The sequence below is a fragment of the Lepisosteus platostomus genome, chromosome 17 (assembly GCF_059453375.1).
Source record: "Lepisosteus platostomus isolate fLepPlt1 chromosome 17, fLepPlt1.hap1, whole genome shotgun sequence".
Taxonomy (NCBI): Eukaryota; Metazoa; Chordata; class Actinopteri; order Semionotiformes; family Lepisosteidae; genus Lepisosteus; species Lepisosteus platostomus.
Genome location: NC_142627.1, coordinates 11,420,331 through 11,490,136, shown reverse-complemented (window position 1 = coordinate 11,490,136; position 69,806 = coordinate 11,420,331). Strand labels below are relative to the sequence as shown.

At 36.8% G+C, this 69,806-nt stretch overlaps 1 protein-coding gene across 4 annotated transcripts; it reads right to left on the bottom strand.

Moving 5' to 3' along the window:
* Positions 1–14,302: 14,302 nt before the first annotated feature.
* On the bottom strand, positions 14,303–61,701 carry LOC148646140 (uncharacterized). Of its 4 annotated transcripts, XR_015927881.1 has the most exons (21): positions 57,942–61,701; positions 57,673–57,723; positions 48,706–48,806; positions 48,156–48,285; positions 46,539–46,588; positions 45,707–45,815; positions 44,174–44,332; positions 43,586–43,703; positions 43,015–43,085; positions 42,504–42,644; positions 41,776–41,864; positions 38,385–38,567; positions 37,826–38,022; positions 36,000–36,129; positions 32,856–33,037; positions 31,761–32,039; positions 28,303–28,348; positions 21,231–21,295; positions 20,629–20,752; positions 18,841–18,972; positions 14,303–16,215 (listed from the first exon to the last, which is right to left on the bottom strand). XR_015927881.1 is itself a non-coding variant. In XM_088609675.1 (16 exons), exons 1-16 carry the CDS (start codon positions 58,804–58,806, stop codon positions 31,919–31,921), a joined length of 2,697 nt encoding a protein of 898 aa, XP_088465801.1. In that variant the 5' UTR covers positions 58,807–61,701; the 3' UTR covers positions 30,170–31,918. The 4 variants fall into 4 exon arrangements, 1 of the variants encoding a protein (XP_088465801.1); XR_015927883.1 differs by lacking the exon at positions 57,942–61,701 and having other exon boundaries at positions 57,673–57,916; XM_088609675.1 differs by lacking the exons at positions 14,303–16,215; positions 18,841–18,972; positions 20,629–20,752; positions 21,231–21,295; positions 28,303–28,348 and having other exon boundaries at positions 30,170–32,039.
* Between the last annotated feature and the right edge of the window lie 8,105 nt (positions 61,702–69,806).

Genomic DNA, 69,806 nt, shown 5'->3' with positions numbered 1-69,806 from the left:
TAGTTTATAGCTTTTGTGTTTTTTCTTAATTGACTGATATTACTTTGACATCTACATCGCTGTATCTAGACCGGTCCACTTTGCATCATTTGAAAAACTTGTGATAGGTAAAGTGGTATAATGAATATGGGAAAACATGTTTCCCATGTGGAATTCATGCAGGTTTTCACCGTCTGTTCCATTTTCTTCCTCACATCCAGAGATATGATGACAAGATCGATTAGTGTCTCTGAATTGTCCCTATGTGCTTCTGGCTGAGTAAGAAAAATAACAATTTGAGGTTTTTAATTATTAATTTGGGTGGCAGAATATCACCAGTTTCACATACTGTGTATAAGGTAAGCAATTACTTGGGTTTAAAAGATTCTGTTTTAATCAATATTTGCTGTAATTAAGCCTACAGTAGATGTACATGTACAGTGCCTTCGACAAAAAACAACAAACTAACTTTTCAGTTTTGTATGAAATTGTGCTAGAAAAACAAATCTTTCCAGTACAGCTTACTATCAGCCAAAGAAAGAAAATTCTGACAGCATACAATTATAAAAGAAGACCTAGTTAATAAAACACTATTCATTAATTAAGATTACTTTTCAAGAGGATTTTAAACTTATGGTGTTAATGTTTTAGAGTTAAGAAAAATTATTTTGGCATGCATTACATGTGCAGTCTTTAAAAAAACAAGTTAGTTAATGAGTTTTAACACATTCTGCACTTCTCTTCCTTGAACCCCTAGTAACAACAGCAAGAGACAACATGTTTTTCTACTGCAGCCTCCTCACTGTGCCCATAACACTTGAGTGAATCAGGACATAACAAATCTGTAAGCAGACAGACATTTTAATTAGCACAGCAGCTTGGATCTTCCTTGTCACAGCTGTTCGTCCTGATCAAGACACTCCAAAGAAGACAATTGTGTAACCAATGTAGGTGTTGCAAATGCTAGATAACCTAATGAAGAAAGGAAGGAATAGTAGCACGTCTCAGTTAAGAGAGAATCTTTTATGTCTTTCATGCATATTAGGAATATGCCTCTGGCATTGCATCTGTGTGCAGTCAATAAGATTTTCCTCAGGCTGAGGCATAGCTAGGCATCACAGTGACGCATGTATAAAGAGGGAATTTACAAGGTAGCGTGTGCAGGAAGACCTGTTTAGAGGGCATTGCTGCCTGGTTGCTGATTCCACAGGGACGGTAACAGGCAAGGTCAACTTCCAAAGACATGTCCTCTGTTCCGGGTCCTGTCATGACTATGAATTAGTTAAGTATTTTTCTTAGGCAGGTCAGAGAAAGGAACTGAGCTCACAGTAGCGATCCTGTGAAGGTAATCCAATTAAAAAACATTGTGCTATTCTTAATATTTGGGTAATTCTTATTACTTGTATTATTCTTGGCACAAAGATCAATAATAGTAATGCACACATGACTTACCACAGCGTTAATTTTGGTGAGAATCAATACTTCAGGTTGACATCAGGGAATCACGCATCTACCATCCCTAGATTTCATCAGCAAGAAAAAATGCAGGCTTTTGGGAATAAATAACTCCTCTGTGAAATGCAAAAAACAACAACATAGCAATAACAGCAACAAAAAATGCACAAGACTGTACTGCAGTGGTTCCCTGTTTAATCGTTGGAGCAGACCTTGCAAAAGATACAATAGACTTCAGGGACTGCACAATCACAAAGCCACTTAATGGCCCAGTTTTATGAGCTTCACGGCTGTGAACATCTTTTTACACAAAATGTTATTTTCACACCTGAAGATTTAGCTTCGATTATAATTGAACACACCTGCTAACCCCTCTAAAATGTTCATCCACAGTACCACAAAAGCTAAATTAGACCTAGCAATAATGCTGAAAATGATTCTGTTCAGATACTGTAATAAGTAACTCCAAAAATAAATGTATCAAGAAGAATGCTCTATGTGGTGCCGCCATGACCTCAAGATATATCATGTAAATGAATCACTAAATGTTTGTTTCTGTGTTGGCATAGGAATATGTAGACAGAAAATAGGTAATATTATAAATAGATGATTCACCAGTATCTTTAGAAAACAAAATCTTCCCCTTTTGTTTTTCAGATCCTTTTCTAGCACATAAGATTTATTTGCTTAGAAAATAAACTTTCAAACATACACAAGTTTAAACAGATGCAATTACAAACTAACATTCAAATCTGTTTTTAATATCTTCACATATTTTCTATGGGAACAGAGAAGCATTTGTTGACAATATCCTTACATTATAACATAATAGTCCTGTTTGAGTAACATTTATGCAAAGCTTCCCCCTCTGAAGACCAGATTTATGTACAAAAGCCCTGCTGCATGCAGCCTTCTTACATCAAGGTCTTATGGATCTGACAACACCCGACTGATCTCTCTACTGCACAGCAAAGTGGCAAAGCTGCTCTCTGTCTGAATTTATAGCTCTATCGACTCAGCAAACATTGCCTGCCTTCCTGGCTTTTTATTTACCCTTTATAGTAGTGCATTACTCTGTTTTCTATATTGTCCTTTAAATGGACTCTCACTACTCCATTCTAATGCTTTTCTTGTTAATTGTTACCTTCTCACTAGTCTTGTTTTGTATGATGAGCATGATGCAGGGCAACACAGGTTTAAACCATGGAGGACAATGACTGCACGCCCTGAGGCCAGCCAAAAGGGGTTTTACAGGGAATGGGAATGTGTCTTATGCCTTCACAGGTTAAAGAGCAATTAATACAAATCATTTCTGTAATTCTATTTTATACACATGCCTATTTTTGTAATGAAAAGCAGCCATTTAACTGGTCAACTGTTACAGCTACTCGTACTGTAAAACGGTCAGTTTATAATGGTCTGGAAACAGGTTAGAAGCTCACTCAGATAACATGATGCAGGAGTTATATTCTTTAATTACAACAACAAAAGAAAGGTTACAAATGAGAGGAGACATTTGGCCCAACAAGACCGTTTGGTTAGCAGCTTATTGATCCAGGCATCTCAGCCAAACATTTCTTGAAAGAAACCAGGGCACCAACTTTGACAACTTGACTGTGTATCTTGTTCCAGACTCCCGCAACTGTTTGCACAAAATAGACAAACTCAATACTAAATGTGAGAAATCAATATGAATAAAAATCACCATATTACAGCAACTTTCATTAAAGGGTGACTTGGTATGTGTTTAATTACATGGAGATGTTAGAGCTTTTAGTGAATTTTATTTGTTTGTTCATGTTATTAACTAATTAGTGTCAAATAATAGTCACAAATAATTGCAATATTTGTACATATTTTACAGCATTTCTTAAAAACTGGAATATACAGTAAGTTTAGCGTAGGCAGGCATTGTGCTGAAAAATTATAAACATCAAAGCTTAGCACATCAGGCAGCTATAGTATATTGTGTCTATATCTGTCTCTGAGAAAAAGGAAGAGGGAAAAAGACAACAAAAACAAGCACAGCAAATGAAAAAAGAAAATACTGAACTTCAGGATTGTCTCCATGGAAATGTACCTCTTTACCTACGGCAAGAGAAAGGATTAAAATAGATATAAAGTAAACTGAAAGTCTGAAAGTCACAGCTGGCAGATTTCTTCTGTGATTGCTCCAGGTGAGAATCAAGCCTGATTGTGCATAGCGGGAGGGGGCGTTGTGCATAACAGTTTAATAACAGCTAACAGCGGTTTGTCATTGCAGTGACCCCACACAAAGGCAAAGCTTACACAGGGTTGGGATTAGTGGAAAGCCCTCAACTTTTTTCTCTACCCTGTCTTCTTGTTGTGTTAATATTAATTAACTAAAGAAAAGCAGACTTGGGACAGTCAGATTCCATGCAGAAAACTATATTACTCTGTGTCCATCCTTTTACGTATTTAGATTTTGAATTGTTTTTAGCTATTATGTCGTTTTTCTCCGTACTTTTTTTTCTGTGAATTTTTAGCTTCACAGTCATCTCGCTGCACTCCTGAATTCATCTGAAGAACACTGATGTCCTCTGAGACATCAAGGCAGCTTGCTTCCCTTCTTGTCATCACTTGTCACCCAGAATGGAAACAAAGGAGCAAAACCTTTGGCTAGAGGGCAGACAGAACACCTAATAAATCTCGCACAGTCCCACAGGAGCCCATTAACCCAGAGGATGTGCTTTTTCTCAGTGAGCTAAGCATCCCCTAGTGGGCTTGAATGCAACCAACAGCAGGCCTTATGTAAAACAACAATCAGGGACTGCTGCCCCCTGTTGGGCAGTGAGCTTGCAGTCTCCAAGTTGTTTCCTGCACCCTGAGCAAGGCCCTTTGACAGAGGAGTTCCTCTGGAGCCCAGAGAAGGTCCATTTTATTATTACAATCAGTGAAGGTTTACACTAATCACGACAGCGTGTTGTTTAATAAAACCACCCCACAAATATAATTTTTACTGTAGGTTCAAAGCATTTACTTATAAGGAAATAAAAAAGATATTCCACATTCAGAAAAGACTTCAAATTATTAACCATTTTGTTATTACAACAAAAATAGACTTTGCTAAATGGAAATACATACTTTACATAAGTAGTTCTACAGCACACAGCACAGCACACAGATCGCAAAAGCAAGGTTTCTTTATGATATTTTTGCAGTTGTCTATTTAGTAGATTCCTATAATTACAAGATGGCTGTGCAGCTCATTGACGCAAATTCTGTCAATATTGAATCTGTCTATAAACGTATGTTAACAGTCAAAAACCTAAAAAAACTAGTGGAGCCACATAAGTCCAGGCCATCTGATCAAAGCCAGGCTGGGGCACTCCTGTGTCCCCCAGCTCTCTTCTCCCCCAGGCAACACATTCTGAAATAGAATCAAAAGGGTCTGACAGGCACTGGAGCTTGACTGAAATGACATTTGGAAATGATAGAAAACCTGAAAGCGTGATTCCTCTTCCCCATCCCAGTATCACATTTTGATCTTTCTTTTCAGGTTCAGGCAGTACAAGCATTTTCTTCTTAGTTGAGGGGATTGCTGCTGATATGCTCTGCTGCCATTTACATATTCCTATTTCTAGTGCCCTGGTGCCACCAGAATTGAATTTTGTAGAGTGTAGATACCAAGATTAAAGGCTTCACAGAAGTGCCCTGTCCTAAACACCTCCTGCCTCGCTAGCCTTGCTATCACATCTCTATGGTTACGTTAATGGTCCTGTAAACTGAATGCAAGGAAGTTTCAAGTAGGTCTGCTTGGCCAAAGGAAATTCTTCCCCCCACATTTTCTTTTTTCAGAATGGCGAAAGACATTTATTTTAGCTGATGTCCATAAGAATCAGTTTCTGGAGCCTGATAATCATTATTTAATAAACATACTCAATTGTTACTTTGCATATCTGAGCATTTGGACTGTTATAGGCTTACTAAAAACAAAAGATAAAATAAGGATAATCGATAAAGCAACATACAGTGACACCTTTCTCCATATTAATTATTATTGTAGAGATTTATTTTTCAAGACTATTAACAGTACAAGGATTGTGTTGGTGAAACCACTGATTGAATTATTGAGCACAATTCAAAGTGTTGAGCCTTTGTAGTCAGGTGAAGGCTCACTGATGCTCGAGGAAAGGGAGTTCGGTAAGCCTGCAAAGTTCCATATTTCATCCTCTTGAAAGCTAAACCCTGCAGTTGTTTCTTATTTCTGGAGTGTTCCTTTCAAGCTTTGATGAGACCTCTATTGTCAGATTAAAACACTTAAATAGCCATTTTCTTTCCTCATCATCTTAGAACAGGTATGTACGGTTGAGCTTTGTATTTTTATTTCATATTGAAGATATCGTTCCCTGTTGTGTCAAGTGTGTTTGTTTGCCTTCTGTCTAATTTAAATAGATGGGAACATAATGTTATGGATTAGAGGAGGCTGTTCTAGCCAGTAAGGACTCCTCTTGATTCCTCTCTGTCATTCAATATCCCCAACAAGACCTGACAATCTGCACCATATACTGTATCCATACAACTCTTTATGTAAAAATTGCATCCTTTTCTCATCTTTTTCCCATGCGTCTCAGTTAAGATTGTAGCTCAGTTATGCCCGGCACCTTGAATATCTAATGTTGAAATATTGTTACTGCACATGCCTTTATTTCATCACGATCGGACTGCTGTAACAGCTTGTTCATGGGGTACGAGATGAGCTACTAAATCTGCTTCAGTGTTTCCGGGATTCTGTGGCTTGTTTGCTAAGTAAAACTACTCTGCATGAGAATACCGGCATCTCATATAACTTGCATTAGCCCCTGTGAAACAGTTAGAGTGGACAACAATTAATCAGACATCTGCAGATTCAGGAATTCTCAGTCGGCGGCCGACTAGACTTTATTCATCGTCCAAACCCATTAAACTCTGTGAATGTTGTCTTGCCTTTAAATGTCAGCTTAATATGCTGTTTTTTCTTTCCCTTCTTTTGGTTTCTGTTCTTGTGTACCACATAAGATGTACATTGTACAGCATTTTAAGTGCTTAAAAATAGAAGGTGATTATTATTAGCATTATATTATATTTGTGGGGATCTGAATCTCTGAATCAAATCATAATTAGACACGATCCATCTCTGAAATTAAAAGAAATGCAATGTTTTCACTATTAATGCAAAATCTAACATTAGGAATATAAATCCAGTACTGAATAAATCATTATCTTTGTGTAGTCACATTCTGCTGCAAATACAGCTTTTATTTCCTACCTCTGTGAGTTCATGGTTGTATTTTGTAATGGTGTTGTAATGTAATTTCTATTCAAGGGATGGATGTCCACCTTATTGTGAATCTCTGCACAATCTCATATCTTCTGGCTTGAAATCTGTCCCCCTCATTAGAAATAATGCTCCTACATTGGTACCATAATACACTGCAAATGACACTGACTAGAGGGTGTTTAGGATCTGACTCTTAAGAAAAAAAATCTTTTCCGTTACATTTAGAAACAAAACAACAAGAAATGATTTGCCTGAAGCACCCCTTTTAAGTTAGCTATGTGATTCATGAGAATCTTTGACCTCTTGTCTTAATGCTCAGCCTGTGGAAACAACAGTTCAGTAAAAATGCCTGCAAAAGGAGGTGAAATTGTTATATTTAACACAAGTCTCCCTCTGAGTTGGAGACAAGGCAAAGAAATTAGCCCATGTCTTTCATCTCCTTTTGTTTTTATGTCTATTCACAGGTTTATTTGGCAAAACCACATGCCTTTAATGGAGCATCATGGGTATTGATGAAAGAACCTTTCACGCTTAACTTGGGATAATTCTGTAGTTGCCTCAGTCGTAGAGAACCGTGCAGGAGCTCTTTCTTGATGTTTAATGGAGCTTTCTCATAGGATGTACTAATGGCATGACTGGTATTAAAAACTGCTTTTTTTCTAATCAATCCTTATATTCTAATCCATAGCAGCTTTTGTTATTCTAAAGAGACAAGGAATTAAGATAAGAGCTTAACAAATTTACTTTAGAGGGCATAATCCAACAATTTGAGAGCTCCAAGACTATTAGAAAATACTGCAAATGGTAAAAAAGACAAAATCCCATTAAATGGGTTTTTGAAGATATTTACTCTGTAAGTGGGGATCACTCCTGTCTAGTTTAATGAAGTGGCTGCATATCTGATCTCTCTTTTTTTTTAGATGAAATTGCTTTCTCAGATGAGAAGTTTACTTCAGCTCCCCAAGGAAATGCACGCTGAATGCTTAGTACTGGGAGTAATTCCGACATGGAAATGTGAGTAATAAACTCAGTCAATCAGGCTATAAGGTAATCAAAGCAGCACATTACCCAGAGTTTCGGAAAGGGGAGGACATCGTGGAAGACGTCCATGAAAAGAACAAATTATTCTGGGTGTGCATGCTCAATAAACTGCTGCCCTCCGAGAGAGAAATGAGACTTGGGTTGCATGTTTTTATAGGCGCTGTGCTGCATGATTACTGATTTCAAGGAAAATTAAGGCCATGGTAATTGAACTCAAAACTACATGACTTTACAATTTTCAAGTCCATTGTATGTTTTTTAAGTGATTCATTATGGGGATGCAAAAAACTTGATCAAGTTTTCATCTTCCCTTCAAAGTGGCAATTAGCTCATTTGTGCTGCTGAGATGCAGCAATTAATGACATTTGTAATTCAGTTTTGGTTTTGTATTCAGTTTACAACTTCTATTTTACGCACGTTTATTATCCTGTAGAATTCCACTTTTTTCATTCATTCATTGCAAGAAAAAAATAAAAGAATGATTATAATTTGGTTGCTCCTGTAGTTGTCTTCTATTCCTGTCAATTAGGTAACATCTTGTTGCAAACAAATGCTTAGAAAATTTCACAATATATATGTACAGTATATTGTATATTATATACACTATATATATTAAACTGTTGACTTACATAGAGCAATTTCTCAACTTTGCAATATATTTTCAACATGTAATTATACATATTAGGTTTTCATAAAGAATTCAGAAATCAGTCCAAAATAAGGCTGTAAGCAATAGGAGTGTTTCACTGTCACAGTGTAATCTAAAATCAGGCCATGGCTTTGGAGTACAGCATTTATGTGGAAATGGAAAAGAGAACCGACACCCAGTGTCCATAAAGGCCTTTCTAATAAGGTTTCTGTGTACTGTAGATGTAGGCACTTCATTAATGATATCCCATTGTGGAGTGGGGAGGAAGTGATATATGGCAATCATAAAGTGACATAAATAATATCGTGACTGTTTTTATAATGCCCACTATTTCTGTACTTGCGATCTTTGTGTCTTTTATGTTCTTAGTGTTCCTGGGTTTTTGGCAGTTGCAGTATTAGTAACATGCGGCAGTGTGTTCAACTTATTTATGTTTCCACCGGTTGCCAGGAGAAGGAGTTTGGGAGTAATGGAGTCAGTATAATGTGCTTGTTGTGACACAGCATTTTCTCATTTAATAAACTGTTATTTTTAGATGCCTAGCATCTTTTTCTGTACAGAAGGGGAATATGTACATATGGGAATTAATCTACAACTTAAACCTTCACAGTGAGACATTTTAAATTCAAAATTCCAAGTAAACTTTATTGTGGACAAACTGATCTATAGAAATCTCAAATAAAACAGACATTCAGGTCTTTTCTGTTGATTTACACAAAATGTCTCATTTATTAGGCATCTCATAAATGGGAAAAATTAATAAGGCTCATAAGTGGGAATTAGATTAATTTAAAGATTTAAACAGATACAATATGATAGCTGTACGTGTTTGGTCACATGTACTGTGATTAGAAGAATATAATTCCAGAATTTTATTCAGATATTGAAATGGTCGCATTACATCTTTCACATAATGAAGGCTATGCAAGTCTGTCAGTGAATGGAATTAGAGAAATTAAAATAACTACTGAATTCATCGTAATCTGGATTAAGAATTAGTTCATTTCTATGCAACTAAGTACAGAAGAAAATTTAATGTCACAGTGTGATATGATACTGTACTACAGTACTACATATGATGTAGTTTTTGTGAGTTTGGTCACATTGCTTTAAAGGGGTAATTAAAGTACAACTAGCTATTATTGGAGGTTACTTTGGAACCAAACTGGGTATTATTTAATATTACCAAAAATATTCAAACTCAAATTTGAATAATCTAGACACTGTTAGTAATGAAGGTATTTACTTCATTACATGAATCACAGCAGTGCCAAAAATAAATACATGGGAAGGTATGCAATGAGCAAAGAAATCATTCATTGAGAAACCTTTTGAATATCATTTAAAAAGTGTTAGACTTCATCTGATTTTCAATGGTCAATTGTTTATGAAAATAGTTATATCTTTATCTATCTATAGCGCATCCATAATCTGAATTATTTTCCTCGATTTATAAACATACAGAATACAGACAAAAAAAAATAGATGCATCCTTTTTCAATTTTGGTTAGCTAATCCTATTTTCTCCATATTTGTGGTGGATTTGAGATAATATAGAAGACAGAGATAGGGGTTATCTCTGATTCTGTTCTGCACTTCTTCTGACTGAGTCTGCCATGAATGTAAAATTATCCAGGGATTAGGTCTAAATTTACACTGAAGCGAGTCAGCACTGAAATGAACAAATCCTATCCATTTCATAAGAAGGAGCAAAAAAAAGTCTTTTGACATACTGTACAATACATTTTTATGTGGATGTGGATACCAAAGAATGTGCGAAATGAATATCTATAAAATATCTCATTTTGAAAAAATATTTTTTTGGGGAAGTGTTTGTCTATCACCCATATCTTTCTCATTTATTGTAAGCATACTTATCTCAGCATACCTCCTGTCCAAATCAAGGTTTAGTTTCTTCATGCATTTCCCCCATCTGTAGATTTTAAAATTACTCAGGTGTGATTTTCATTACAGCTGTCACTGTCATTGGACTTTTGTCAGATGAAGGCCATCAAAGTAAAAAGAGGATTTTAACCCCTAAACGAGATGAAGAGAATGGGTGATGTGTTGTATTTGCATTGCATTCTAGATAAGGACATACAATTTTATAACCGTTTTGGCTCAGCTAAGGCCTGGGGTTCAAAGAGGCAGAGAAGCAAAGATAAGGAATATGAGATTATTTCTCCATTACACATCAAACATGGACCAATGAAACTCACATGCATAAAAAATAATGAAGAAATAAAAGACATCATAGCTCCCCAGGTTTGCTATTTGCTCAGAGCTGACTGAACACTTAAATACATTAATTTAAGGTTCCTGAAGCACTCTGGTGTATCAGCAACTAAAACTTTCACTTATCCAATACAAGTCAGTTTAGTCAGTTTGTGAATGAAAGGCCCTATTTTACATTGAAGTATTCGTTTTACTCAATGGTTTTCCTTTTCTATGTAGAAACACAATTCTGTGCAGATCTTGTACTGAAATGTTAGCCACTTTGTGTTAAGATAATGACTAATTCTGACAGGACTGTGTTTTGAGCTTTCACGCATTTCAGGAGAGGAACAGCTAATGTTAATATTAAACACCACCTGACAAAATGACAATTAGATTTGATTGGTAAGTGTAATGGATTGGGTACTTCAAATCTTCACTTTGTATGCTCAGGTATAGTTTAAATTGTTCTGATTAGATTCTGACTTTTTTAATTAAAGATTGCTAAATAACAATTTAAAGAACAATTGCTTGGTGTCTTTCAACTCCTGTATGAGATTAACAGTAAGAGCTGTTATAATTGTACAAAACTCTAATGGATGCCTTGATTAAATTGTTAATGCTTACAACATACAGTACATACTATATGTTGTACAGCAGTATATCTTGTCATTTTGTTTCAGAAACAGAATGTTTGTCAAATTCTTGTAGTTGTTCTGAGAGATACAGCGTGATTATTTAAATGATGTTGAGGCAGGAAGGCCAGAACACAAAACAACAGAACATAAAAGAAAAGAACAGAACATCAAACGATCTTTGTAAAGAAAAGCAAAATCCAAAAATATAATGTATGTGGTTCCCGAGTGGCTTAACCAGTAAGAGTTCAAGTGGGGATCAACTTCAGCGAGCGTTTGTTGCACAGAAACATGTAAAGGTTAATTCCACGCTGGAAAGTGGAAAGAAGAAATACCTTTCAGCTGTTGAGACTTCTGTATGTGTGAGGGGGTGAGGAGAAGGCAGCAGGGATAGAAACACTTTGGAGAACAGAGGTCAGAGAATTTGAGCACAGGCACAGAGGAGGCAAGAGAGTGTACCACATTCTCCGCACCATGCAGCGATGCATAATTGGCTCAATGTTGCTGGTGAGTATGGATTAGGATTAGTTAGACAGTAATCTCCACTGTCTCCCAGAGAAACAGCTAACCTGGCTACTTCGTGGAATTCTGGGTCCATTTGGTACTAAACCTACTGTACATCACTGCAGAGCTTGAGAGGTATTAAAAGATTAATTGTTCATTGGTTGTCAGAGGAGCATGTCTGTCCTTCCTCATTCTCACCATGTGGGTACAAGGGCCATTTCTGTGGCCAAAACATAAAGCACAATTGATAATACCAAATTGGGTGGGTATATAATAGAAATCAATATGCGATGGGTTTTAAAACTAAATCATAGTCATGGCTTCATAGAAACAAAAAATAGTTGTTACTGTTATTTCTAGAACATTTTACTGTCAAAATAAATTGATCAGCTGTAATACACTGGGATCATAGATTCCTAGTTGGATATAACCTTAAAAAGAAGCTTTACATAGCCACATAACTCTCTATTTTAAAAATTCTACTGTTTGCAAGACTAGACCAGAAAAACATTTAACTACAGTACTGCATCTGTTCAAGTACACTGACGGGAGTTCAACAGAGACAGTGAATTTCACATTCAGCAACAAAAACCAAAATTAATTTGAAAACTTGAACTCCCCTGCTTCCAGTTTTTTTTTTCTGTCAATGCATCTGTTCTTATAGACAAATGAGCAGTTCCCTCAGCAGCATTCAGGTTTGTGACAGAATTTCAAGGTGACAGTGTAGTCTGTAAATTCCTTGAGGTTTGTTTTGGTTTAATATGATATTAAATTTGTAACTGTATCATTAATTTGTCAGCACATCGAAGAGATTTCAATACGTTTCAAGCAATGATCCAATGTGTTGAAAATTCATGAAAAGTATTTAAAATGCATGACCTACATTTGCCAATAAAAAAAAAAACATTTTCTCCCTATGGAACTGGGACTCGTCGAGCTTTGTAACAATACAGAATTTGAACATTGACAGAATAATGGTTTCTAATCCTGTTTTTCTTTCATTTGGCACCAGCTATATCCAGTTAGATTACATGCTATAATACGTCTATTGTCTGCCTTCCATATTGTTCACCATTCCTTAAAATTGAACATGTCAATTTTATTCATTCAGCAATATGTTTCTTGAATTCATTTACTTTAATTATGATCAATCTGATCATATATAAACCAAGCTCTTTTTGATTCAAATGACCTTTTTGGCAAGGTTTCAGGGATACTCTACTCAGTTTCAGTCACTGAATACAAGTTTGTGCTCTTTGTTATGACAATATATACAGTGCAATCTTTCATCCTTCTTGTTTAAGCAAATCTTGTTGTCATTCAGTTAAACAGGCAGTCCAAAGGGACTCAAAGCAAAGTGCTTCTGGTTCCTTTCTGGCCAAGATGAACTATTGCTGCCTTTTACAGAAATAAACACAAGACTGTGAAGATAACATCCTTTTAAAAAAAACAATGGGTCCACTTCAAAGAGCTCTTTCCCCTGTAGTATTCTTAGCACATGTTTGTCATGAAAGGAGAGGAGCTTGCTCAAGCTAAAGTGAAAGCTTTTAGATCTCCCTGTTGGCTTAAGAAAAGACAATCTTCTGTTGCTTTTGCTTTTGTGCAAGCTTTGACACTTCTGTCTTTCACTGATGGTTTAATCCTATTTTGTGTACATTGTATATTCAGAAAGACCCCTGATGGACAACTTTAATGACCTTCACAAATTCACAGACCTGACATGGAAAAGGCAGGTATGCTCATATAGTCCCCAAGCTACAGTATGTGCTGTCAAAGACGGTGGATTTAAATTGTTGTAAATTGGCATCTTGCATGAATATATGATTAATAAATCAATGTTCCACATGGATGGACCACAGTGACAAATTGTTCTTTCGTGAACTTTGTAGGGCTCATTTGAATTAACCCCTGCTCTGGACTATTGGTTATATTACAAAGAAGAGTTTTGAACCTTCGCCTGAACAACACAGGAATATTCCAGTTCTAGTCAGCATTCCCAGTTGTTTATTTCTGCTCATGTAGACATACAGTACCCTTTAACTGCAAACCCTCTAATTGGAAAAGTATACAGGCATCAATTTAAAAGTAAAATGTAAGAATGTTAATTATGAACGGCAACTGGATAATTTGCATTTGGAAAAATTGCAGTTACAGTACATTCCAATGCTTACTGTGATCCAGTATAAAAAAAATGTGTCCTACTAAAATATGTTAACCAAGAGCATGTAAATCCCACAAGCAACCTCCCCCCACCCCCTCTCACATAGCAGCTGGTTAGAGATGCACAACACCAAAGAGCTGTCAGAAAAGGGTTATAAACGGGTTTGACAAGAGCCGCTTAGACTTCATGATATGGGCAGATGTGCAAATCAATATTTCACATCAGCAATCACCGAGCTGGAGAAAACAGGCGTGAGTGCAGGAGTCTAGTCTAGGCCTGTGACTCAATCCTGCCTCTATCCAGCACCAGGGAGAACATTTTGTCCTGTAGTATCTATAGGACAGAGAGGACACTTTGAACACATACTGCACCACACACCTACATGTACTTTGCTTAGCTTCATTTTTGTTCTCAAACAGTAATTAACAGTCAGCTTGTCCCGAGCTTCATGCTTTAAGACATGCTAATTTATGGTAAAAATTCAACATTTTACAGCTGCTTAGAAGACCTCAGTTGCACTTCTTTGTCAAGCACACATTATTTCCAAGGCACATATGTCACTTAAAGGCAACTTCTGAAACAGGTGCCTTGTGTTGTCTAGTGTAAAGAATACAAAGTAGATGAGCAGTGACACAATATGTATCTCCTGATTATGGATGAGCTTGACCTTGAAAATTAGGAACTAGTTTTCTTTGTTGAGTCTTCCGGAGGATTTCCAGGACCACTTTCAAAGCTCCTGTTAAATTATGATAAAGCACAAATATTGTTTTTATTCTCCCATTTTTTACTCTAGCTTGACTGGCATTGTAAATGCATTCCTGCAAACTTCCAAAAACTTAAGAACTAATTTCAGATGGGAGCAAAAAGCTCTGAAAATCCCCCTGATAAAGTACAGGATCATCAGGTTCCATCAAAATCACAAAAACCCCACTCACAATTGAATGGATTAATCATGATTTATCTTAGAAGTTCCTTACAGTCTGTGATATAACTATCTCTTATTCTAGTCTCTTCATTTATGAAAACCCCTAAATATGCAACTAGACAAAATGAAAATCAAATGGTTGTACAGAAATTTACAGTATTTCAGATAAATAGTAAAATAATCTAGAAAGGATGTAATGTAAATCCAAGTTTTATTTAACTACATATTTTAGTCCCCAGGGGGTGAAAGAATACAATACACTACCAGAATGTGAACTGACTAGCATACTTATTGTGTATAACATTGGATAAGGTCATGGTGCAAAAAATACTATAAATGCCTTTTAGCCCTTTAAAGAATACATAAAAGCTGGCAGTTGGCGATGTAACCTCTATCACATCAGCTGTCAAAACATTTAGAAATCTCCATTTCATTATACTGTTCATCTACATATGTTAATCTACAGTAGATATATATATACTGTATGCATGTCTGGAACTGAAGTGTTGAATTGGAATTTGTACTGGAGTAGTCCTGGAATTACTGTGATCCTATCTGCTACAAATTCTGAACTGCTATGAGCATCCACGATAACCTAGTTTTAAACAACATTCTCCACTAGCTTCTCCACTAAAAGCTATTTGTATCTAATGTGCTTCAGCTGTCTAAACAAACTCGCTAAAATTTGTCCTTGTGTGATGTTTATTATACACTCTGCTGGCATCTGTAATGTTTTGCTTTTCTTTTTTTTCCTAGGGATCAACTGTTCTGCATAATAGAATCAGAAAAGTTGTGTCCTGCAGGCAGGGATACCAAAGCAAACTCTGCCTACATGTCTGAGTTATCAGGGAATCACCCAATCCAATCTCATCACTTCCATCTCTCCCACTTCCCTCCCATTCTGAACCCCCCTCAAGCCAAAGTATATTTAGAGTGAAGAAAACAATTATAGTTCAAATCTTGTTTAACCATAATGGCACAAAGGTAAAGTGGTGTACATAATCCAAAAGAAAATGAGGTTCTGATGGAAAATGAAGATTTTTTTGAAAGACTCTAACATATACTATACAGTATAGGGCAGTGTTTGGTCCAAATCTCTGTGCTAGAAACAAATATGTTGGCCAAGTAAGCAGAAAAACAACATTGATTTGTTCTTGTTATAATTGTTTGTAACATGAAGTTCTTTCTGCTGAGAGTCTAATGAAAAAATAAAATGCATGAGAAAACAAAATACTTCCATGTTCTTCATTCCCTGCTGTTCCTTAAAAAGCCATCTTTGCAATCCTTTCCTGGAATGTGCAGATTATGATGCCTTTTGGATGTTGGTCAACCATCAGGTCCCGATCTTCGGCTCCAGATCATCGAAAGCATCTGTCAGAAAGAGACAGGAAGATCATGGCTTTTCCCCAGAAAAGCCCAGCTGGCAAATGCCAGCAGCAAAGGTCTGCCTGAAAGCGGGGCCATTTTCATGCTTTCTGAACAATTTGCACTCTGTTTACTCCCCTGTCTTTCTGCATCTCCATGGGCACACAAGAGTGACATGGACAAGGAACTGCAATCTTTTCTTGTCAAAGCGGGCCACATTTTCCACTTGATTACAAAACCCTCTAAGTGTTATGAGGCCTCGTCTATCTCTGCTCCCACACCTACTCACCCAAAGCCAAACTAGCCATTATTGCCGTCTGGGAGCTTCGAATCTTGAAGGAAGTGGGGGCAGGGCATTCACCATGTCATACATCAAAGGCATTTCGTTTTTTTAACATGATAATTTATATACACCTTTACTAAAGTTGGTCAAATAGACAAGACAGACACAAAATGTCAATAGCTGGGATCTGTTTAAGAATACCTTTTGGGAGCTGAATCAAACCCCCTATCAGGCATGAGGGGCTAAATTTAATATGCCTCATCTCGTTAAAAAATTCTCATTCTTGCAATAGTTGGTACAGTATATCCATAAAGGGCAGATAGAAACGATCAGTTCTCTAATTTATCTGAAGATGATGGACCATAGTTAGCAGTGGATGGAGCCTCATGAGAGATTAATGAAGGGTTAGCTTCAGGGGCAGTGTTGAGTCAGGATGAAGGAATAAAAAAATGGAGGGGTGGGGGGGTGGGGGGAATAAAAAAGTAATCTAATTGTTTTTTTATTTCTAAGCGGCAAATATGTCTTTCACAGAAATATTTTAACTGTCATTCATTATTATGAAGACAATGTTGCAAGCAAGAAAAAACAAGAGAAATAGACCGTACCCAATTAAGATTTCTTTCTTAATAATCAGTTTAAAAACTATAATCATTTATTTAAATCTAACTAGGATATCACAAAGATCTGATGTTGAGTTAAGATCAGATTAATTATGATGTACTTGCTAATTCTCAAAATTATTAGCAATACAAGAATAACTATTTAGAGCAATACTATAATACTATAAAGCAATACTATAATATTATATACATATAAATAATGTTTGCGATTCAAAGCCATGAATGTGCAATGTGTTGAACACTGCATCAAGATCACATCCGTTTTTCTTTTTTCTTTTCTCTGTTACATGTTCAACAAAAGATGTCACCATAGTGGATCATAAGGGAACTATTTTGACCTGTTTACAGTTGAGAACAACCATGAAATTTAGACTTTTAAGAATGGCCAAGGTAATTTGCCTCTGGGATCTTCGGTATATTGAAAGAAAACTCCTTTTCACTGCTCTAACCTGTCATTTGATCAATATTTCTTTTTAGGTTGCTCTTTCATGGGAATACTACTGTTTCTCAGAGCATTCTGCAATGAGTCACATAGCAGTTAGAACTTAACAAAACCGAACAGACCCCTGCTGGCAAAACTCTTAGTTGTTGTAGCAAGGAGACAGCACAGTGAAATTGGGTCTTGTTTTGATGTGTAGTCTTGTGCACTTAAAGGTGAATAGAATCTGCATATTCCTGTCCAACAAGTAAACTTAATTTCTTTCATGAAAAATGTGTTTAGTTAAAATATTTTGAGACTGTTTCTTCAAATTAAGAGAAGAGTTAGACGAAGAACAGAAAGTTACAAATATTCTCCTCCTTCTGTTGTATAAGCAAGCAAGCTGAAAATGAGAAAAAGTGAGAATACTACTATCTCACTGCTAATATTTAACTTTACTTTGATTTGGAGGGTGGTGTGATGTCTTTCTTTTAGCACTGTAACTTTAATTAAATCTGTATAAATCCAAATACAGATTGTTTCTGACAACTGTCCTTTCAAGCCTTCAGATTCAATTCTGTTGTAATAAAATTACGTAAATATGTTGGTTAATTAGACTTTAATTTAAAAGGTTATTCCTTTCTTTATTTTTTTAAACAATATTTAACTTTGTCTATTATTAATCAGCCATTTTAAGGCCCATGTCTGTTTTGGAGACACATATAGTAGTGGATTGAATGAAAATAATTGAATATTTATATCTTTATCAGTTCTTTATTGATTGCAGTACAAATATTATGCAAATAGCTTTATATACTCATATATCTGATATATAGTGTATTTTGCACTTTTGCTTTTGTGGTACCCTGAGAAAATATTTCATTTCCTCCTACTAACAGCCATCCAGCAGAACTGACTTGGACAAATGTCTGTTGCAGTAACAATCAATACATTCAGCACATAAAAAGCTAGGGCATACAGTTTAATATATTTATTTTCTATTGATCGTTTTATAAGTGGTTCAGTTTACATGGGAAAAAATCTGGTAGACGCGGTGCTTTAATTGACACAATTAACCAGAGATTCAGAAACAAACATGCCTTAATATTTCGCTCTACATTTTGCGTACCCTTACGAATATACTGTGTTGTGATTCTTCTTTCTCTAATGAAGTGACTTGACAATTTTTTTTGACTCTATCTGGATAAGAGCTAATCAACAGGACCAAACCTCCGTTATTAAGGGGGGGCTGCTATGAAAGTGAAAAAAAATGGGCCGCATCAATGCGGCATCACAAAAACCTTTCTTACGTGCTAATGTATTGTGTCCCCATGGGAGGAGCAGCGGCACTGAGGCAGAGCAGATTTTTGCAATCACATGGAGTGTGGATGGTGAGACCCTTGAGTCTCGTTCGTGCTGCTTCAAGGCACGTCAGCTGGAATCTTCGAACAAGGGAGAGTCTTTATTTATTTTTTTCCTGCTCTGCAATAAGACGACACAAAGTGGCTTTAAATTTTTAAAGGCTGCACGACCGTGAAGCCAAAAGGAGATGCGACTGCTGCTTTTTAAAATAAAGAGTCGAATATATAAATTCGTTTTAAAGAATCCTATTAATACACATTAGTTTCATTTATTTCTGCTGAAGCTACTTTTAAAACTAATGTCTGACTGGATTTTTGATTACTTAAACTTCTACTGTGTTATCAAAAGTTGGAATGGCTTAATTGCCGAGAATTTAGTCCCTGTACGTTCATTCTAAAATGCAAAAGGCTGGACTCTTCACTGAATTGATTTTCTTACAAAAAAGCTCAAACATGATTCATATGATGACTACTGAAGTAGCTAGGTATGAAATAGGGCCCTCTTAAAACACATTTGTGTCCTTTCATAAGATGTGTTACAGCTGTCTTAGGACAAATTTAGCCAAGTATTACATATAAAATAAAGTACAAAGAAAAGGCTAAATTTGTCATTTTTATCAAAATCAAGATTGCAGCTCTTAGCTCGCTTCCTTCTTTAAAAAGAAGGGTTGATTGGCTTCACAGTTGTCAGCAATTCACACCTAATCATCTGCTCCATTTCACTGGTTGATTCCCACATGAGCATTTTGCACCATCCTAAAAACTCCACCAGCCCCAAGAAAGGAGCACAGAAAATAAAAATACTCAGGCAAGCCATATCCCCACTTTCCTGTAGATTTTCAGGTCAGGTCTGGCATGACTGGAAAATTGTAGAAAGAGTTTTTTAAAGAGGAAACAACAAAAGGTTCAGTGCAACATGCCCATCATGAAAGCAAGAAATGCAAGTGCATTTTTATTAACCCAGACTCATTAACAATTAAACATCATGTTCATGTTGAATCTTAACCAGCTGCCCTATATCTTAAAATCATTACTTTATGAACATGTTCTCCATGCTGCAGAGTCAAGAGGTGTGGAAATTGTGAGGAAAAGTTTTCCCCACTTCAGGTTAATTTAATTTCTTAATTTGAGACTGAAACATAGACGTTTGCAAGTCACTTTATATAGACAATGCCTACAGCAAAAAAACAGCAGTAAACCATATATAAATTTAAATAGTCTAGTGTATTGTATCTAGCAGCTTCTTAAATTATGCTAAGGGTAAAACAACCTAAGATTCCTGTAATGGCTCTGACATTATTAAGACAAGAGAGTGAATACACACTCACATTTTCCCCTTGCCTCAGTGACTGTCTTAGCCATTGTGTGTCATACTGTACAATTTCTGTACAGCTGTGGAAAATTATGTGTAAAATGCTTTGTTAACACCTTGCCCTTCAAAAAAGTAACAAGCTGAAGAGATGCTGTTCAATAAAATAATATGCAAAAGTGCCAGCACTTGACATTAAAGGATTGGTCTCCTGCTGAAAACACCACTTTATTACCACCAACTAACTAGGAGTGTGTCAGACCTGTGACAGGGCCCAGCCTTTGAACTGGATACAGATTTTGTTTTAAAAGGAGATGAGGTCTCTATTTAAGAAATGCAAAGAAAAAAAAGCCTGATGTCGACCAAAGACAATCAAGGCTTATATGCAAACACATACACTATGTATGTATACACATATAGAGATATACCTTCAGCATGGGGATCTTTAAATGATCAATTAGCTTCATCGTTGTGCTCTCCTCCTCACTTATAGCTGATGTGTGCTGAGTGTACTGGTGCACTTTGGCTGCCGATGCATCACTCAGGTGGATGCTGCACATTGGAGGTGTTGGAGAGGAGTCCACAAAAAATGCAGAGGTGTTGGAGAGGAGTACACAAAAATGCAGCTCAAAGTGCTTTACAGAGCAAACATAAAATAGCACGATAAAAATACAAGAGGCCATAAATTGTGAAGTATAAGATAAAAGCATAAAATAAAAGAAATGAGACAATAGTACTAATGGCAATAGGAAATACAAAAGAAGAGTAATAACCAGGAATTTTAAAATAAAATTTGTAATGATGTCAAATAAAGTAGAAGATCGTAAAAGATGATCACAAGGCATAAAACATCAATATAAAATGTCAACGTGAAATAAAAGGGAAAAATAAAAAATATAATTAAAAAAACAACAAACAATGATAAATTAATAGAAGCTAAATTTAAAAGGTATGTTTTACCTGCTTCTTAAAACAGCTCACTGACATTGCCTGTGGAATATGAACAGGGTAGTGGTAGTGCATTCCTTACCTTAGGTGCATGAATTCTTCATATCTCAGGAGTTAGGCTGGGCCAGGACGAGGAAAGGAGATGACCTACAATTAAAATCAGGTAAGTTTCCCCCTTCATCTATTTGTTGAATTACTTACCAACTTCTCAACCTGATGTGGTGTGTAGAGGAGCTGCAGGCGTGTAATGATTGCTGCACTTCTGTAGTGGATGAAGTGGGATCCCTCCTATATGTAATAGCACTTTGGGACCCATGGGTGTGAAAACTCATATATAAATGCACAGGATTATAATAAGTGGTTAGCATGCTGGTAGAGTCATGAAGTGCAGCTCTTCATACTGAGCTGCTATTTGACCTAAGTAGCAGAATTAATCAATATAAAATATTCTGAAACTCCAAAGTACACTACATCCATGAAATAAGGTCCATTAAAATTAGTCAGACTCCTTTCAGTTAGCATCTGGATGTTTTCAGTAAAACAGAGGAGTGGGCGTCTTAGACCTGTAATCTCTGGTACCAGTGCACAGTCTGAGACCTTCACTGCCATCTGGTGGAGGACATAAAAAGATACATTTGGAATTGGAAGAAAACACTTAATGTTTAGACTTTTACGTTTCAGCCCTATATAAGGTGTTTAATACTGATAAATAAACAGCAAGTTAGCATAATAAGACAGTCATTTCTAAGGTTGGATGAGTGGCAAGATTTCTCTAGCAATCCCTCAAACTGTGAGAATATAACTGGCCGATATGTGTTTGCCTGGGGTAGAAGAGAGAGTCAGGTGAGGTACTGTACGTGGATGTGATGAGTGTGTGGAAGTTCAGAGCTTCGCTTATTCTCCCAGTCATTAATACTGTTGTGCCAAATGAGAAACTGTGGGAGAACTACACCTACAGCTAAAAACATGCAGATGTTCCTCAGATAAAGAAATTCCTTTAATGGTTTGCTGAAGTTCCACAAACTCAGTCCTAACTGTACTCAGCTAACGGAGTAATATGATCACTCCCATTGTATGCACAATGCAGTAACTCAATTATTTTATATCATCCCATACTTCTTCCAGAGCCTTATCAAAGAATGCTACTTTGAAGTCTGATGCATACCCTTTGTATACTTGAGGATATTTTTGAAGAATCTATTTTAAAAAAAGGTCCAGAATCACAGAAATACTGTAAATTGAAATACTCTTAGCAAAACAAAAAACAAGACTTTGCAGTTTGTGAACAACTGGTGTATATAATTTTGAGGGGGATGCTGGGTAGGAAGTAGGCTGTTCTAGAATACAGTATACTATCTGCTAAGATGCAGTCAGGTTATTAAGCCATCTCAAACATACTGTTTTTGAAAAGGTATATACAATCTTCCCATGAATGAGTGACAGCCCATTGTACACACTCTACTATAATTTAAAAATAATAACTTGCTTGCTGTTAATATAGGAAAGCCATTTTGACTCCCCCGAAACAACGGAATACTCTCATCAGTTATGTGCAAAACCAGGAAGTTAAATATGTGGCAAGGTACTGTCCCGTAAAAACAAACAAAAACATTTTAAAAGCAGAGAAAAGAAAGAATGTTTTTCAAACCTGTAAACAGTTGAAATAGAATCTCATATCATATAAAGTGATATAGTATAGAAATAAACACAGTCCTGTGTTTTTTTCAAAATTATTGTATTAAATATATTTATATAAATGAAGAATTCTAAAAAATAATTATAATATCTGTACACATCATCGTTTATATTAATCGTGTTTTGCATTGCAGACTTTTTGTAGTAGCCTGTAGCTGTTTAAATATTTACCATCAGCACAAGAGAGAAATTCCAGGTTCCTTTCTTATTCAATCCCGTTTAAACAAGCCATTTTTCACACAAGGTACTGTCTGACCTTTCCCATTTTCTCTGGGCATGTGAAAGACATACAGAGGAATATATATATATAACCAGTATTCCTGAAAAGCTGGTTTAGATAGTCGATTAGCCAAGAAACCAATATCTCCGCACACTGTATGATAACGTCAGGTTGCAAGTTACGACTTCCTAGATCATCTGTATGACCTTGGTCTGCTTCTCTTTTTAGCCAGTAGGCTACACAGTTAGCTGACAGTGCTGGTGCCAGTAATTGTACAGAGCTTTATAAATGAGGTGCTTGTAATTCAGAGTGTGGGAAGAATTTTTATTATGCAAGAGAAACCAATGCCGGCAGCTCAAAGCCAAAGATCATTTCGGCACTGGAAGCTTAAATCCTTTTGATATTTTCCTGGCTTTTTTATAGAGAATACCATGCCCATATTGCCTTTGCTCTTTCTAGTCTTGCAATGCAAGCTGATCACCTGAGAAGGCACCTCTGTAATTGTGAATGGTCAGTAATCTTCCTTTTTGTTCCAAAAATGAAAGAAAGAAATAGCTGTGCCGATTGTGTAGAAGCCACAGATGAGGATGCCAAAACATTTATCACACACAAAGGGCTTTTGCTCGTTGTTGCCTGAAAATATTCTCTGTTGTGGGGAAAATCCATTCACCGTTTCAATGATATTGTCTACATTTTTATTCTTATTTAAATTAATATAATACTTTATTAGTGAAGTGAGTTTTAATGTTTCTCCTTTTTTTTCAGGATCCAAATTGGAGCCATTCATTTTAATATAAAAAGTGTGTAAATGAAGTTAGGTTTCCAGACAGAAAAATATTCATTTGTTTTCTAGGATAAAACCCTATCAAATATATGATATACAAGTTGTAACATGCTGAAAACTAGCACAAGTGGCCTTACCCTTAAGTAAAACCTTTTAATGTACTGTAATGCCCTATGTCATTCACCAGAGGAAAAAATATTGTAAGTGCCATTTCCTCAAGTAAGACCTTTATTTCAGCTCAAAGGTTTATATTTATTTTTCATCTTTTAAAATAAAACATAACACCAATTTGAAAAATACAAATTACTATGGAAATTATTGAACTCTTAAAACATTCATTCAAATCTGAAATAGATGTCCCACTTATCTTGTACTATCTCGTTCCTGAATGTATTAAATACAGTCTAGTGTGATTCAATTGTTCTAGATCTTGTATTTGGTCCAGATCTTGTATCTTGTATAACTGTATTGTTACTTTTTAGCAGTTTTGCATGTTTTAAAACTAAAAGTTAAAAACAAGACCAAAAACAAGACATACTGAATAATGAAAAATATAGAAGGAAACAAGTTCTGCACCTCAAGTTGATGACAGTTGTGGTATTAATGTCGTATGTGGGAGTAAAGGATGTGGATGGTGATGGATTGCTTTTGAGCACAAGTAACAAATTTCTGCCTTTCAAACTGGTGACATTCTGGCAGCCTCCCATAATGCATAGCATGAAAACAGGTTCTGGTTCTGGTGTCTAACAGGCTAATGCTGAAGCTATTATCCCTTCTTCTGTGTCTGTTTCTGAGGTGTTATGATTATAAATATTATAGTGCAAATTAAGATTAAATGGTAAGATATTCAAAGCCAGTAGTTGCCAAACAGCTCTGAGTCAGAATTTAGTAGAGATCCAGAGAAATGCTGTGCTCAGTTTTCCCATAGGATCTGTTAAAAAGCTTGCTACTGTACCTGATTGCCTAACATTTTTTTGATGGTAGGTGTGTACATTAATTGTATGTAATGGAGTGGTTTTACAAATCATCTATAATTTAAATGCAATTTTTAACACCACCTCATTGTAATTGTATCACATACAATGTTCGTAATTGTTACGAAACTCCTCAAAGGCATAATGTGAGAACAAAAAAATTATTAGTTGAAATACTATGCATAATGTCATGAGTAATTCCTTTCTAGTAGCTTGCACTAAGAAAATGTGGCTCAAATGTAGAACATTTAACTGTTAAACGTTCTATATGTGAGCCACATTTTCCTAGAGTGAGCTACTAGAAAGAAATGACTCATGACATTGTGCATAGTATTTCCCTTTAAACTATTTCTTTGAAGTACAGAATGAAAAAAAAATACTTCACACCAGCAGAACCTAAATTATTGCCTATTTCAGTAACAGTAAGTGGAAGCAGTAAAACATGTAGTTGATTTCCCAGCTTGAAAGAATTCTAAAACTACATTTTTAAAAGTTTTTTCTACTCTTATTTATTGTTTATTTTATACCTTCTACAGAATTCACACTTTAATAAATAGTGCATGCAAACTTCTAAATTGGGGGTAGCCAGTAAAGTAATTTGGAAAAGCCTGATGCTTAGGGAAATCCTGTTTAAAAGAAGACTTTTCATGGTTAGTTCTTAGTTCTTTTTTTTATACCTAACTATAATACACTTTAATTTTCCTTTTCTTATATGTTCTTCTTCACTATAAAGTCAAATAGAGAAAGAGCACTGACAATAAGAGAAGGATATTATTACAATTCAAATCCACTCAAATTCTTAAAACTCGTCAAGAAAAGTGCTACTAAGTTTCTTTTAAAGCCTTTTCAAGGTCGTATTTTCAAAGCTTTCTTGCAGGCACTGTACTGCTATAACTGAAATGATATCCCATATACAATGTAATGCCATTTGCATACAGGACTTCATGATATCCCTTTTTATATTGGAATCAAAACCAAAATTTCTTAATCTTGGGAAAATTATAAAAGGTCAACAACAATTGTGTAGTGCGACATCTGGGAGCAGGTAAAAGCCAAATAACAAATTTCGCCAGCAGGTGGCAGTAGCAGCTTTTTGTGCCGACTAAATGTGACTGCATCTGACTGTGTGAACAACAAAGAACCTAAAAGATCACAATCAATCAGGATGAGGTTAAGACATAAATAACCCCGGGACTTTCTAAACTGTCTGCTACCTCCTTATTAGCGTTAGATTTACGGATTTAAATGACTGAGCCCATTTTAACCCAGCAAAATTAAATGGGATGCCTGAAGTTGAATTTGCTAAATGAAATGTGTATAGTGGTTGTATCTTGACTCATTCACAAGCACTGGCATGACTGAGACAGACTGGACCTACAACATGAGACTTCAAAAGCTTTAATTTATTTTTTTAGTTGCATTAATTAAAATTAAAATAAAAGACCAGGAAATGACAATTATGGCTTTCTGCATTCACTATATCTTAAAACAAATAGCTATTAAACCTAAATATACTGTACTTGGCTAGGATGTCATAGGTTAAGGTTTATAGACATTATTGTATATTAAGTTAATGTAAGGAGTTAGGTAGGAAAGATAAAGGCCTGGGGCAAATTTAATTTTACAATTCAGCTCATTGACCTAAGACCTAAGCCTGATGCCATTACTTCCAAAGTACAGTATGAGATGTTGTCAAACATTCTGTGAAAGCTTTAGAAAAATAACATTTGAAAAGGAATAATACTGGCTGCCCTGATCTGATGATTTTAAGTTCACTGCCATCCATTCTCAAGCATCCTGACCTTAAAAATGTTGCGTTTCTTTCCTCTTGACAACTGCACACCTGTTTTAAAAAACATATGATGCATCTTTTGCTGGCAGGCTGGGTAGGAGCGCAATGCTGGTACTTCGTGAGGCTCCAGGCACGGTTTGTGCTCCTCAGATGAAGCATCACGCGGGAGACACTCCACTACATCGCCTGGTTCATTGGCTAACGTTTAGCAAAACGTGGTTCAACAAGTCACTGAGGCAGCGGCTCCCAAAGAAAGGCCTGCTTGTGTCTTCAGCTTTCACGAAACGAATGCACTTGTTATCGTTTGTTCTAGGCGCCACTCTGTTTCACAGCCAGCTCTTAAATCTTTTTTCCGACAAGTATTCTGCTTGTATTTTTTGAGGACCTGCAAGGACCTGCAATGTTTCAAGCAGCAAAGACCTGCTCATTTGTCTTCTTCTTTGCGATGTTATTGAATACACAGACACCTTAACAGATGTGCTGCCTGACTTCAGCACTCTAGCTCGTTAAGCATTTCTCTAATTCCCATGGAATCAACAGAAATTCCTTCGGCCACATCCTGTGCTGGGTTCATGCAGGGCTTTGGCATGTATCCACTTATTTACTAGACGATACCCAAAAAAAGAAAGGCTGCTTGACAAATAAACATATGCCTGCTAAAAATGACCTCCTCAGCCAGACACAATTTCCACTGAGGAGCTTTGCTTTGCACACGAACATATTTGAAATAATTCAAGCAAGTCTCAGGGGCAGCTACATTCTCATAAACAACCTAGCCACTGCAATGTCGATAATCAATTGTATTTTACACATCTCCTCCATGTAATTAGCAGAACATTCATTTAAATTTGTTCCCATGCAATAATGAAGGGCTTGGTGAAACCTAGTACAAATATATTATTTTCTAGACATTTAGTTAGGGAAAGCCATGGATAATTTTAGACTTGGGATAATTTTAGAGGTCGATTTTGTATTTGCCCAGGAAAACAATAATGTAATACTCCTTTTCTACTTTAAAAGAAAAGGTTACATATGCATATAGGAATATAGGTGCCAGGATATAATGACACACTATATATAGAGAAGGAGACCACAAAAAAGCTAAGTGTTGAACCCACCAGGTTTTGATGATTATAGCATCACCACATGCTTGTGACCAACCCGTAGAAGCACTACCAGGAGGCGACATTAAGATTCAAACCTACTATGGTTCCCACCCCTAGACAAGGCCAAAGGATGGCAACCTTGTGCGATGAGAGATCGTATTATTATTAGTCCTCAGTCATCTAATCTCTAGGTGATACACTAATGGACTACTCTAATGGTGCATTTTTTAGTAGGATTTTGCAGTTCCATATTTACTATCTTCTCTGTTGGCAAAATAAGACTGTTCTTCTCAAGAAGACAAGATATTTCAGGAATCCAATTGTTACGTAGATCAATGAAGCAGGCTGCTATTACCAGCTACAGCTGTCACACAGAGTAATATCTTCCGTAATTTTGAGTTGATTACTTGTAAAAGACTTACAGTATCACACTGATCAACAGCGTGATAAGAGTTATTAATTTCTATAATGTGTTATATCCATGCACTTGCATCCTTGATATACAGTGTGTTAGAACAACTTCAGAAAACTGTGGTGCACCATAAAGGCCAGTCAGTACATAATCAATAAAAATGAAACTTACACACAATACTCCTGTTCATCATCCTAATGCTCTTCCAGGCTGTATCCTAATAGAGTAAAACATTTTAAAACAAGCTTCTTTACTTGATATACAGTATATACAACATTCAAAAATCTTTTCTTTTAATAAACAGTTTTTAAGCAGGTTTCGCATGCAACCAGAAATTCTAAAATCTGTGTTAGTTGGCATGAAATTATGTAATATGCATACGTAACATTTTCTGGCAAGCACAGGTTATTTCTTAAGAAATCTATAACATGTCCATATACGCCAAGAGCTCCTGCTCAATTAACTTTGACCTTTCAGCAACATGCAGCTGGGAGGGGTGCTGTACTCTCGACAATACAGTAATAGGAGCGGGAATCTGCCTGTAAACAGATGAGTTCCGCAAACCCAGCTCTACCATCTTCACACCACTGTCAGCCAACCTCTTACCCACCTAACTCTGCAAGACCAGACAAAATCCTGATCCAGGCTTGTGTGCTTGCAGAAAGCCTGAACAAAGATATGTTCTATGGTTTCCTCCCACACAAAATTTGCCACATTCGTGCATTGCAAATGTTCTATGCTATTGGTGACGGGGGTTTGTGTGTTTTTGTTGACCTACTCCTGCTGCTTTTGTTTTTGTTCTGGTTTGTTTTTCAATGGAAAAAAAGGGCTCTTTAAAGAGCCATGGTAAGACAGGATCGTGGGCTGGGGGTGGGGGGAACCAGTGAGAGGCTCAGAATGCCTTTTTTCTTTCGCCAGCATCTGTGTTTATGGAAGTGGCTTCAGTTCCCTCTCCGCTGAAAATGTTAATATGTTTCTTATAAAAGCAGCAATTACAAATTCCCTCCGATTTATTCCTGAGCCTCTTTGGAACCTTCTCGGGTTCTGACCTCTTTTTAATTGTTCAGCAACGACTTGTCGACTGTGACCTCCTTTGTGTGCTGTTCCCTGGGTTTGGATTATATCTTCCTTTTGATTGTTTTATACTTCCTCCAGCAAAGCTCTCGGCATTGTCTGGGTACACGGCGTGCTGGATAACTGATTTGTTTTTAGAGCAGCAGGCATGGGTTAAATCATGTACAACAACGATATTCAAAAGGCTTCCTTTCAGCTCTTTTCTAGCAAATACAATTATACTGATGGTAAAAAGTACAACTTATGTCATAAAAAAGGAACTTTGTACTTTTGTCTGTTTCAAAGGCCCTGCTTCAGAATTCATTAAGTTGTCTTGGCTTTTGTGCTCTTGTCTAAAAGCGGGAATCCTCCGAAACTTCTGCGATTGCATAGGTCTCTGTTTCTTTGAATGGCTTTAAAGGATTTCTTCACAGACTAGATTTCTTGCAGCGGAAATATGAAGCTGGCAAAGGAAAGGCTCCAATGTGAAATAACAGTGCCAAGCCAGTAAGTGTATTTGCCATCCAGTTCTTGGTGTGAACTAATTAAAAAGTAAATTCAAAGAACTTTGCTGAGGGTTGCTTTGCCACTGTATCTGTGGTCACAGGGAGGGGATAATAAGAGAGAAGATGTCAGTCAGCTTAGCAGGGTGTCTGCATTTCCATTGACCGACCTATTAATTACTCTACTCATGTTCTGCCTTGATTTTTAAAATCCCACAAAAAATTAGCTCTGTCATCTTGTGTGCAGACAGTTCCCCATGAAGGTCAATGGGTTGGAACAAGTGTCATGAAGGAAAGGCAGTACGCCTTCTCAGAAAATCTCACTTGCAAACTGAAATGCCAAGGGCTCATTATTATGCTTAACGAACATCATCAAGGTTAAAAATAAAGTTCATCCACAGCATATAAATAGCCCTTCAGCCGATAATTGCAGCCTTATGCCAAAAAGTCACAGGATTCACGAGCATGCTTCCAGTTTACACTTTTAATATTTTTATTTTTGTTCTATTTTACCATGAAGGGCATGGAAAAAAATATTCTGTATCTGTAGCTTAAATTAATTCTGGGACTTTGACTTTGACGTTGCATTACATTACTGTTTACTTTCCATGAAATTGTCCATTAAGACTGGGATCAATTTTTCCACTGGAAGGTGCATCTTCTTGAGGAACAGCATTAGGCAGTTCACTCATCATCACAACATGGAGCACAGCCAGTTACCACATTGTTCAAACTGAGTGCCAGCCAGGAATATCTTGCTTGTTTACTCCTGAGAGATCTTCTGATCATATCACGTTCATTTGGACAGACAAATGCAAGCAGCTTGACACAGCATCTTTACGTTGAATAAAGAAGGGTGCGTCTAGTCAACATTGAGTAGTGATGAAGTTTTTCAATGTTGAAAACTTATGAACTTATGAAAACATATTTTTTAGGAATTGAATGTTCTTAGAATATTTTACATGAATGTATTGGCAGTGAATTACACAAGTTCTGACACCACCATTTACTGTATTTATTGGCTGAAACCAGTAAATGATATAAATATATTTTATAATTGTCAGTAAATCTAAAAGAAACAGAATACATCCTATAGAAAGAAGTAAAAAAAAATGAAAACAAAAACGGGTGTTAATCTGTTTTCCTGTACAGTCCTTTATTTTACCCACAAAAAGCACAATTAAGCTTTTAGGTCACCAATGATGAGTAGCACAGAAAGAAAACAAGACTTCTACATGTATTTTTCTCTGCTGAGCAGCAAGGTGAGGTTATCTTCATATGTGGCCCCAAGTGACTATTTGTAACTTGATTAATGGGCAAGCAGTGAACCTGAGAAAAAGGACAAGCTGCATGACAGCATATATCAACAGCTGCAACAACGAGGTGCATAGGTTACATATAGGATAACACACAGTGCCACTCACTCTCAGTATACTGTCACCCTCAAGGCAGAGCTATCTCAGCACCCCTAAGTATTTGCAACATAAATAAATGTCAATAAACTCACCTGTCTCAAGGTGTGGTGTGGTTACATAGTATAGAAGCATGCACAAGAGTATGATAAACAAACAACATTTTCACTCATGGATCCCAGAAAAATCCCAGACAAATTGAATGATCGAATGGAATTTGTGAGACCAACAAAAGCAGCAGGAAAACAAAGTAAATAGGCAGAGCCCTCTTTACCGGACCTTCACTTGACCTTAAGCTACTCTAATTGTCAAGGTCTAAAAAAAAGGTTTCTAATGGAATTGGGGTGCTTTTTTAAAGAAGGGGCAGAACACATAAACCTTCTCTAGACCTGTTATTACGCACATTCTTGCATAAATAAGAAGGTGCTTGTTGTGGAGGTCACGCAACAACCCAGAAAGGTGACTCCTTTGAGTGGGAAAAAAAGCAGGCTGTAAAAGTCCAAAGGCTACGAAAAGGGAGAAACACAACAGCTCTGTCTTCTAATGTGAATAAAGTCATTTTTTTCCTGCCTACTTCTTCTTTAATCGTTAGTGGAAATATCTCTTGAATCGTACGTGGGAAGGTTCAAGAGTAAAAGAAAATAGTTTTTTTTATACAAACCAAAGGATTTAGCTTGGTGTCCACTTTGCATCTGTGTGCCTTCACCCTCGCCTCACTGAGCTCAGAGGTTTCAGTGGCCTGGTAAGTCCCTCAGGCCCGGTCTCGTCGGACTCTTGATTGCCGACCGCTTCGTCCTGAACATCAAGGCACGGACAGGGCTAAGAAATGAAAGGGACGGGCCTTCGCAGAACAACAATTAGGCAGCTTTGACAGCTGAGTAATGGCTTCAGCTCTTCCTCTCTATAATCCACCACGCTCACCCCGTTCACCTCCACCAATCTAAAATGGAAACAGATGGACACACAAGGCCTGAGAACTGTGGTAACTGAATCACTGAGTAACAGTTTAACATTATTAAACCTGCAGCAGCAACAGAGTAATTTAGCACTGCCAATGGCCCCCTGAGAAACATGAATCGTTGCACAGTGCGCAAATGATTTATAGAAACTTCCTTTGAAGCAAGTGCAAGAACAAAGTTATGGAAAGGGATTAAACAATCTTAATTCCCAAATGATTGTCAGGAAAAAAGCGTTCATATCATTTTAGCTTGTATTTTTTAGACCCATGGGGCAATGGCAAAGGCAAATTCCCTGAAAGGAATAAAAAACATTTTCTTTTTAATTTCATCAAATAAAGCGAAACGGTTGAGCTGCTGGTAGGAACTCTTCCACCGTTTTGTTTTGTGGCAGTACATTTTCTCGAAAGGAGATAGGATTTCATTATGCAAAACCTATGACTTTCTTTCCATAAAACATACAAGAAAGAAGGGGTTATGTAAAGCCTTACATAATATCCTTGCACTTGGTACTGTATGTGTAGTACTCTATAGTACATTGTTGTTATTTCATCGGTTCATACACTTTTTGGTCAGAATCACGCTCTGTGTTTAAAGGGTTTCCTGTTATGCTGTCCTCTGCTGATTGTTACCATGGTAACCATTACAAAGGAAAATAACCACTCAGGAGGAAGCATTGATTATTTTTGATCATGTGCAATTATTGTTCTTTGTGTTCTTCCAGGATTGTTAAAGATTTTAGGTGGTAGGTTGCAACTCCAAATCTTTAAATGCATCCTTAGAAGGCCCTGCTGTATTACCTGTCATTCATGCAGAGTTTGGAATTTCCAACATCTACAACCACAAGTCCGCTCCCTTCTTTTAGCTGTACTCTGAAGCCATAAGTGCCAGCAGTCGCTGTCTCCTGAATAGCTAACAGCACTGCTGGGGGCTGATGGGATAGCAGCTGGCCCAACGTACAGCTCGTCCTGTTGTCCCTGGCCTGTAAACAAACCATGGAAATGCAGGACAAGGTGTAATGAAGCAGAAACAGAGTAGTCTACTCAAACATACCTTCTCCTCTTCTCCTGGGTTCTCTAATTTTTCAGTTGCTGTGTGTTTAATGGAATATATTCATGCCCTTAATTGATTCATTTTCAAGTAAAAGGAAGCACAGCATTGCTAACGCCCCTGGTGGCACATTAATGTTGTGGGCCCGTCAGATTCAGCATTTCTTTGTTTACTTGAAATGACTGTTTGTCATAAACCAGAAACCTTCTACAGCTCTTCTCTTCAAAGAAGAGGTCATTTGAAACTTTTGAAACTTCAGGCAAGAGCAAATGAACTGTGGTTCTGAACAAATTAACTGTGGTCTGGAATCAAGCACTTCGCGTTCAGTTGGCATTGTCTGTCAGTTAGTGTCGCGGGTGATGTTTTTCTAAGTCTGTCCTCAGTCTCCAGAATGATATGTGCTGAAATATTAACAACCACATTCTTAGAGCATTGGTATGAAAGCCACTGTTTCACAGTCTTTTGAACCTAGGAGCAAGCTGATGCTTCCATGCAATGGGTCCAATTGTAACGGTGAAATGCAAACAAGCCTTTGCTTTCTCTACATAAAATGCAGTCATCTGTGCAAAAGATGTGTACACCACTACCTAGCTCATGTTGAAAAATCACTTGTTTCATTAATAATTTGGAAACACAAATGGTGAAAGTGAACATATGGTAGTGGGAGAGATAAGAACTCTTGTTTCTCAGAGAATACCACTTAAGCTGGGGTGCTTAAAATCTTCCAAATACTTAGGTCCAGAATTCCAGTGATTTTTTTTCCTCCCAAGCTGTGTGAACGCCTCCAAGCTATCAACATTTCTCCACATAGGTCACTGGGAAGGCTCCATTGAAACATAAAAGCAGGACCTGCTTTAGATCTCCATGAAAATAATTCTTTAAAAACACCAGTAATGCATATCACCTTCGTCTGAATTCCTTCCGATTATGAGTGTGCCTCTCTTGAAAGTCTATCTTAACTTAATGGTTAAGTTATTTATTCAAGGAGGCCATCGCTGGGGTAAATAGGAGCAGAATTCATAATCAATTCAAGCAGTTTAATTTTCAATTCACATTGATTTGATTGAACTGCAATTCAGAGTTTCACAATTAAAGCACAACAGATGTTGTTTTAGCGAGTGGCATGTAAGAAGAATCTGAGTGCCACATGAAATATTGTTATGCATAAGCAGAATTGTTCAATATTTACTGTACGGGAAAATATTTAAGACTGATTGGATCTTTTCATTGATACTAAGCAAACAGACTTTTTTATCCATCCTTCCATCAATCTGATATTGGGAAGCCGCTTATTTGTGATGTGAAGTGTCGCAATCAGGATACATTTTTAATTTTGGTTTCATAAATTGATTTTAATATTGTATGTTGAGTGTAGTAGTAAGATGTACATCTGTTGCTCATATTAGTTCATGTAAAATGGATCCCTTTTGTCTAAGCAGGGCTGTCTTCAAGAAATATCTGCCTATAGGCAGGAATGCACACAGATATCTACCTGTCTTTATGTGATCTATGTCAAAATCCAAAATGCCTCAAATGCACATGTGCCATAGAGGCAGATCTGCCTTAAGGAAAAATGTGGTGGTATATTTGCAGGTTATCAATCTGACTCCTTATCATTATAAAGAACTTAACTAATAACTAAGCAGGAAAAGGTCAAATGAATATACTGTATATATAAAGGTAAAGATTCCATGTATGGAAAAAAAGTATTTGCCAAAATACAGCAGGCAAAAAATAAAATAATCATAAATAAAAAGTTTTTTTAAGTAGCTTGCAGCTGAGATTTATAAGTCAAATGGCCCAGTTAAGCTTATTTCCTCAGCATGTTTTTTTTCTTAAAGACTGTTTTATTAACGCTCTGACGGATCACAAAGACTAAGATTATGATGAAACATTTCCTTGTTGTCCTCAATAAAAAGCTGGTACCACCACCGAAAAAAAAAAAAAAAAACGAGTGTCTGCTCTTTATTAGAAAGAAGACGAATGTCTGGCAAGGCTAGGCTGATCAGAATTATTTCTCAGGCTTTTTCTACTGTCTGACCTGTACGTTAACCTTGATTAGGTCACATGATAAATATTAACATTTGACTTTTCCCACAAACTTGGCACCTAAAAGAAGCTCAGGAGCTCGGCTGTGACACATGGATTTCAAAGCAAACTGCAAGTGTTCTTTGATAGCACCCCATACTTCGTCTGTGAGAGGATGAAAGTACTGAGTAAAATTCAGTGGGTGAGAAAGAATTTGATTTTGTGAAGAAATCTGGTTCAGGTCAGATTTTGTTTCTAGTGCAAACAGAAATGTCCGTTATTTTTTCATTAATTTTGCACAGAGAAAACAAAAGCGTTCTGATTATGATGATGTTAAAACATTAAGTTGACTTAAAAATATTATTTCGCATTTCAATAGTATTGCTAATTATATGTGCAGGTTTTCATCTGCACATTGAACTACATGATAATGTGTTTTTATTTCAAATTGGAAATCTCTAATGAAAACTCTGAAGCAAGCAACCAAATAAATCTGTTAGTGGAGGTATTGAAGTGATAAAGATAAGACATATACAATAGAGCTATGTTAGCTAGAAAGATATGCATATTCAAAGATTTTTTTGTTTATATTTTATTCTTTCAATCATGGTATACATGCAGTTTACCCAAGGTTTATTTAAATAGTATATTCAACCTTGTATTATGATAAAGGCAAAGAAATTAGGACTGTTTGTGGCTTTTTGGAACAAAGTCAGTGTTGTTCATTAAAGCTCACACATTAACATTAAAAGGTCACACATATCCCCACATTATGCTTAGGGAATACATCACTTGATAGCTGAGTGCAGCCTCAGGCCTGAACAGGAACTACCAACGCGTATTGATTGAGCGCAATAAGAATTTACCTTGACTTTGCACATTTGATGTGCTGACTTCAAACGAGCCATCTGCTGATTCAGAAATATTATGTTGATCTCTTCCATAAAGATTTGGCAATCGAGTTTCATCTTGTCAAAAAGGTGAACTTCAATGGGGCTTCAACAAAAGACCAGAAGCACAGTGTGATAAATCATTCCTTCCAATTTCCAGTGTCCACCTACTGTTTTAACCAAGACCTTCACAAAGAGGGTAAAAAGCAATAAAACTTAAAATGTCAAAAACCCTCTTATTTCTATTTTTTTTTAAATAAATCTTTCGTAACTTTCGTGCAAAGAATGCACAGTAATTATGTTGTCAGCACCCTGATCAGGTAATAATATTATAAATTGACCTTTAAACTGCTACCAGCAAAAGAGATAATAACACTAACAGCTAAAAATGCTAAAGCGACATGATGTAAAGCTGTTTTAGTAATTGCATTACATAATGGTGTGTAATGGAGAAATAAGGGTTCACCTTTTCAGGCTCACTTGCAGCTAAATTTTGGATGTAAAAAAATAAAGCGACCATTTAAAAAGAGTTCACCGTAAAAAATAAGACGTGCATTTTAAACTTTTGTGACAGTCAATGTGGTTTGTGTGATAAAGCTGATTAATCTTTATCAGATATATTATGTTTCCTAATTTCCTGAATGCATTATAATTAATATATTTCTACCCTAAAAGTATCGTTATCTGTTGTAAAAAGGTGTGACAAAACAAAAATCAGGAAACTGTGACAGAACAAGGCACTGTGGGTGAACTGTATGAGTCTGAAGGAATTTCTTTTCAGGAAACGTCCTATTGTGTTATCTCACTGAGAAATCTAGGTGCTTATTATTCAAGGGGTCACAAAGATATAGCCAGGATATAATTTTTCAAAATTTGCTGACTCCTTCTATTTGTGTTCTCAGTTGATAAGGCAGGTACTGAACTTTCGTATTTCTGCCTCTGCCTGTTCAGAGTGAAGATGTGCCCATGGGACTCAATGGTCCCAGTCAGGGCTGATTACTAAAATTACTCAAACATCAGAGTACATCTGATCCTTGGGACTTTGGTGGTATGACATAGTTTTATTCATACTGTACAATCGGGGGAAGAATTTAAATTTATTCCTGGTGTTTCTCACAATTAAATGTAAGAGCACATCAATGTGATTAACATAATGTTCGTCATTACGTTTGTATGGACTTGCACTTTCTGATTGTGGGTTATTCTGTAATTACATGGGAACTAAATTAAAGCAAATTTTTACATTAAACAAGATTAAACAGAGCTTTCATAATCTATATAACTGTAGGCTAAGAGCCTTTTTTAGATTTTTTTGAGTTAAGTCTCATTAACTGTTTTCTGTTATCCTTTCAACTAATAAACACATGGGTTTGTAAAAACTGCTTTAAAAAAACTTAATACTGACATACTGTTTTGCCAGATGTAGAGATCACAACTGTTGTACACTCAACTAACATACAACTAAGTCTAAGTACAGTATGCTGACAATGCTCAATAAGCAAGATAAGGCTTGCTACTGTATGTAAGCTTAATGGGGCTTATAATGTCTTCATACAAATTTTATGTCTAAATGCAGTAGTTTTTGTACTTTCTTTGTACTGTAAATGTGCCTTGAAGACAATTATTTGAATTTTCGCTGCCAATGGAATGCTCAGCAAAAACAAGCATGAGCACAGCCTGGATTCAAACCTATAATGTCAAGGTTTCACTTAAGTACATTATTGATAGTGATCCACAGATATTTGTTTTTCTAGGTATTATTACATTTCTTTGGGAACTGGAATTGTTATGAACATATTTACCCACTTGTGTGTGCCCTGAGGCTACTCAGCCTTTGCCGCAAAGCCCCGACAAGCAGCTCCTTTTCTGCTCGTTTCCGTTCTGTCTGTTGAAGCCCCACTACAGTGTCACCAAGGCACATTCCTTCGACATCAGCCTCAGCATCCGTGTCTCGTAGTTCCGCACAGAAAGAAGCCAGACTCTGGTGAAGTCCTTGAACCTAAGCAAAAGAGAAATGCCAAGCATGTGAAACTAAAACCACGTGACACCTCTGTACAGTAATTGTGGATGGTAGCAGAACCGAGGCATGTTAACCAAACTACAGATCACAAAACCAAATGGTTGCACACTAATTTAGATAGATACTGTATTTAATGGTATATTGTATTATGAAATTGTTAAAAGGACAATAAGCTGAGCTGAAAATACTAAGAATCGGTGCATATAAATTTACAATACATATGTGTATGCAATGCTGTAGTGATACTAAATTGAAGATAAGCTAATGGAACAATGGGCATTTAGTTCATATTCACTTTGGTATTACTGAAGACTGTTTGGGTTTTGAGTATACCAGTGCACCTGATAAATGACTTTCTGAAGTCTGTCCACTTGCTGGCTTAAATCTCTTCTCTTGTCTTCCTTGTTTTTGAGATCCATCTGCTGGTTTTGATTGCAGACAGAGTGGGAAGGATCAGCCTGTTCTCTGTTTTCTACTTTCGAGCTGATCTCTTCTGACCCACAGGATTTCATCAGCGTATTATCCTATATGAGAATACAGAGATCATTAAGTTACAGTCTTCCTTTGAATGAAATAATCATTCAGTCTGTCAAATTGTCTGCATGTACAGTAGCAATAATAAAAAGTACATATCTTTCCTATTAGAGCAACATCCTATATAATTTTCTTTAGATAATTATTGAAAGGAGAACAGCTAAGTGTCAATTTTGACATTTCCTAATTGATCAACTCAGGTTTTTATTAATGCTTTGATGAAGGTTTGGATACCAAAATGCTGATAAAAAGACAACAAATATTTGTATATATTAAATATAGTTTCTACATATTAAATCTCATTGATATTAACATCCATCCATTTTCTAACCCCTTCCTCCAATTCAGGGTCACAGTGGAGCCAGGCAGGTGGTGTTCGTGGGCCTGAGGCACTTTCACTCCGAAATGTGCAAAACGAGGGGTAAACGCCAATTGAATTACGTCGATTGACACGATGCACTTTAAACTATTCTAATGCTAAACCGCGTTATTGACAGAGTGAGTCGAGCGACCATCACTTCGGTACTTCTAGTTTCTAGAATAGCCGCTAGACAGGCATGTGATTATTGATTTGGAGCACCGAGAGTCGATCTCAAGCGTGTTGTTTCAGCTCGTTTTTCGTGAGGCACTAGTGTTTCCCTCCTTCGTAGGCTCTAATGGGAAATCCGGCACTGGAGCCGGAATCTATATCAGCAAGCAGAAGGTGCAAGGCAGGGTACGCCCTGGACAGGGCACCAGTCCATCGCACGACACACACAAGCAAGTGCACACTCACACCAGGGCCAATGTTCCCAGAAGCCAATTAACCTACCAGTATGTCTCTGAGCTGTGGGAGAAAACTGGAGCACCTGAAGAAAATCCACACCAACTCAGGGAACACATACAGTAAAAACGCCACACAGATAGCACCCCTGGGCCAGAATTAAACTCAGATCCCTAGAGCTGCAAGGCAGCAATACTAACCTCTATGCCACTGTGCTGCCTTTGCTATTAACAAATCTTCTATATGTGTGGATTCAGCTTGCATAAAAAGAAATTCACACTAGCAGCTCAGTCCAGGTACCAAAATAACACAATCATGTATGACGAACAAATTCATACAAAAGCTAATGTGGACTGTGGAATAACACAGTATAAACATGCCCTCTTAAATATTATAGGAAAAATGGAAAGTGAAGAGATTGCATGTGAAGATCCAGTTCCAGAAAATCAAAAGGGATAATTGGAGGTACTGAAAGGAATCCATGTTTAGTTTGGATGCAACTCCTATTTGTTTCATTGTTGGTGGTCTGTGATGGTCAAGCTACATCATTACACAGTACTTCAGTCAGCAAGACTTAAAATGAATCCTAAAGTTACATAAACTGTAAACCAATCTCAAACCTCGGAATCTGTCATTCTTTGTTTTTGTTTACTCACAGTATTTTTGTCAGCATGTTGCATGCTTGATGGTTGCAACTACTCAAGGTTTTGTCACTTCTTCGTTAGGGCTGTGGTTCAAATCTGGGCATTCACTAGGATATTTTTCATGTATTTGTGATTTATGTATTCTTTGCATGTTCCACTGCGCACAGGGTGAGAGGTACTGGGAGTTACATTACAATCCACCACACTACAGGAAAACAAGTTGTCCTTATACACAAAAGGGTCAGACCCAAGTGGAAGTTGAAAATTGTGTGCTTTTCTCCTCATGCACCACCACATATATAGTAAATGCACTAACACTCTGTACTTATAGAGGTCACTGTAATCATGCTTCCCATCCACTACAATGTGAAAAGTTCAAAAAGGGGACCTTCCTTGCTCTAGATTCCAAAATCAATAAGGTCTTTGTAGTATTATAATCAGTTTTTAATATCCCTCCCTTCAAACACCATTTAGAATGTTAGAAATTGTTAGAAAATGTATCAGACAATCCCACAGTGAGTTTTTTTCTTCTGTTTGTCCAACTGGTCACATTTCAGCATAAACTCTTGAATGAAATTCACTAATAAGTGCAGGGTTGAAACCAGTTATGAATCACTCCTAGGTTTTTGAGAGCTGAAAGCAAATTTAAATTAGGCCTCAGAAAATGAAATCAATTAACCTGTGATTAATAAGTTGCCTGGAGCAAAAACCTGATAACAAAGGACTTCCCCAGGACCAGAACTGAGAATCCCTGCTGTAAGGATAATTAAAACGAAGAGAAGCTTGCTGAGCACTTGTTAATTACGAAGCAAAGTTCCCTGCAATCCTGTTTATTTGTATTCTAGGCATCATTGCCAGTAGCAATGATGAATGGAGAAAAATGTATTTTCCCATCAGGAAAGATGAACGCCTTTTGAGGAAATCAGTTACCACATTTTTCCACTAACCATGATTGAAGCATAAATGCTGCAGTAACTATACAGGTAGTGAATCTCTGTTTAGATACAGGGATTTTTTTTTTACTCCACAGTACCAAACTGTATGTTGAATAAAAAATTGATAATAATAAAACAAATAAACAAGTAGCATCCATCATTGGTCCTGAAATTGAAAACAAAACAAAAAGCAGGGAATATAAAATGTCTATTAACATAACCTACAGTGTCTATCTGCAGTGCTAAAATATCCTTACAGAGCACAATAATTGGAAATCCCCATAGAATAGTGTGTCTCACTTTTTGAGTTGCCACTATCCATTAATCTTTTTTCTAATCACTTCATTCAATTCAGGGTCGCTGGGGAGCTTGAGCCTATCTTGACAAGCAACAGGCGCAAGGCAGGGTGCTCCCTGGATAGGACACTAGTCCATCGCAAGGCAGACAGACACAAACACAGACACACATTCACACCAGGGCCAGTTTTCCTGGAAGCCAATTAATCTATGAATGTCTTTAGATTGTGGGAGGAAGCGCAGGCAAACACATACTGCACAAACTCCAAGTAGAAAGCACCCTAGGTCTGGAATAAACCCAGAGGCTGCAGGCCTCAGAGCCCCAGGGCAAGAAGCAATGTTAAGCACTGTGTCTCCATCCCACATGCTGCCACTGTTCTTCACAACAGACATTAAACAGACTTCTAATTCCACTTTATCAGCTAACTAGCTAAGTAGTGGTAGTGAAACAGATGTAATATCTTACAAGAAACATCTTTTAGGTTTATGGTGTCAGTTAAGGGCATGCAGTAATTATAAATTATGGAAATTAATATTAAGTTTATTCGTTTTAATGGTACCTTTTTACACAAGAGCAGCTCCAAATGCGTCGTTTCTGGATCTATCAAGTCACCAACCTGCCTGTCAGGTGGAAACTCATTTAGGACGCCTTTATAAAAAAATAAAAGTGCTTTTTACTCCAATAAACTGTAGCAATTAATCATTAAAAGTTAAGAACAGCTATAAAAACAAATAAGTAAGGACGAAATATCAAGATAATCATTAGGTACTTAAATACATACCGTAAGCGGAGTGATTAAACATTTTAAGGTTATTGTTTTTATATTGTTTGATAACAAGCTGACAAAAACTAACTACTGTACAATAAAGAACATCTACAACAAATAGAAAAACCCCAAATCTCTTCCACCCTCACTAAGCACAGCAATCCCACCCCATACTCCATGTATGTGGATCATTAAAAGTCAGCCGAAAATAAAAACCAGTATAAAAGAAGACAGATAAGAAGGGAGAAAGGAGACTTAGAAAAAAAAAGAAAACAACAAAATCACAGCAGACATTTTGTAAGTTTTAGTACAAGCTCCTAGTCTGGACAAAACGTGTGGTTTCCAGTCTCTGGTCAGGCCATAGAAAGCTTCGCAAACAAATCATCCAAAAAGAAAAGGACCCTATCACTTTTTTTGATATACACAATTTCTGGATAAACCTGTCAGGAATACACAGTGTGATTAACTCAGCTACAGTATATATTACATTTATGTACATGTTCAGTTCTGTAAATATTTACCTTCCTTGCTTTTTCCTGTCAAAGTATTTAGGCTAAAAAGATCTTTATTTTCAGCCACCCCCAGCATCTTCAGGCAAGTCCCAATTACTTTTCCAACCGTTGTTTCCTTAGGGAATCTGAGATGAACTTTCTGCTCAAGTGCTGAAATAGATAGTTTTGCCTTGCTAAGTAGATTACTAAAGTACTGCACAATGGCCATCACAAATATGATTTCATCAGCCTTTTTGCCAAGAGAAAAGTCTCACTTTTTGTTTTTTTTCCCCCACTAAATTTATTTTAAAGGTTACTTAAAAAATCCTTACTAATAGTAAAATAAGAGTATTTAATTTTCTAACTATTCCGGCTTTTTAAAAAAAACCTATACACAAAATGAAAGCAAATATGAAAATGTTTAGCATGTTGCCAATACTGTATTCTAAGTAAAACCACCTTTAACCTCTGGTCAATCTACTGTACTCTAGTAGGCTACAGGTGTTCCAATGGGCATCATTCAATAGTAAGACGTTTTTACCTTTTATAGTGAATTCCAACAGGTGAGAGTCCTTCTGTATATTGCTATTTAGTCCCTTTTCCCCTCTTTGACTAAAGAATATTAAAAACACATAGATTCAAAAATAATTATATATTTAAATATATTTCAATAAATAATGTCAAATGTGTGAAACTAGTGTGTAATAATTGGTTTTTCAGTAGATTGCATTGTATTGACTTAAAGGTATAGTCAGGAAATAGCCCAGCAACAATTGTAACTCCATAGTTTTTTAATGACCATTTGGCCAATTATTTTCTCAGCAGTTTGTTGACATACTGACTTAGCAGTGCTTCAGTTCAGACATATTTTTTTTTCCATGAAATCCACTGAAAGTCATCAGTAATCAATATCCACTTGTGGGAGATTCACATCAGTTATGGTTTAAATCATATTAATACTTTCACTGTACATGTTTACACTTGAATCGTGCCTCACCTCATTCTCATGCTTCTTGAACAAAAGGGTGAGATCAACATAAATAATGCCCTCGGCTGGGCTGAGCTCTTGTTTACTTGTGAATCCAAATTATTTGTTTAATGTTCTAACTCACCTGAACTGAAACTGGCAAGGGATGGCTTTCGCGTTGTCCGAAAACTGCAGAGACTTTGCCTTGCTTAGATTAACTAATGCGGCTGTGAATTTTTCAACATTGTATGAGCCTATAGTCTCTACAAAACAGGCAATACATAGGCAAAGGGTTACTGAAAAGAACAGGTTGAAAAATATACATGGATCGTCAATGCATAGCTCAATTGTGTTTTAGGGAAAGTACATTAAGGAAGTTAACACAGAAACAGTTATCCTAGTCTTGTCTTTCATGCAGTAAAAAAAAAAATCTGCCATCATCTGTGTGGCAACTCATGCAGCATAATATGCATATGTAGTCATCGGCTTTCTTCCTATGACAAAAAAAAACATCACAATGCAATTGAAGTGCAGGATGGCATTAAGCAGTTTGCTTTTAGGTATAAGTATGCAGAATTAAATACATGGAATTCTTGGCATACAGTGCGGAATTGTTTTTAGAAAATCCTGTTACTGTTTATAAATCTGGTACTATCTGAATTCTTTATGGCAAATGAAACTTTTGATTGCCCTAGAGCTGAGACAGAAATCAACAACATAATTTCCTTTCTACCCAGTAGTGTATCCAGTTCCTGGGTGGTTGTATCCGGAGGATGAAGCTCACGGTACACAGCTGAGAGCAAACACTCTCTGTCCTCTGGGGTGGACACATGTAGAAGATCAAGAATCTCCAAATCAATAGAAGCGATGTGGGACCCTCGTAGATTGGCTCCTGTACAAATGTGAAAGCACAGCAACAGCAACATTTAAACACTAAATGAAATACTACACACAATACGTAAGGGTGAATGATGGTCTTGTGATATACATTTACTTCTGCAACTCAGAGATTTTTTATTTCTTCATAAACATACATAAAATATGCAGACTGATTTCTCTTTTTTCAATAAGACATGTTGAAGGCTTTTTATAAAAAGGCCCCTTTTCTCCTCATACCAATAATATTTGTTTTACTCCAAGGGGATGATCTGATGCCATTTGAATAACTTATGGATTACCTACAGCTTACAATACCAAGAATAGCAAGGAACAAATAATCAAACTTTTGGTCACGCAAAGCTTTCTTCACCATCTGCAAAGAGCACTTCTAGGCTGTCAAAAAATAAAAAAAAATCATAAGGATGACTTGACATTTTAACTTCATTCCCACAAAGTCAGTTATGGGAGAAATCTACTCAGTCGTTTTAAGTAACAACAGCTGGAAAATATGAAGGCAATAAGTGTAGTTGCCAATTTTATACTTAGAGATGAGAGGCCAGTGTGACTAGATGAAGAGGCAATTTCCTTTCCAGGCTTTTCTGTTCATTTACAGTTCGACAACACAATGATTGTAATACTAATACGTTTAAAGTAAGTATGACCATACAGTACGAAACATCAGATTTGTGTTCAATGTGTCTTCAAGCACACTGTTTTGCATCAGAATCTGGAAAACTGAAAAACTGGAAAACTGACCAGGAAAACTTTCAGGAAAACTGACAAAAAGTGGCAAATTGTATGTAGATAAATATACAGTACACCAAAATAAGCAATGAATGAGTTCCTTCTTCATGACAGATGTACTCTCAAAGGTTTCCATGTAGCTGAATAACTGTATATTACTTTAACATGTACAGTATTATAAAGACATCACTATGCAAACAAATTCTACATGGTTGTGAAAAATCTAAGAATTTCCCATGGTTGTTGTTTGAAATTTGGTTATTAATGGCAGTCTAACTGTAGTGCCAAGTATTTTATATAAATACAAAAAGAGATTGGTCTTGTAACAGCACAGAGCTTGCATGTTGAAAGGAGAATGAATAAAAACCCTTAAGACCATAAGTCATTTTTGCATACATAAAATTTGTTTGGAGGAAAGCTGATGTTCTGATGTGTACTAGCCTCTAGTCAAAAAACGAGCAAGCTGTAACTGGTTAAAACTAATGAATAAAAGAAGACAGTTTATGCAGACTTCAATGGTTTGTTCTGGTATTGTAAATTAAGTCAACAAAAAAAAATGGGTCTAAAGTCACGTGTAGTTTTGACACAGTGTGTTAAAAAAAGGGGGTTGGTGAGAGTTTCGAGACGTCATTTGGTACATTACCTCTGATAAAGGGAATGTATTTCTGCAGCCCAAGCTTGGTAAACCACCAGCAGGTCTCCTCTGTGTTGAGTTCCCCCAGTGCCTTGGCTTTCTTCCCAGGAGAACAAAGCTTCACAAGCACACAGAGTGAGATAAATACATACTGTAGGTACTGAAAACAAAACAGCCTATTGACAGCTTCCTCTTACAAGAGAATTATATGAAGGTCATGGTGAGGTGGGTTATTATTACTATTATTCATACTTGTCAGATTATAAAGGTTGTCAGAATACCACTATGTAACCAGAAAAATAAAAAGGTTAAAAGATAAAAAAACACACTCCATATTATACCTTTAAGCTCCTTAATTTCCCACATGGAAATCTAAGCTGCATGATTATTATACCTTTATAAATAATTGATTTGCTTATAAAGAGAATTTATCAATAACCTCTAGTAAATCATGATATATCATGATATGTATGTAAAAGAAGTATTTTTATAAACTTAGATTAACTCACTCTCCAGTACAAAGTAGTATTTATTTGGACAATATACTGTCTTAGTAACATATTACAATTACTTATTTACACTTAGCTATCGAATAACTACATTATTATGTACACAGCAACTTATATTTTATATCCAGTTTGGAGAAAAAAAACAAATTATTTTCTCTTGTTAACATTCTTGCAGATGTTACTGAGTCATTAATGGTTTATTACATATGCTAGAAAATATTATGTCAAATCTATTCAAATTGGTCCGAATGTTTATGATGTGTCAATGGTCTCTGAAGTTCAAGTGTACTTAACAGGGAATCTTTTTGAGTGGTTTTACTAGTTAATCTTACCTGTCCAGAATAAATCCCATCCTGATCTTTTGCCTGAGGAATGTACGATGCTATAAAAAACAAAACAGTGTTCTGGATTTGTGAAATTTCTTGCATTATTTGAAATGATAGTTTAACTGTGTACAATGTTTTGTTTATTTGTCATTTTACCATACCGAAAAGACTGATCTTGAAACTCAGTGTTGAAATGATATGTTATTGCTCCATAGTGTTCCAGTGCACTAGGGAGAAGGTTAAGAGCCCATCTGATCTGGATAGATCAATAACAGTAAAAGAAATACAAAGTCACAGATACAGTATGAGCAATTGCAAATACATGTTACAACTGCACTGGGCCTTACAGGCACAGCCTGGCTGAGAACAGCCAATAAAACTTCACCAGCATCTGCTTTGGAGGTGGGATGAAGCCAGGACACCAGGCAATACACACAGATAAATGTCAAAGGGTGGAATCAAACCCGGCACTCTGTAGCTGGAAGGCAGCATGATTTATACCACTCCACACCACCCTAGTGTATACACAAATAACAGTTGCTAGCACCTGTAAAAACTGTATCCTAGGAAAAAAAAACATACAAGATAAACACACAAATAAAGGAAAACTGCTTAGTCTGTCGTGCCTGCTTAAAAGTGCAGGTTAAAAAGGCAAGACATGAAACAATACTAACGCTCACTGTGATCAGAATTGGCTCACTGTCAGATCTCCGCTAGGTGATGCTGGGGAGGGGTAACAGGAGAAAGGGAACATGACACTTTTGTCTGGACTCCGGATCCCTGTGCCAGCCACAGCCAGGCAGGATGCAGCTGTGAGGACCCACCAAGTCTCTTACAGAGCCTTGTTAACTGCTGGAGCGCAGGAGAGGCAGGGGCAGACACAAAGGTCATTAATAAATGGGGTGTCGGAAATTAAAAACAGATTTGGCCTATATGGGAGATCCTGGCAACAGCATTGCTAGCACAGGAGCATCTGGCTACAACTCAGCTTAAAGGAGCCAAGCATTACAATAAGGGAAGTAATATGTGCTACACCCAAAGAACAGCCCAGCTTGTTCTTCTGTGAACTAGTGCCACTCAGATGCAATTAGGACAGCTAGCATAACAGTTACTGGACAATAACACAACAATTACAGCTGCAGAGTTTTTTTTTCTGTAACAGAATACACAGAAATGGGAAAAAAGGTAAATTTCCCACAGCACCTTCCTAACAAGCCCCTAGCCTTGACCCATCACCTTTTAACAACAATAAAATGCCTTCGCTCCACCCCTCCGCCCAGGGGCTCCCTTCCTGAAATGAGCCAGCCAGTAACAGCGTCCCAAGACTGTTCACCAAAAATGGGATTGTTGATTTTCTCTAAGAAAGCCTTTAAATGATCTGGACACAAGTCAGATCTGAGCTCATGTCGTTTATAAGCACTAGCCTACAATCCTACCAACTGCTCTGTATCTCCACAAGATTCCAGGAGGAGACAGTGCCATATTATTGCAGTATCTCTCCAAGAAGCAAGGAGAGGCCCCTGAAAATTCAGAATGCCAATGATATTTGTTCTGATACATATCTGCTGCTTAAATGAGAACACCAAGAGGCAAGATACCGAAGTTACTTTTCATAGTTCTTACCCACAGTTACCCGTCGTTGTCGTGGCGATCCTTCCTCTTCTGGCCTGGACTCTCTACCTTTTCTAAGCATCTCAAAAGTCTGACTTCTTGACACAACATCTCCCAAACTGCACGTTCTAGCTGCTGGTTTCTAAAGAAAACCATAGTATGCAATGATGGGTTAGGGTTTTGAACAGTTTTCAACAGCACTACAGTATTACAGCATCAGTAATGGCTTTATAAACTGATATTTTATATGTACTGTATATATGCATTAGGAAAAAGTAATACATGTCCTTATACCCTTCTTGCCTTTTTTAACACTGACTTTAATCCAAACCAGACTCTTTCCAAATATTTATGCTGATCTTTATTGCTGTCTCTTAGAATGATTTCTAACATATCACTAGGCCAAATTTTGATTAGAAAATGTAAAAATAAAGTTTTTGGTAAACAGAGGTTTCTATTTAAAAAAATTCAAATTGGAAAAAAAGTTGAGCACAGACAGACAGTAAAGCACAAAGTTGTGTGGCTGGAGCCCTTACTCAACCAAGGAAAATGCTTGTCTTACTCGTAGGCAAAGCAAAGGGTCCGTCTTAGTGCTGAGGGGAAGCAGTCTCAGCTCGGCCTTCAGTAACTCGTGGGTCTTTGGGTCTTTGCTGTTCAAGTCATCTGTAGGAAAAATGCATAATAATATGAACAGATCATTTCCTATACATGTACCAAAGGGACTCTAATGGGAAATGTTTTCCCTTTGCTCTGGAGTATTTAGTGCTGCAGGCTGGGTGCCCTGCAGACTCCTACTGAATTATGATACTGTCTGCTTAAATCCCTCAGACCCTTCTGAGATAAACTTCAGGCTTGTATATTTTTATTCTTATAGGAACAATTAAATGGAGCAGGAGCTGAATGTCAGAATCGGGAAGCTTGGGTTTTCAGATTTCAAATGTAACACAAAAGGTAAAGTAATTGAAATGATTGAAAACACAAAAAACATCATTTAAAAAACAACTTATTTGGCTCAGTTTATTCAGAGAAAAAGACCACGAGGAAGAAAGCAAGCTTAGCCAGGCAAAATATTCACACAATTGCATTATATTAATGTCAATACCTTTTTGCGGCCTACACCATAACCCACATAACGCACTGTTCTCTCTTGGGACCAAAGCCATCAATTACACTGCCTTTTCTCATATTCTGTCGCTCGGTCACTAAGCCATGACTACCCTTACACTGCAGATATTGTAGGTGACACATGAGGATCACTGACTTGCACATTAGCCTTTTGGTAGTGGCACAACATTTGACAAAGCATTTTTCCCATGGAGAACGGAATCAAATATTCATACAGCAAACAAAACAAAGGGGATTCACAACATGTTAAAAGCAATATAATTTTTAAAGCCAAAAACAAACACAAATAATACTGTCATAGGCTGGGCATCTCTCATTGAACTTTTTTATATTTAGCAATTTGAATAACTCCAATAGCTAGCATATCAGTATATATAAGATATACTTAGATAAATATTAGTTTATCTTAGAATTCTCATTTTTACGAATAAAAACATTGTACAAAAACCTTTTTAATCATTAAATAATGTACAATTTAAGCCTTTAAGTTGGAGAATTACTGTAGAATGAAAGACGAAACACAGTCTTTGTGTAATATATATATATAATTGTGTTTTATATTACTTTTATAACACAAAATTGTTACCATACTGATTTTTGGTGTATAACGTGTCAGGGATGAACGAGACGAACAGGATGAACAAATGTACTGCATCTTTATTTCTAGAACTTGCTAGAAAAACAATTAAATACAATTTTGAGACATGATACTTAAATAAGTCTTTTTAAGCTTTCCTCCAAGCCAGCTATTTTTTCAACAGTTTTCTGTGAAACAAGCATAAAAAATAAAAGACCTTTTGACTTGTTTGTAAAACTGTATTGGGTATCATATACCAAACACATGGTTTGCATTTTGAAGCTGATTTCTAAAAAGCACTGTTTGACATCATGAGGAATTTACATTACACAGATAAGAAGTATAATTGGTTTAACTTGTCAGCTGTGGAATTTTGTATACTCTTTAGAGAAAGCAGACTCTTTCACTGCATGTGCATGTGATGTCCTCCAATGAAACTGTGGGGGTTTGTTAAGTGCTATTCTAAATAGCAAAAATAAAGCCAAAGCTTTAGCTGATCAGTACTAAAACTCCTTTTCATGACACTCAGTATTTCATTCACATACAAAAAAAAAACAATTCACATATATTTTGTGTCCTGCTTTTACCATTTTAAACTTAATTTGATTAGGACTAATTCTTTGAGGACGTTCAAACTTCACTTGAGTTATCCAGCGCATCTAAATGGACTTCCAAATTCACATTATTCATGTAATCAACACATTAATCACAATGAAATTTTAACAATGAAATTGTAGCATTTTTTTAATCATTCATTATTTTGGTCACTTACTGTACAATCTGAAAGAATTATTTCATTGGAAGTGTTGAGGCAGCATTTATTCATCCATTTTAATTTGTCATCTTTTATCTGTTTAACAGCTTTAAAGCATAGCTCAATGTGAGGATGTGAGTAATGGAAGAAATACATCACTCTGTCAATGCATGTACAGTATATTTTTAGAAAAAGGAAGTGATATAATGAGCATTCTTACAGGCCTGCTTTTTGGGCACTGTAATAGAGCTCCCTGGATGATGGTGAACTTCACCTCCATATTCGCCATATTCTATAATGGATAGTGGAATCTTCTAGCCCATCACTCAGGTGTTATAAGGTTCTTTAGACCCCTCCAGCTGCAGGACCTCTGTTGACTTTGCTGCCAGCCACTGTATGCAAGGGTTCGGGTACACCTATCCCCACTGGAGAGATTGGTGTGATGGACAGGTCTATCTCTGGATGGAAACACTAGGTTGTCTTCACAGCCCTCCATGAAAAGAAATGTGATCACTCTGGAGGTTCTGGGTTGCTCTCAGCTAGTCTCTGGTTACAGCCAAAAACTGGCGTGGATTAAGCCACTTCAGCCCCGTTCTTTTCAGACAAAGAAGAACAGACCAGGGTGACATGGTAGGATCCATTTGGATGGATTTGGCATACTAGCTCAGCATAGGTCAGTCAGCAAAGGTCACACAGAACTTCCCTATTGGTGGTGACTGCATTCCTATTCAGGGAGCCATGGTTGTTAAGAGAAGACAGCCTTTAATTAGGAGGTACCGTAGACACTTTTCAGCATAGTGAGGCTGTTCAGCACACAACACGGGCATTGTTTTTTCTGGCTAATGCCTGGTTGCTTCATTACATCTAGCATTTGAGTTTGATTCATAACAGTATTTGAGTTTTACAATGGTCTTGTTTTACACTCAGTGCATTTGGGAACTTACTAAGGATCACCTGAGCCTGCAACCCTTTCTCCTAATTCTAATGCAAATTTCTCTATTTCATTCCCCCACTCCTAGTTTTTAGAAATGTCTACATCACGGGCTGAAGGCTGTAATACAGAACAGTAATTGTGATGTGCCAGTGAATTTCCTGAACAGTCCAGTGCATCTACTTAGGCGACAGGGTCAGGTTTTCTTTCCTCTCCCAAGGCTGTGCTGCTGCAGACGATAGTCGTTCCACCGAAACTGAACTGGCATCAAGCCCCTTTGCTCTCAAAAGGCTGTTTTCATTAGGTTATCTTATAACAGGTTTTGTAATGATAAGAGCGTAAAGTTCATCATTTATGTATGTAGGAACAAGTAAAGGTTAATTCTACATTGAAAAGTAAAAAGACAAGGTACAGAAAAGAAACACAATGCTTCAACTGCAGAGGCCTTTTCAGATGTTTATACAGAGTATTATTGATATACAGTACGTGAAACACCTGTGTGTGTTCCATAACTGGATTTGCTCTCCATGCATGTTTCTAAACATAATGTGCAAGGGAGCACCTCAAGCTTAAAGCTAAGTCGTGACATAATGACACAAAAGAAAGGAGGACATGGTGTGAAGTCTTGAAGCTATGGTCCTTTAAAAACTGGGCCACAGTGTTCTGACTTCTGTAGGCTTCTCCCAATAACTTGAGACCCCGAAATGACATGGAGTAATGTCATTGGACTGTTAATGTACGTGCATAGTGAGACTGTTCAGCACACAACACTGGCATTGTTAAAATGTAAACATTGTAAAAATGTTAAAATTGTAACGTGATGTTTTGTTACTTGTTTTGTTGATTGTGTTTGTGGGGACAGCTCACATTTGCAAACTGTGCTCAAACTTCTTCAAAAATGTTGATTAACTGAACCTAAAGTATAAGTTGAAATTAATAATAAACTAAATAAAAATCCTTTTAACAAATTAAAAACACAAAACTAAAAATATATCTGTTGATTGTCTTGTCTGGATATTTTATCTTCTGCATAAGCACTATCTTGTTTTTTTTTAAATACTTTTATTTATTTAAACTTTCAAAAAATCCTTTAACATGAAGCCTAATCTTTAACAGTAGCAAAAATTCATCTTGATCTTTAACAGCATAATCTGTTGTCACAAGCACTATTTTATTAGTTTTCATGTTAAAATATCACATTTTAAAGGTCTGCAAAATGTTAGAACCCCTTTCTAGAAGTATGTTCGTTTAAATACATTTCTGCAATTAGGAAAAAAAATAAACTAGTGTTCTAGTACTGGATTGTGTTATTTTCTATTGCTTAATACACTTACTATTTCTGTAACAACGGTAAACACAGTATTTACTGATACTGGACCAAATTTTTTCCCACTTCTCAAAACTTGAAAGAATAATTCAAATTAAGTGTTTGAGCCCTCTTGATGCCTATTAGTCATTAACATTAATACAAAAATAAGTTTATCATAAAAGCGTTTTTGGTAGTCATCTAAACTTTTCTTTTTATTTTTTACAGCAAGACTCTTGGTCAGGAATTTTCCCAAACAGATCCGGGGGTTTGGCACTTAAACATGGGCCACAGGAATCCTAGAGTTGGCGATCAGTAATGTTGCTTTGCATTAAGAGGTTTATAGCAAACATGAGGAGACAGAGTATGATGGTAGTTTCCGTGTAGTCTATGCAAGCTTTATTTTCCATTAGTGAGGAAAACTAGTGTAATGGAGAGAAAAGCTAGCTAAGACCTATTTACAATTCCACCAAAAATGGGGGGACTGAGTTTTCCTTTTGGCAGGGATGCCAGACAGTGACAGATCTCAATTATATTTGTGCCAGTGTTTGTTTTCATTATTAAATGAACTTAAAGTCATCGGTGTTCTGTACAGTATTTATTCTTATTATGATTAGAGATGATATAGAGACTTCTTAGACTATAAGTGGAAACAACAATCGTTTTTTTTGGACCAAGACTCAGTGAGCATATTATTCATTAACCTTTGTGCATTATTTGGAATGTAGCCGCATTTTAAGGCAGTTTTGTGAGATTGATTTTCATGGATAATATTCCCAAGATGGTAATTAAACTTCAGCAAAATTTGAAATGCCTAAGACAAGTCTACAGAACAATACAATTTATTCTGTTTCTATGGCAGCATATGAAAAGGAAAAGTTAAATGGCAGTCTGTACAACAAAAAGCATGTTTAATGCCCTCATTTCAAATTATCTCAACGGTACCTTAATTATATAATGAAAATGTCATTTTCACAGTGGGTGCTATGATTCATATACTGTAATGCCCTATCAGAAGACTCACATATAAAGAAAAGAGAAACCTGTTCATTTAATGTGACAATTGCAATGTCAAACGTGCACATACAAATTCAAAAGAGCTAGAAATTAGTTTGAGGGAACAGACAGAGAAAGGCTGGGAAGGGAAGTAAGAAAACGAAAGCTGACTTCATTCTGCGAAATAATTTATTTGGCTGTTATTTCATTTTCCTATTAATAGCCCCATTTCTTTATACCCCCTTCTCATGAAAGACAAAAAGTGAGCCCAACTGTGCGATTCTATCTCCTTTTTAAAGCTAGCTTTTCATGTGGAGGATGAATAGAGACTGCATAGCTAGTGCATTTGGGACCTGAATTTGATTCCTGGGAATGGTGCATTCAGTGGCACTGGGGGATTTGAGGCACAATGACCAGAAAGGGAGTCAAATGCCATCACACAGGTTGATTATACAGACCAGCTATTACATGACATACATCTGAGCTCTATGTCCCACATGTCAAGGAGGTGACTTTAATTTCTGTCCTGTTTTCATAGTTTAATCTAAATAGCAGTGCCTGTCTGCTAACTAAAAACAAACCAAAAAGTTGTTTTTTTTTTCTTCGCTTCATTTTTCTTAAATACGTTTGGTTTTTGGGTGAATAAAGGGGCTTTTAAGAACTGGCTGGCTGCCTTTGAGCCTAAAGCTATGGTACCTGATACTGCAGTTTTGCTTCTCAGTCTCCCAGCCTATCTCTGTGAACAGCAGGGCATAAATTCACTCGCCAAACAATAGTGAACATCAAGAGATAGAAGCAGAGTCTGCGCTTTTGAAAAAGTCCTGACTGACAGCTCTAGTGAGATCAAAGGGCTTTGAAATTTGCCAAGTATTTATAATTAAAATGCTAATAGTGGTTGATACCAGACTTGAAGTTCTGCAGGTGAGAGAGCAGTGATACACCTCTTTTTTTTTGGTCAGTGAAAACCATGGGTATTTGTCGGCTTCAACTTTCATGTCTTGTTAGGTTACACTAGCAATTTGATAGCCAGGAAAATGAGTCTGAAATAAATATAATGACAACAAATTAAGCTGCTGTCCATATTGGAAAAAAAAAAGCATCTTAGTGCTAGGGTCTCTTCTTCCATAAATGAAAAATACTGTACGACGAAATCTTGTCTCAGCAGTGACCATAACTTTGGGGAGACTGTGCCCAGACTTAGTCAATGGAGAGATTAAAGCCTTCTGAAAAACCACAGAAGTTGTTTGAATCATAAATTACTATTAACTTTTGTCCTCTTATAATTTTGGAATACACGATTCTTAAACCAGCTCATCTTTATCATCACGATGCTGGATTCACTATGTCTGAAAGATGAGAACCAAGCTGTAAAAAAGCATACTCCATGAAAGCCACCTGCTGCTTTTATTTTATTCACTATAAAAAAATTAAGCTAAATAAAATTATTTTTAAATGATGTCTAATTCAGAAGGCATAATGTTGTGTTTCTATTATTGTTATGTGCTAGGTATGAAGTGTTCAGCATGCAGATGTTCTATGGCAGGGTTAACGAGGTTTTACAATCTTCTACTTTTAGCAGCTTGGATGGAGCCAGCATGTAGCAATCTAACCAATCAGAATATAGATAGTGTGTCGATCTGGCCAATTACAACAATGATCACAAGGCATTCTAGCGTATCAGAAGTGAGAAAGAGTATTTAAACAGATACACATCCAAGAAGAAGAGAGGAGGACGGGAGTAGTACGAACATTTCACTATTTCATAAGAACATAAGAAGAAACGTTGCAAATGAGAGGGAGCCATTTAGATCATCCAGCTCATTTGGTTGCTAGCTACCAATAAATCTGATTATATAATTCTGCTATTTATTCAAAGAAGTCAGTTTATCAAATTCAATTTCAAGATGTGATGCTGTGCACCACTTGAAATTTAATCTATGTTGTGATGTAAATCAGAGATTTCACAAGTTACTGTGTACATTTGACTTGTATTGTGGTTTGCACTCATGCACTCATCAATGCTGATTCTTTCTAACTCCAAAATATGAAAATACGGTTGCAGTTCCCCTTTAAGAAGCTGGACGCTGCATTACACGTAATGTACTGTATCTTCACCACTTCAATTGTCCATTAACAGACATAGGCCAATAAGTCTCTGACTACTGGTGCTCAAATAACTTACTTGAAAGTTAGGAAAAGGATCTGAATTTTTCACATTTGTGAAAATATTTCATTTTTCTTACAAACATTAATATGTTTTGTGTGCATTCTTGTATACAATCAATTGTTGCCTTTTTAATCATCAGTCTGGTTTCAGTTTGCCTGCAGAGGATTCTTTATTTTTTGAGAAATCTGTCACTTTTCACAGATAAAAAGATTTGTCTCTTTGTCTCCTTTCCAGTATATGTACTGTATGGTTTTAACCAAATATTTATAATTAGGAGTGCAGATATTTGACTGTGTATTGACTGAGGCCTGAAACCTGATCCAACTGAACATAGCAGTTACTAAATAGTAGTTTTTTCTGTGATGTTTGTTTCATTTTGGTTAATAAATAGTTTTTTTAACTACAGACGGTTTTCTTTGCCAAATAGTTCACAAAAAAAGAAAAGAAACCGCTTGGCATCACTCAGAATTCCTGAAAATTGGAAGTGTTTTAGTTTTTAAATTATCGATAATTTGCTTCTACATAAACTGGTGTCAGAGCTGAGTATTTGAGTATCTGCCAAACCAAAATGCCAGAATTCTTCAGCCACTTTGCTGCAGATCTGCTTGTGTGTTTAGGATCACTGTCTTGCTGCTTGACCCACTTTCGGCTCAGATTCAGCTGATGAATGGATGGCCTGACGTGCTCCCCCAGAATATGCTGATATAACACCAAAGTCATAGTTCCATCAGTGACAAGTTGTCCGTGTTGTGAGGCATCAAAGTAGCCCAAAACCACAATACCCCCACCACCCCACTTGGTGGTTAGGATTATATCTTTTGTTGGAAGGCATTTTGGGCTGACCAAGTCGAAGTGCAGAACCAAACCCCACTGAAATATTATGGCAGGACCTAAAGCCAAGTTTTCATGCAAGTAAACCCTCAAACGACACTGAATAACCAGAGGAAGTGTGTAACAAGCTATGAAGCCATATTGTTGAAGACAATATCTTTATATCTTTCAAGTAACATCTGGATGAGATCCTTAGAACAACTACCAAACAGGCTAGACAGACTGAACGGCCTTGAACGGTTATAAATGTTCTTATGCTGTCATGACTTGAAACAGTTCTAGAAAAAATGGGCCAAAATTCCTTTAACCAGATGCTAGTTACAGGACAGTTACAGTAAAATCATTTTGTTAATTAAATAATCTAAATACATCTGATGTCTTTGTGTGTTACTTCAGTTAATCTTTTGTCTCATCACATTAAAGGTCTAAAAAATAATAAAGAATAAAAAAGAATATGAACAAACTTAGAGGTTCACTGAATTTTCCTTAGCGCTATAGAGTACAGAAATTGCATCTACAGTATGTCATTTTTAATAATAATGGTTAATAATACAAAGAATTATACTGTAATCAAGGGTAAACAGTAAGTTTTGCTAAATTGGCATCTGGTGAAGATGCAACATGTGCTAATTGATATATTAAAGGCATATATTTAGTTGTAAGATAAGCACAAGAAATGCAAAACACTACTCATACTGCAATACTGCAATACTATGTACTGAAAGACATATTTAAGTACTTTAGGATATGTGTGATAATGTATGGCAAGGTTAGAAGGAAATGTTTTAATGCAGTACAGTAGATGCCTTTATACAATCCTACTACATTACAAAACAACTTACCAAGATTCTGTTCTGTAAACTGGAGCAAATTTATTCCGGCATTGAAGCTTCCTGGAATAAATGGTGATAAAAGCAAACAATAAAACATAGGTTGCTTGAATTTGTTTCTGCTTTTGTTGATAGTAAATTAAAGAAATGCAATAGTCATAAAGATCAAATTGTATATAAACAGAAAGTTAGCTTTAAACCAACCATGGGTTCTAGCTACTGTACCGTATAACACAGGCATTGAGCTGCATGCTTTTAACACGGACAGATATTATACATACTTTTTCTTGGATACTCAGGAAGAGGAGCCACTTGATAGGTGCTCCATAGGAGATTTAGTTTGCTTGACTTGTCTGTTTCAGGCTCAGAGGTCAACTTCATTTCCAGACCTTCTGTGGGTCTGTCCACATGCTGTTCGAAGATGAACATGGAGCTCCCAGTTGGGCCTTTGCTCTTTGGATCCACTTCTTGGGAAGCCTGGGTCTGATCGGTTCCTCCCATTAAGCTCTGCTGGTCCCCCGTGACATGGCGTCCAGCACTGTCCATGCACGCGCAGCCAGAAGTGTTGGTGACACTCTCCTCTTCAGAGTTGATGTCAAAGAACTGGTCGTCGTCGATCACATCTGAAGGGGTTGGTGGGATGAGGTTGATCACAGGAGGTGTGAGAAAACTTCCCCCACCTTTCGAGAATAAGACCTCAGATTCTTCATCACTGCACAGGCTAGTCTTGCCGCCCTTGGAAGAACATTTTTGCAGGGGAAGGGAAGATAAGGGAGTGAGCTTCTTCTTCTGCCTGGCCCGCTGGGAGGAAGACACTGAACTCACAGAGCGTCCAACAGACCTCTTCTCCTCCAGTGCCATGTCCTCTATAATAGAGAAGCTGGGATTTTCTGTACCGAGATCCCGAACTGACCTTTGAGAGGCAGCATCTGTCTCCAGCTTCATTTGAACCACCCCCGTATCGTTCTCCAGAATGGGAGACTTGAAACATTGAAGTTGCCTTTTGGTCTGATAGGGAGGGGAGCTCCCCCTTGTTCTGGGACAGAAGCAGCAGAAGATTCTGCCTAACGTACCATCCCTCCAAGACCACCGCTGACAACACAGCCCACTGGGCTCATCAGAGGTGATCGAATGCCTTCTTGACATAGCAAACAAGTGTTTTTTTCTTTCTTAACAGTTTTACGGTGGATCAAACCAATTGACTTCAGAATTGGAAGCACCAAAAATAAAAGTGTTTTGTCCTACGGTTTTATCTAAAAATCCACAATCCCAACAGCAGGGTGATATCCATCTATATCATCATAGTGTAGGTCTTGAAATGTGCCAAGCCTGTGTGCCTTGCATGCACAGCTCATCAATATTACCTGTTGCTTAGCAGTGGGGTAGAAAAAAAGTATCATAGGCTTTGAATCTGATGAATACCTGAAATAGATGCTGCTTCTAATTAGAGGCTTTCATATGCAAAACAGTTCATGAACAAAAGAACAAACAAATGTTGATAGCTTAATACAAAATACTTACATTAATGTTTTCATATATACTGTAGAAAGAGCAAGATTTTTAATTGCACATAAACTAAGATAGATATTAACTTGTAAGAAAGAAAATTGTGTGTTACTTATCTAGCGATGTCTTTTCAATTTGGCAATAAATGACTTAATAGTGAACACAGTGTATATACATCTAAATTCACACTTCAGTTTTAATCTAATTAGACTGCAGAACGTTTCCATGAGGAATTCTCTCTGTCTTGTAGAATACAGTAGAAAACCAAAGGTGCATAGCTAATTTGCTGTTTATTTACCAGACAAATAGAAAAAACAGGAGCAGTGCCAGCTGTGAGCTGTGTTTTTAACAGAAAAGCCCAAGAAAGTTAATTGAAAAAAAAAGATCTAATTAACACAAACAAATCTACTTGAAAAACACAATTAACCCATGGAATTTATTTCTGTTCTCTGTGAGTCCACATTAAAATAAACCATATACTGCATTTCAGCATTATATCAGTGGCAATAACATCTTACCTCTGAACATAGTGAATAACCCAGTCCTATGTGCAACTTTAAAAGGAATGTGGGTTGATGATTAAAGGCATAGGAAAGCCTTTACTTTGTTCTGATGTTACACATTTATGTACATTATGACCTTGCAAGGAAGGGAGGAAGTGGTCAATGCCTAAACAGTAGTGATCAAGGAAAGTGTGTTACTATAATGCCAAAAGACAAGGAGTGAGTGAGTGCAGGTTGCAGGCGAGAGTGCGGAGTAGTAGTGGTGAGAGTTGCTGGAAGGTTGTGGGTCCAAATCATGTGGGACACCCGTAAACAAGTCACTTCAGTCAGGTTATGATAAAGGGGTACAATTTAATGTAAGCTGATTTGAATGAAAATGTCTCCCCTGTGGTCTAGAATCCTTTTAGACTGCAGGAGTACATATAATGTTTTACACAGTCACGTCATGTCTTGCAATTCAAAGGTGAGACATGCATTTGGATGTCAACTCACTGAGCTCCTTAAATTTCATAGAACTCATCCCAGAAAGTAAAAAGGCCACTGAAAAGCATCAAAAGTTACAAGGGGGGATATCACTTTAGTATTCACATACTGCTACACATGATAGTTTTCAGGATTTTGAATATCAGTGTATACAATATATGTATATAAACTCAGGAACTCACCCCCTGGTTGGCATTATTTACTGTAGCTATCTTTTGATTTAGCAGACCCAGTAAAATGTTCTTTCTATTTTGTTCTTTTCTGCTCTTCTTTTCTTGATTTGTTTTTTACTTAATCAGTTTTACTTAACGGTTATGCTGTAGCGGTTCAAAGGGAAAAGTCAACATTCTCTTTTCTCACAACACGAAGTTCGCCCCCTGTCATTTCATTGTTTTCTTGGAAAAGTATATGATTTTGCTGAGTGAAAGCTCCTCACTGTTGACTCATTTGTTTATGCACAGCTTGGCTATTTCATGGTGAAGTACTCTCCCTTGCCAATCGCTTTGCAGCTGACACGAGTGTGGGATTTAAGACAAAGGTTCCCTGCAAGTTGGCTTTCTACTGGTAATGAGTAATCACATTGCCTCATGTATTTTTCACACTGCAACCAAAACCCAATTCCTCTCAAAACAGGTTTTGTCCTGTCTGAATCTAAACAAGTGGTCCATTACATGCAAATAGGAGCTAGTCACTGCAAATGCCTTTAATCTGATTCCCCACTTTCAGAGACAGCTTCTGTGTTCATTAAAAAGCAATAAATTTGTTGTTTACTGTTACATGTTAGGGAAATTGCCGGGACACCTATAATAAACCATAGGTAATCATTGGAAAGGATGAGAATTGGTTGGTAACCTGGAGCAACCTGGCACACACATATAAACAAAAGATGCTGACAATAAACACAGAGAAGCCCACAGAAAGCAATAAAAGCCTTGGGAAACCAGGCCAATTCAAAGTTTCCTCAGGGACATAATCAGGAATGATATTTCTGGCAAGGAATGTTAAATTCCTGACATCCATTTCATTCCATCGATTATGTCCAAGTCTTAAAATACATAAAAAATTCCATCAATAAAAAGCAGCAATCTTATTGGAGCCTGCCATCTGTGCAGCACAGCAGACACTGGCTCCAGAGAGTGCTTGTTTGGGGAAGACGAAGGGGGAGGCAGGGGGGTTGAAAGGGAATGCTTCTTCATAATGATTTGAAAACTGAAAAAGAAAAACACTAACATGGCAAGAATGATATACCTGCACATTTCTAGCACATTTCTGCAAAAAAAAAGCTTTTGCTGTAATTTGTGGTTACCCTTTATGACTAGGCCCTGTTTTCCACAAGAGAATCGAACCTCTTGGCTGGTTTTTACAGCTGACAGGCTGTTCTACAGTACATGTGCCATGCACACTCATGATACATGTTATCCTAAAAATATTTTTAGACATCAGTTACATTGGCTGTAACATACTGTACACAAAATAAACCTCACATGCCGCAGTATCTTCTTATGAGCTTTAGACAGTACTGTACAGTATGTGATATTAAGGAGTCTTAGTCTCCTGCAACCTATTAAGAACACACTCGTGAACAAGTGAGTATTATACAGTGTAACCCTTATCTCTTTTTTCATCTGTTACACTGCTATCCCAGCTTATTGGAACTACTGTACTCTTTGGGCTCCAAATGAATTCAGAGGAAAACCATGAGCCCACTTTTAGCTGTCAGTCCCCCTGATAACAGTGTGTGCCTCTTGGCCTTTTGTGCATTCTGAGCTCCTCCAGACTCTCTGCATTCTTCAGGAGGAATGGAAATAGGAGGACAGCAGACTTGGCTGCCCAGACAGAGCCTCTGTTTCATTCTCCCTGTGACTCTGAGAGAGAGCAGCTAGCTTCCCAACTAAAAGACAGCTTTGTTTCTCCAGGATAAAGCAATTTGTGATGTTGTAAAATGCGTACTATGCAAGGGAAAAAAGAAAGAAACATGTGATGGCGTCTTTTAGTAAGACCTTCTCATGAAAACTGGACTGTACATTTTTTGTCGTCTGGATACCCAAGTGGAATGGAATGTGCACACATTTTTAAAAAGAGCATTGGAAACTTTTAATTAATGGGTATGGTATTCAAGGTAACACAGCAACAGCAACCAGTCTTTTGTGCAATATCTTACCCAGTTAAGACTGACTTAGGGACAGAACTGAAAAACCACTTGATAAGCTTGCTATGCCTTTTATTGAAAAAAATTACTTAGGACATATTCAAATATATTTGGTTTATAAGAGGCTTTTAGGAATTCTGGAGCACTTAAAGACCTAGTGTAAGAGCAGTGGCCCAAAAAAGAAACAAAGAGGTAACTTTTATACACACAAGCTAATACTGGTTTAGATAGTTTCAGTAGCAAATTTCTAAGCTTGTCTAAAATTGTTGTTTAACTAAACCTCCCAAATTGGCACTTGTCCTGTCTTATGCTGTTCAATAAGTTAGTTTTTACTAAATTGGCCCTAATGTATTTAGGTGTGCACATTCTGCTGGTTCAGTCCAAGTCTCAGTGGCAAGAGATGTGATGTCAGTAACATCAGAGTTGTGTGCTATTTAACAGTGGTATCAGTGGGGTGGAGATATCAGTGGAGAGAAGGAAAAAAGTGTTGCTATCTCTGACAATCAAAGGCTTGCAATTAATTGCAGCACTAAAGGACAGGGCTGAATAGGCTGTGAAGCCCAGTTTCCAATGCATAATGGCTTCACGAACAAACATATTTCTGCAACTAGAAAATCAGCATTGTTTGTCCATAGTTATTGTTTTTGTCATACTTAGCATGCTTCAATACATATTCCAAAACTGCAGAAAAACAGATATGCTTCCTAAACAAAGACCTTCACTTTCTTCAGGAATGTCTTTTACCATTAGTTGCTCTCTTTATATGTCATTGTTTTTTGTCATTACAACTAAGTATCCCCTTGAACAGAATTCATTCAAATAAAGCAATGTCAGTCATGATGTCAAAATTATATCAGTGTTGCACCACAGTACTTTTTAAAGAGGCTTTATATAATGCCGCTTCGTTGCCTTATACACATCTCTGTAATATGCTTTGAGAGGTCATTTCAAATTATGTATCTGTATGGAATGGAGGAATAAATCAATATGGGAGGAACAAATAAAAAGTTCTTATCTTAGAGATCTTGCAAAGATGATCCATTACCAATGTTATGGATGAGTACAGAAGATTGCTAGAAAAAGTATGGTTATTATACTACTCCCCTTTTGATTAACAGTGATTCAAGGATGGATTGAAAACAGTCTGAAGATACGGCTGTTAAGTTTCATTAGGGGATATTAAAGGAAAGTGGTTTCATCTTAAGGACTCAGAGCAATCCATCAGTTCATCAGAGTAAAAAAACAGAAACACATAACAATACTAACACATTTGGGGGGGAAAATGACATTACAAACAAGTTGCAACACAGCTACTGTTTTTCATGTTTTCCAGATTTGTGTGTGTCAGTTAACTGTGCTCTTGGCAGTTAATAGGTATTTGCATAGCCTGTGAAATAAGTTGGTAACTTAATACACATTGCATTTTACCTCTCTTACTTTCCAGTTCATCTGGAAAAATTGGATTTATTTTTCTTTTAGGTTATTGATGAATCAATTCAGTAAATACAATGATAGATGCAAGAAGTGCTCTGTCACTGAACAGAACTCAGGAGTAAATAATACAATGAAATGTTCTAAAATAATGTACTTAGAAGTAATAGCATGTTGCATTTTGGGGAAATGTTCATGTTGGTGTAATTGTCTCTGTCCAGTAGGTAAGGGTCCCTCCCAAACCCACTGTAAAAGCAATGTTTATTGATTTCCTAGGTATTCTCTTGGGATTGATTCACAGAACCTGTCAGGAAAGTATTCAAAGACATCAGCCCATCCCCTGACTGTTCCATGAGTAATTCTGTGAGATACTTCACAGTCAAGTGTTGTTACTTTTCATTGTAAAACTCAAACACTGGAGTTTTAATTAAAAGGAGTGAAACTGCTGATCGTCTGACAGGAGAGTTCAGAACGGGACCTAGTATATGGTAGCACATCACTTTTCAGTACAATAGTGCTGAAGATTTGATTACTGTTGTGACGTTTCCTGGAAAATCTACCCCATGTTTCCTCATCTCATGCCATCATTAGGTTTTTATCATCTCAGGCGCAGTTTCGATGTGAACAAAGCATAGCAGTAAGGAAGTGAAATAAGCTATCCTGATGAAAGTACCTTTATACTGTACTAGTTTGGCTATGCTTTGAGTCCAGCCCTACTTTGATGCTCGATATTTTGGTTTACATTAGAGAAACGCCTCAGATTCTTTAACTAGTGCTGTGAACACAAAAAAGAAAAGTCTGTCCCATATCGGTTTACATTAGGTCACAGTGGGATGCTGTAATAGTAAATACACTCACTGTCAAACAATTGGCTGTAAGCTAGACGTTGGGAAATCACAGGATTTTGCAAGAAATGAACATCCCACTTTCAGAGCACAAGAAAATGTGCAATGACTCTCGTCACAAACATTCCTTTGGTGTGTGGAGCACGGTTATCAACCAGACTCATGTTGGACTTTGTCATGGACATTAAAATTAAATGTAACATGTCTAGCTTCTCATGGTTTGTGTGTAGAGTAGTGTGTTTTGTCAACACATTACCTAGTATTTAAAATATCTTTTTTAATAATGGTAACCTCATAAAATGAAATATTTATTGTTAGTAATAATCTGTCATTTAATATTTCTAATTTGAGACTTTTGCAGACAAATGAGAAACATTGACTCATAGTGGAGTAACTGGAAGGTAGCCTGAATGTGTTCAGCAGTTTAAAGTTCTGTGTGGAGCCACTAGATGACACTAGAGTTCAGGGTAGCAGGGTGTTTCAAGGTAAAAAAAATCGTTTTAGAGGCATTTGTGTTTCTTAGAAAGCTACAGAAATGGTGCAACAGTCAGTCCCCAAGTGCAAGCATTTAGTAAAGCACTGGCATAAGAAAGCCTTCAATTCCGATTTTTTTTATTACTTTTCATTTAACCACATGAGCCATTCAGCTTTACAGTCTGGAAAGACCAGATTTTATGATTTCTCAATATTTGCAAAATATCACTTTTCTACCTAAACATTAGTTTATACTTCCATTATTTATTCCACATAAATAATATACTTACACAACCAAAAAAATCCTCTGGGAGTTTTGATGCATTTTTTTTTCCAGTTCTGGTTTTCACAGAATTTCTGGAACAGTTTTAGTACACGTGACCTTGTTAATGATGGCATTTAAAGAAGCTGATATTGAAGATGTGTGGTAGATGTGCAGTGCCCTCCAAAAGCACTGGGACAGCAAGTCAAACTGTTGTTTTTGCTTTATAGTCCATTTGAATTTGGGATCATATGTGACTGAATTAATTTCAAGTAAATTTCTCTCTATCCGCGACCCATTGAACTCACCCGAAAAGTATGGAAGCATTTAAGCAGACTCATAATTCTGAAACTGCAAAATTCGTGCTGTTGCTACCATCATTAGTATAATTATATGGCACTGTACATAGTGATGAAAGAGGGTTGAAAAGCAAAGCTAAGCATTTTTAAGAAATAAATCTTGAGAACAAGGAGTGCTTAACACCTGCACCAAGGCTCCAACCTGCAATGTACTGTAACTGCTTACCTGAGAAACAAAGTGTGAAATGAATGGGCAGTAAGTTTATGACCTCTGACCACTAGTTTCCGAGTGTGACATCTCTTCCTGTTTTGATCATTGTGTGCTCTCTCAGCCTAATGACAATGATTAACAGAGCAATTTAACTGGTCCTCTTACTCAGACTGTGTAAGAAAATGGTGTTTGACAGAATATTTACTATGTCACAGGCTCCCCACATGCCACAGTTATAAATGTGTGCTCATCACTTGGCATCTTCAGAAACCAAAACACAACAGAAATTGTACTAATTGTGTTGCAGAGTACAGGTAAAATCCCTCTTTGCTGCACTGTGACTGAAAAAAATATTGAAATTTGGCATAAAACCAAAAACCAAGCCAAAATCAAGACAATGCATCAACTGAAAACTAATTTTATAGTGTATTTCATCCTCTTTATAACTGTATCTGTGGTTAAACACACAATTGTGGTAACCCAGCCTTCTGTGGTTGCTTTTAAATATATATCTTTTACCTATGTGTGACGCCTGCCAATAGGCTTTTGTATTCTTTTTGATTACTGTATTGCATTTCTTTACTGTGCTCCCTATGAATCTTTCTATGTCAAATGCCACATCATTTTAATGTAACAATTTGAAAATGCTTTGATGTGACTCACCTCTGTCACCACCCCTGTCAGATGCATATTTTTTTATTATTAATAGTTCATGACCTAGTTGCTATTTGCATGCAATTCCTGCAATAACTATTTAAAATAATTCGTGTTTTCCACATTAGGTTCTCATAAATCTACTTAGCGCTCAGGGACAAGAAAATGCATCCAACCAACAATCCATCATTAGACATGCATCAAAGACAAATTACTATCTCATTAGAACTGAGACGATGGTGGATAACTTTTTGACCCTTAATGGATATTAAACACATGATCAATTGCTATGGATATCGACACCCAACAATTTGACGCTTAATTAGTAAATGTTTGTTTCACAGTTACTGGGTTAACAGGTTTTCCCTTACAAAGCTTAGCTATTGAAGGTATGGGACTGTAGCTAGTAAAGCTTAAAACATATTGTGCTTAATGGGGGACTTTCCCCCAAATCATTTGAATGTTTTCTAAATAAATTACTTGTTAATATGCCACAAATTGTTGCTAATGTTCAAATAAATTATTGATCTAACCAAATTGTTATACCAAAGGAATCAAATGACAGATAATTTGATACTAAGACTAAGGGGGTATAATTTAACTAATCTGCATTTTGTTTCTCTCTGAAATAATGTTTTATTTAGCAGTTTTTAAAATGCATTATACTGTATTTTTTCCTGCTATAAATATTCATGTACCTGTATGCAAGTAGTTATTATTATTGAAATAATATGCTAATGAGCTATTAAAACTAGCTATGAAATCATATGGGAATAGAATAGTGGTGCCCATGCCTGATTGGAAAAACACAATCCGGGTTTTGCAGGCCACCTTTAATAAGCAAGTTCTAAGGATGTGTAAGAAATGTAGATTCCTCATCAATTTAACACATAAAGAAAGGATATGCATTGTTCCAGAAGGCTCCTGGATGGTCATGTTTTCATTCCAAGAGATCACAAAATTGCCTCATTAAAAACAATTCCTTACCTAAGCGGTCAATTGTTCCCTGTCTTTCCTTAATAACTGTGATTTAAAGGTGACCCACAATGCCTTTTGGACCTGGACCAAGATTGGCCACCCTCAGTATACAATCAGGAGAAATAATTGGAATTTAATGATAATCCTAATCGTCTTTCTTTTGTACAGCACTTTTCATGATCCACCATCTCAAAACTTTACAATAAAATTAAAAAAAAAGCTAGCAGTATTTGGGTGTTTATGTAGACTTACAATATGTTATCTCGAATACCTATAAATGAACATGGAAATTCCAGTTCATTTGAATATGGGCATTAATCATCTGCTATGTACAGTATATCCTTCACCCGAGGCTTTATAATGTGTCTAAAATTAAATATATTATCTAACTTTCTGCATAAGTATCCAGGTTTTCTGTAAAAAAATGATAATTTCAAATATCTGACAGGCTATGATGTCTGATACATTATATCTTGAGAAAAGTGTTTTAATGGGAAGGAGCAGTGAGTGACCTTGGAGCCCTAGGCTGAACTTTCACTTCAAGCACGACAACTTCTATTCCCTAATCAATTACTCTTGGCAGTAGGAGACCACCAAAGATTAGCCAAAGGCAAAAAGAAAAACAAGTCTTTGATCAAATATTGTCTTAAAGTCCATGAGACATAAAATTAGGCCCCAAGGTTTATAAATAACCTCTGATCTGAGCTTCATTTTTGTGGGGAGAGGATGTACAGTTTAGTGAAAGTTTAAGGGGTTATTACAGGAGGTTTTGACAGCAGTGACCCTTTGCTGCTACAGTATATTGTAACGGATCTGGGTTCTAGGGCTTGTGCCTCGCCACTCCCGCCCCTGTTCGTCCCTCCACCACATGAGCGTGAACCCGGGTGTCTGGCGTCGCTCAACAGGGGTATTGCCGGCTGAGCTAAAGAAGACCTTCGTCAGCCCAGGCGGCCAAGATCCCTGTTATGCGCAGGGGCGTATTCTTTACAGCATGAAAGGAAGTCCAAAATGATGACACTGAAGTCTAGCTCAACAGTCATGAATTATCACTGCCTAGCAAGAGCTGGATACAAGTTTGGGGGCCTTTGAAAAGGCTTCTAAGGAAGGACATCAGCCCCCTATGGTGAGAAGAGCAAAAGACCACAGGCTGGGAAATGGAATATCAAGGACATCTGTGCTTTTAGTGTATTCAAATAGTCCCCCCCTAAACAGCATCACAATAGCTGATCGGTGCATCAGATATTTCATCTGAATACAGTTTTTCAGAAACTCATACAGTATAGGTTACTGAACTAACTAGAAGGTGCAACTGTACTGTATGTACAGTAGCTGTAAGTGCTTCCTCAGCTAAATAATTTCTGCTGTTGTTACCATTTAAATGTGGAAAATGCCTTATTAAGGGGGAACATTGCTGTCAATCACGGAGAGAACTGACAGAAATAATGGGATTGCAGAGAAATCTAAGGAGCATACAGAGACAAAGGATTGTGAAAAATCATACTACAACTGTGTTCTGTTTTTTTTTTTGCAGAATTTACCAGTCTATTTTAGAACCCAAGTTATGCTAAATAAACTTAAAATAGAACATTTAGTAACACTTTAATGCACTTCTAGTTTGATGCTGAGGAACACTTCCTTGCATATATGTTAATTTTTTGGTAAGTAGCTGTTCATTTCTCACACCCAATGTGGTTTAAACTCAACCACATGATTTGTCTTTTATTGTGGTATTGACTAAATAGAATTTAAGTGCAGTGATGGCAATGTACATATACTGTAGCAAAAGTTTATATGGCTAGATATTCTTGTTACTCCAAGCTTTCAATGGCTCATGTTTATCCCTTTATTGAATAAAAAAGTCAGGCTGTCCTAAAGACGTCAGCACAGCTCTGCTTTTAATCCGCCTAGTTTTTTATTGGGATGAAACTCAAGTGTTAAGGCGGAGTAGCCCTGTTAACACTGCCCTTCCTTGTGGATACCAAGGGGAAAATGGAAACCTGCCTCACAAGATGTGGGTTCCCAAGTCTTTGAAGTCTACTTATTCCAAGCAACTCCTTCCAAGTCTCCCAGCAAAATGAATGTTATATGTGCTACGGAAAACAGCAGACAACTTGTGAAAAGGAAACTCGATCTTTTACAGCATCTCACACCAAAACTCCCTTTTTCATGACATCAAAATTACAGTAGTATCCCACCCGAATAAAAGTGGATGAATAGAGCAAACTGGGTAGAGAATTCAGTGTTTATTTTCTGAATGCTGTGTCTGGTCACCAAGACCTGTGCGTCAAATCTTGAAATAGTATCTTATTTCAATAACAGTAATGGTACTTTAGGACCCTATAGTATTTAAT

What these genes read in the sequence shown, in the direction of transcription:
- LOC148646140 (XM_088609675.1), bottom strand. Translation starts at nt 58,806, where the DNA reads ATGTCAAGAAGGCATTCGATCACCTCTGATGAGCCCAGTGGGCTGTGT. An exon ending in ACCCTTTGCTTTGCCTACGA is followed by an intron (nt 48,286 to 48,705) that starts GTAAGACAAGCA and finishes GGTTTTCTTTAG; the next exon opens with AAACCAGCAGCTAGAACGTG. An exon ending in GGAACTGGATACACTACTGG is followed by an intron (nt 43,704 to 44,173) that starts GTAGAAAGGAAA and finishes CCTGTTTTGTAG; the next exon opens with AGACTATAGGCTCATACAAT.